Here is a 69,637-nt window from a genome sequence, read left to right as displayed (position 1 = left end):
CCCTGCCTCATGCCACGCCCCCCTGCGCTCCCATTGGCTGCCCGCGATAACCCACCGCCCTGCAACCCACACGACGTCACTCCGGGGGGCGGGGCCTCAGCGGGGGCTTTAAAGGCGGGCGCGGGGCGCGGCCGCCGCAGCCCGGGCGGGAGGGAGGCGACGGCGGAGGGAGGGAGGCTGCGGCGGGGCGGCGGCACCACCGGCACCATGCGTGAGATCGTGCACATCCAGGCCGGGCAGTGCGGCAACCAGATCGGCGCCAAGGTACCGCCCGCGCCCCCCGGGGGCTACCCCACCGCTGGGATCCGTCCCCGGTAGCCCCCGGCAGCGGGGCTGGGTCCCCAGGCATGCAGACAATGGGAGGGCATCGGGGCGGCGTTGTGCTCGCTCATTAACCGCGCTGCTGCTAATGAAGCTGCTGTAGGAGCTGGTCCCGGTGCGGGTCGCGCCCAGGCAGCTGGCCGAGCAGGCTGGGGAGGGGTGGGGGCTGCACGGGCTGCACTGGCGGCGTGATTGGCAGCGGGCAGCTGCAGGGGGAGCTGCCATTTTGCGGAATTTGGCTTTGCAGTTCTGGGAGGTGATCAGCGACGAGCACGGCATCGACCCCACCGGCAGCTACCACGGGGACAGCGACCTGCAGCTGGAGAGGATCAACGTCTACTACAATGAAGCTGCGGGTAAGGCAACCCGCCCTGCTTCCGCAGGCACCCCGAAATAAACCGGGCAGGGATGGCAGCTGGTGTGTTACAGCTGGAAACATTCCTGAGCGAGCTGTCATCCACCACCGACTGTAAGGAGCTTTGTTCTCAGCAGCTCCGATAGCGCTGTGCTTCTGATTGATACAGGGGGTCTCTCTAGGGAATCCTTTAGGGGCTGGGGGCAGCCCAGCGGTGCCTTCATTGCACTGGCTGCTGCCTGTAGGGTCGTAACACCAACACCATTTCCTCCTGCAGGTAACAAGTATGTCCCCCGTGCCATCCTGGTGGACCTGGAGCCCGGCACAATGGACTCCGTGCGCTCCGGTCCCTTTGGGCAGATCTTCCGACCAGACAACTTTGTCTTTGGTGAGTAAATGCAGTGCAGCTCTCCCAGAGCATGAGCAATCATTTCACAAAAGCTTAGTGCAAGTGTGTGAGTGACTGGGGTGGGGCTGGATCCCAGTAGTCCAGTAGGGTTGGGAGTGAGAGATGAGCCCCCTGGGGCAGGAGAAGACACATATCAGCTCCTTACAGCTCACTAACATGGCACCTTGCTCCTGGTCTGCCTGCAGGACAGAGTGGGGCTGGCAACAACTGGGCCAAGGGGCACTACACCGAAGGTGCTGAGCTGGTGGACTCTGTGCTGGACGTGGTGAGGAAGGAGTCGGAGAGCTGCGACTGCCTGCAGGGCTTCCAGCTGACCCACTCGCTGGGCGGCGGCACCGGCTCGGGCATGGGCACCCTGCTGATCAGCAAGATCCGCGAGGAGTACCCCGACCGCATCATGAACACCTTCAGCGTCATGCCCTCCCCCAAGGTGTCGGACACGGTGGTGGAGCCCTACAATGCCACCCTTTCTGTGCACCAGCTGGTGGAGAACACGGACGAGACCTACTGCATCGACAACGAGGCCCTGTACGACATCTGCTTCCGCACCCTGAAGCTGACCACTCCCACGTACGGGGACCTCAACCACCTGGTGTCGGCCACCATGAGCGGCGTGACCACCTGCCTCCGCTTCCCCGGCCAGCTGAACGCCGACCTGCGCAAGCTGGCGGTCAACATGGTGCCTTTCCCCCGGCTGCACTTCTTCATGCCGGGCTTCGCCCCCCTGACCAGCCGCGGCAGCCAGCAGTACCGCGCCCTGACGGTGCCCGAGCTCACCCAGCAGATGTTCGACTCCAAGAACATGATGGCCGCCTGCGACCCCCGCCACGGCCGCTACCTGACGGTGGCGGCCATCTTCCGCGGCCGCATGTCCATGAAGGAGGTGGACGAGCAAATGCTCAACGTGCAGAACAAGAACAGCAGCTACTTCGTGGAGTGGATCCCCAACAACGTCAAGACGGCCGTCTGCGACATCCCGCCGCGCGGCCTCAAGATGTCCGCCACCTTCATAGGCAACAGCACGGCCATCCAGGAGCTCTTCAAGAGGATCTCGGAGCAGTTCACGGCCATGTTCCGCCGCAAGGCTTTCTTGCACTGGTACACCGGCGAGGGCATGGACGAAATGGAGTTCACCGAGGCCGAGAGCAACATGAACGACCTGGTCTCAGAGTACCAGCAATACCAGGATGCCACTGCTGACGAGCAGGGTGAATTTGAAGAGGAGGGAGAAGAGGACGAGGCTTAAGTCCCCCGTTACCAAAAGAACTTCTGTAAAGCTGGCATGCATACTGAATGACTTTCTGATAGTGGTGGTAAAGCATGTTCTTTAGATGCTGTGTACCCGATTAACCTCTCAGCACTTGTAACTTTTGACAGATTTCTCAGTGTAACAGTTCTGAATCCAATTTATTACAATGTTTTTTGTCCTTTAATGTTAAAAGCACATAAAGGCATGTATTCTAGACTCTGTTTTCTGTCTTTCTTAACACCTCAATTGGGCACAGAACAAATTTTCAGTCAGTGTGTTTGAGAAGAATTAATTTTAAAGGCAGGTTAGAAATCTATCAGCATAAAGGTGCACTCTGATCCATGGAGGCTTACATATTCTCAAGATGTATGCTTCTCATGCAAATATTTCCTGCTTTTTCTTACAGGAATCAAACCTATCTAACTTGAACATGGGAAGTCAACTAAACAGTGCAAGGACATATACATCTGACTTACTTTACAGTTTAGGTTACAATAAGAAATTTTCCACTTGTTTGTTGAACTCCTCTGCAAAGCGCAGGTGTAGATTATGCTTTCCTTCTGGCATCAGGAGCAATCTTAAAAGAGGGGGGAAAAGTACATATTGAGTATGTTGTACATTCTGGGAGCACAGGTAATTTAACTGTTTTTGTCTTTTTCCCTTGTTCTTGGTTACCCAAGTCAAAAAATTAAGTAACACTGAAGTACTGTTCCCACGTATGTGGGGTTCAGTATGTCAACTATGTCAACAAGCATACTATTTGCCCTACTTTGTTCAGGATAAGCTATGCTTAAAACCATTTTTTTCTGTCCCAGACCCAGTTTCTAGGAATGTTTTTAGTGGTCTGTGAAGACTGACATTCTGAAAATCAGCTGAGAAATTTGTCTTCTAAAGGTATGTCAAGCACCGAAGCTGCTTTGCCTCTTTCAGAGAACGCTGGCTGTCCTAGACAGGGAATGTGCTGAACAGGCTGCTACAGAAACAGATTTCGTGACACCGCTCAAACTTGGTTGGCATTTGAATTTTCTCATCTTTCTGCTAAAGACAAATTCAAAACTAATGCCATCCATTCATCTTTTAAAGTAGGAAGGGATGTCAAATTCTGCAGCAGAATTTTAACTTAAGGTACAAAAAAATGTTTAGAAGGAGAACCTGAAATCTTTAGGCTCTTAACGCTGATAGGAGTGAATGGGAAAAATCTTGTACCTTTGGTATATACTTCTTACAAACCCAGAAAGAAGTGTTAAATTCTTTGTTCTACCACTTACTAAGCTGTTTTAACAGAGCTAAGGACATTCTTGATTGATACTTTGTTGCCTTTATAACATCTAAGTCCTACTACAGTGAGGGCAATCGTTCTTTTAGTGGTGATAAAATTCTGCTTTTTTCATCAGAAAGAGTAGTAGGAACCTACCCAGTTCTTCTACCACTTCTGCCTGAATTTCATTGTCTCTTTCTTCAAAGACAAAGCAATGTACAGATGTACAATCCTACACCACTATGAATGGTTTTTGCTACTGCTGTTAAGCCTAATACGACCAAACTCTTAACCATACAGTGCAAAAACAGGATGATAGCACCTATGACAGAAGTAAACAATGCTACAAATAGCAAATCCTTTTCTACTTTACAATTCAGAGAAAAACCAAGGCAGGAAAAGCAGATGTTCAAAGAGTGTTACTGGAATTTAAGGTCTTTCTGCTTAACAATGGAAGGTCTCCTCTTCGGTGCAACAAGAAAAAAGGGGGAGGTTTGCCTAAGTATTTTCTGCGTATTTCTGAGAATATCACCGTTAGTTCCATTTCTTATCTGGTATATACACATATGGGAGAACACTTCAGCACAAAGACATGAAGAACAGCATTATGTTTTTATCATATAGCAACTTCTAATGCTTTCTTTTGTGTCTTTTCTTCCAAAGAAGCTATCTGATCCTTGTCTAGTTTTTATTATGACATGCCTTAGCACCTTGAGTGCTTTTGAGCTCAGTGGAATCTAACAGAATAACAAGTCTTATAAGCAGGGCACATGTGGGCGTCACTAGCTGGCAGACGTTGGAGAAAAAAAATGCTTGCGTGTGATTGTTGGAAAGGTCTCTTGTTCTTTTCTTTCCCATGGAATGATACCTTTTTATGAATGGCAGAGTTGACTTTGAGGTAAATGTATCACTCAGTTTTTCACAGAGATGACACCAATGACGGATTCCTACACTCTATTCACAAAAATGCATTCACTTCTCCTAATTCTTCTCTCTAATGCTAATCAGCACTGTCTGTTATTGAGTAGTAATAGAATTCTTGAATTCATGTGCAAATATATGAAGAAAATTCAGCTGGTAGAATCCCAGCTTTCTATGGGAAGCATTCCAGGTTTTCAAAAAGGAGCAGATGTTGCCTTGAGACTTTTTGTTTATGGAGTAATATCTGAGCATAGTTGTACAATTTGTCATTTAACTTCTCTGAAATACACTAATAATTCCTGACACAGTTTAAAAACAAATCTTTGAGGTGGTAGTTCACATCAACAATGAAGAGCAAAGATCAGTGTCCTCTGTTCCTCTCCAATAACCAGTACTCTTGTCCCATTCATAGCATCTAATTCACTGCCCCACTGAATGGGACAGAAATTAGGTATTTCACAACATAAGGAATGTGATGGCCATAACAGAGAAAACAAATTTGCTTATTTCAGTAAGTATTAGTGGATCTGCGTGAGAAGTAGGAAGAGAAAGAGGACCTTATGTGGCTTCTGGAGAACAACAGGAAGGCGCTTACTGAAGTACTGATCTTTCTTTGTTTCTTATTTTACATATAACAAGAAAGGTCCAGCTACACTGTTTGCATCATAAGCTGCGAGGGAAATTTAGAATAGTTCCATCTGTGACAGAGAATACTTGCCCAAATGCATTTTTTTTAACTTTTTTTTTTTTTTTTTTAACTTTGTGGATTTGAACTTCCTTTCTTCAACGATGGTTTAGAAACACTCCATCACAAAACTTACCGGGAGCCTTTGATGTGCTTCTGAATGTATTCTGCATGATAGCGTGGAACCAAAGGGTCTTTCTCACCATGAATTATAAACGTGGGGCATTTAATGAGAGGCAGCAACTCTTGGCAGATATTACCTAGGGAGAAAATAAATGAAGGTTACACTTCATGTTAAAATAGTGTGAAAGACTGAAACTGCTTCTGTAAAGGACTGTGAAAACTCAGATTCTAGCTGTTTGTTGCCTCGCCCTCTGGATAGCATGCAATTATTTCACAGAATCATGTAAATAGGGCTATAACATTTCTTTCACTAAAGTACTATGCGAGTACTGAAATTTGCTTAATTAATGAATATTAACAGAAGTGGATAGAGCAAATGAATTTAATCGTCCCATGTCCCTAGGCGCGCTCTCTCTCTCTTTTTTTTTTTTTTTTCTTTTTCTTTTTTATTTTAGCATCTTACTGCCTTCATGCTACATTTTCTTATCCTGGCTATCTGTTTCCAAGACTTGCTACTTTTATCAACAAGTTAACCTAGGTTGTACTTCTGCCTGTTCCACCCACCAAACCCCTCGCTGTCAGCAATAAATAACCATTTAATACAAATTATACTAAAACTATTCAAAGGTTACTCTTCCTGCCCACTCAATTTTACAGAACCTCAATAATAATTTTATACTTACTAGTCTTAAATCTCAGTAGAAGTAATTTTAATGCTTTTCATTAGAGACTTTTCTATTTTTCCCCTTTTCTTTTTTACCTCATCACATAGTGCCACAGTTTCCATACTCTTTGGCTAGCTTCCCACGCTCCTGCAAGGGAATCTATGTGCAAAGCATACTTGATGTGTTTTATGTTCCATTTATCCTTGAGATAGCTTTATGTCCCATTTGCAGTTTTCTCCTTGCAGTTACCAACAGCTGCACAGTTAATATTTGTGTGCACATGTCTTCCCTAGCTCTTAAGTCATTCATGGTTTCATAGAGTTTTTCCAATTGTTTGGTTATTTACCTTCTCTTAGTTTGCAGTTATAACCCTTAAATATTTTCATTTAGAACTTTGTACTCGTGGTTATCAAATACTTGCACAAATGTTGACTGTGTTTCAGAACAACTAACAAACAAATTTAAGTTATTTACCGAAGGCCACAGTTGGCAGTCAAGCTAGGAAATAAAACTGTTCCATTCTATAACCACTAGGTTATGTTTACTCTAATAACAAATAACAGCAAGAAGAACTTTGAATTTTGCAGCTTTATGAGCTTAGTCAGTATTGATAAATGTTGGTACCCTCTAAAAGTTCTTTTCTTGTACAAGTTCATACTAGAAGCTGTTAGGGCAAATAATCTGTTCTTTAAAAGGAACTTGAGTTGTTGACGAACAAAAGTTTCGTTGTCCTTTTATCTCCGATTTGTTTTTCTCCTCTAATGGCTTTTACTAACCCCTTTGCTTGTATTCACCACAAATAGCCTTTTCTGCAGTGTTACTTAACTTTAATTCAAAGGTCTGCTTGTATTCTAAGTCACTGTTCCCAAGTTAATCATGGAAAAATTGCAGTCTGATGGTAGCTAATCATTTTCAGCAAATGTTAGTCTTCCCTCAAGATCTGACCCAGTTACAGCATCTGGATAATTCAGCTCCTTGTTACATGTTACCGGGTGGCTTCCATTTCACAGTTGCTCCACCTCATAGAGTTTGACGCGTGTGCAGACAGTAAGAGGATGCTACAGCCAGTGTTTCATTGGCTTGGGCTTTGGACTTAAGAATAAACAAGTTTTAGGGAGATACGTTCTAGAAAGGATAAAATGAAATGATATCACAGTTCGTTACAACTCTCTACGGAGAGAAATTCTAGCACCATGTTGCTGATGCATGGGGAATCTTTATGAAAAAATGTGAAAAAATATTTTTCCCTTTAGTACCTGCTGTCTGTTAATGTATATCATCTCCCGTCTTTCATTATGAGAGCTGCAGGAAAATATATTTAAGAGAATTACAGACTTCTTGTTTTATATACTATGTATTTCAGCTTTGTCAAACTGAAGGGAATCTTCCCGTGAATTAAAACAGAACTGCCGGTTACTATTCATGGTACCCTTGGTTGCAAAGGCTATGTAGAGTAATTGGAGAAGTCTTCAGAGAAAAACATTCAATAGTGATTATACTGCTTGGTTTAACTATTTTTGGATTTGAAATGCCCAAGCTGTGACAATACTATTTTTTAAGTATTTTGTTGGTTCTGAGTTCTGAAAATCTGAACTTTTTTCTTTTTGTACTCATCATACGGTACTAGTTTGAAAAAGTGCTTCAGCTACTGCTCGCACAAACTCAGATGAACACACCTCGCTTCTGGGGTATCCTAATGTCACCAAGATGCAGTGCATAGATGCTCAGAAAGTAGAGGAGAAAAACAAAAGCAATAATTTAATCATGTAGTTTTGTGGTGGAGCAAGAGAAGGGACTCATCACCTAACTATTCCCATAAATGCTTTCTCCTCCTGTACCTTGCTGGTTCTGTGAACCATCTGAAAAGTAATTGCTTTATTCATAAGTGTGAGTCAGGCACAGCTTTTAAAGCCATATGCAGAGGCCTTCCTTTCCCGGCTGCCAGGAATACTGCTAGATTTTTATCCAGAACTGTCTGCTACTATAATTGCTTCAGATTAACACCGTAAATGCCTTACCATCTGATTTTTCAGCAAAGCTGGATATTCCATCCACCCAAGCCTCACAGGTTTTTGCAAAGTATTCATGTCCATACATTTCTTCCAGTGGTTTCTTAACCTTTTCACTCCATTTTGAAACATCTCGGATACCTATATAAAATAACATTGAAGTACGTTAGGACCTTTCCTGATAAAACCCAGCACTGTCAACATCCAATACGAGTAACTTTTCAAAGACGACTGCAGATACGAACTTAAAACCTGAAATTGCATTCAATGGTTTTAAATTATTCTTAGCACGGAAAGGGTATAAAAAAGGAGTCGTTTTATTATCTCCGCTGCAATCTTTCTGAGTTACAAAAGACTATCTTATTATGTTCCCATGGGGGAAAATTATATACATGTAGAAGAACACAGTCCTACAATTCCTGTTTTTTCCTTTTTTTGAGGGCACTCAGAAGAAGAGCTCAAGGAGGTACCTTGTAGTAATCTCGTGTATGAAAAGGGGACTATTTTTGTAACACTGTACCAGAGCTAGCAGTTCTTTTTTAAATCCTTTAGCCTTTTGCTTTGGTTTATGGATGGAAGTTCTTCCATGGCTTTTACCAGTATTCAGAGGAAGGAAGTTCTTACTAAGGCATTCCAGCAGGCTGACATCATGGTACATTTGCCATAGTCTTAGAAAAAAACAAGCAGCTCTACTTAGTAGAGCCCCATGACTCATGGCATACTGGCTACAGTTGTACAAATAATCTGACATTCTAGTTATTTGTCAGGTTTACCTATTTTTCCCCTAAAATTTTATATATAGCTCACAAACTAGATATCCACAAAGGTGACTTTCACTAAACTGTGTTTCAGAAGTGCAGCTTTTCATCAAGAAAGTTCAAAACAACATTGACAAACCAGAGAATGGAAAATAGACCTAAAAAGTACTGAATCATCCAACAGTAATATATGCCAGTAGCAAAGCTTTTAATTGGTTTCAGATGGGAAATAAGGAAAGAAAGGACTTTGCAGTTAATTAACAAGCAGAACCTGTCCAGCCAAATGAGCGAGGTAGTACTGATTGAAAGTGTTGTTTTGAAACAACATCTGATTGGTAACCACCAGGAAATGAGTGTGATCATCCTGGGCTAGCTGTCACTGAACAGCTGTTTCCCTTACAGAATTTACTGTTTTTATCCATGCAGCCATCATTACTTTAAAAAGATAGGAAGAAGAAAGCCAAACCTTAAAAGGACATAGATACCAAAAGAACACCTTTCTCTCTTACCAAACCCTGTGTTGTAGGTGAGGTGCACTGATGGGCTTTGTGGAAGGCTGGCAATGCTACTTCAGGAGCTGTGTCACCCAGAGAGAGATGTTGAAAGCACCAGTCCACAAAAAGGCCAAAAGTCAGCACAGTTGCAGGCACTAACTGCAGTCCTTCTAAAGTAAGACTTATTTTTTCTATCGGCTCATTCTGACTGATGTGTATTTTGTAATTAGTATGTAATAAAACCTCTGTACATATAAAAGCCTGTAAAGAACTGAAGTAGCACTTTTACAGAGCTTAAAAAAAAAACAACAAAACAAAACAAAAAGCAAACAAACAAACAAAAAAACAAACTACTGCTACCACCAATGATAATGAAAATGCTTTAATACAGGTGATGTAAGTACACATGTACAATACATACATGAGTAATTTAGCTGAAGCCAAACAGATTCCACAGCTGGTATAAATCAAACACCAATCACTTCAATTAAATGACAGTCAGTTACATTTGTTGAGAGGCTGTGTAGTTAACTCTTTATTTTTAATTTCAGAAGTAAATAAGGTTGATTTCTGAGTTTGCTAGCACTGTTTGCTGTTTTGTTTTAGAGTAGCAAATGGTCAGATTTTATTTTACTTGAGTGTAATAATGATCAGAAATATGGAGTTTGTTTATTTTGGAAAGGTTTTGTAACCACAGTAATTAACTTGAAAGGAATGCAAATTAGAAAGGCATCTTGGGATGTTTACTTGAATGATTCATTTGCTTCCTTTGCTCAAATGGTAAGTTATGAGGTTGTTTTCTTACTGACCACGTACTATATAGACGCTAGAGGCAAAAGCCGTTACATGCTAGTCTAATGATTTTCTGTGGAATTTGTCTAAGTGTTGTGCAAGATGTCAGAAAGTAAATCAAATGTGGGGTCAGTAGGATTATTTTTAGTTTATTTTTAGGAATTTGTTAAAGCAACAAAATTCTTACCTTCTGAAATCTACTGGCAAGCTATTATAACTTATGCTTTTTAGCAGCTGTTGATGAGGGCTTCTTAATCCCACTATATTATCCTCAGAGTAATGGCTGGGCAATTTCTTCCTATGATTTTAATCTATCCCTATAGTTAGCAACTTGGTAAATTTTGTGTCTTGTTTTTTTTTTATGTCTTCAATTGCATCTCTGCTTAGCTGTAGCGTAACTGAAATCCTTAGATTAAGATGAAATGAGAATAATTCATTTAGGATATGATATTCCCCTACCCACTCCATTTATACATACCATTATAAATTCTCACGTCCTCTTGAGTAACGCTAGCATTTGCTCCCCAGACAACCAACTTGTGGATAAGAGCTGGATACTTTGCGGCTGCGATGAGTGCTGTAATACCACCGTCACTCCATCCCAGCAAAGAGAACTTCTTGAATTTCAGTGCCTTGATTTGTACAAGAAAGTTATATGAAAAATATCAGTTGGCTTTACTGGTAAATATCAAGCATTTTTTGAAAACTGTCTGTACAGATCTAGACACAACACTGCATAGTTGAGCTATCGTTAGCTTACAGCTAGCTAGAAAATATAGATTTTCCCTCTATACAAAAAAAAAAAAAAAACCAAAACCAAAAACAAACAAACAAACAAAAACAACATGGAAAGGTCAAATATTTGGAAAACAAGTTTTACCTGCCCTTCCATATTTCCATGGCTGTTTAAGGAAACAAACATTAGTCATATTAGATTTCTGCCACATTTAAGAAGCCCTCATGAAATTAAGAAATGTTTATTTAGAATGGATAGTAAAGACCTTTTCAGTAAACCTGACAGTATCAAGAATGTGTGGATTCTCTTTGTGTAAAGTTGGCAAAGACTCTCACAGTGTGGGATGGTATGTAATCCAAGACCCAGATGAATTTAAAAATTTTAAGATTTAAAATAATGGAATCCAGTGATCTAATTTACTGATGCTAGCTGTTTGCTTTTTTCTTTATTAAAGTAAAAGAAAAAAGGGAAACAATCCACTGAGTAATGACCAAAATATGCTTAATGTGTTTGCTACAGGATTGTATTGAATTTAGGTGCCTAAGCCACATTTTCTGAATCATACAACTGAAGAACTCATGAATTCATGATGAACTAATTTTAAGTTCTAGTTCATCATGAATTCCAGTTCAAAGCACTGTTGTTGCAACACCTCCTTCTCATAAAGGAAGGCTCAAAGCAAAAAAAAAGTCAACCAAAACCTTAACTCATTCTGACTTGTACACTGCTTTTCACTTAGAATTCAAAATTCTCGTTTGCTCACATATCCAAGATCTGTGGTAGAGGGCAACAGCAGTAACAGGAGGGAGGATTTTGTGTATATGATGTTCGGTGGGCAAAAGGTGAAGAAGATAAAGGCATTAAGGAACACATTCACCATTTTTACCAGAATGATATTTAGTGGTTAAGAAGTATTTGATGTTTTGCATGTAGGAGTCTGAGTTTGTGAACTCTTTAGCAAAGAAGCATAATCAAGGGTTTCAAAGTTGTTGTTTTTTATGTTTTTTTTTTCTTTTTTTTCTTTTTCAAAAATCACATCTTTTTAGATGACATCAATGAAGATATTGTAATTGTGAAGGAAAAAGAGCAAGTTAGTTCATCAAGGGGTTTTGGTGCTCAGTGTTTTGCTGTTGGAAGTCCAGTCTTGCTTTCTTTGGACAGAAGAAAGCAAAAACACTGGAAATCAGAGGAACAAAAGAACTACACAGAGAGGAAAAAGTAGTTTATAATCTGGAATCTTACTCTTGCTTGTAAACTTGAAGCTCAAGTGAGGCATAGCCTTATCAGTTGAGCTGACACTTGACAAACTTCTATTGCTCTCATGCTTTTCTGGTTTTGGCCCCTTCCTCGCTACTACATGTAGGTTTACTGTAGTGTTGGTCAATACTCAATTTTACCCAACTAAGCCATAATTAGCAAACAGAAAAGAAATAAGGTAGGGTAAAGAAAAGGACACATTAGGTACGATCTGACAGGAAGAAAAGGGAGCCTGGAATTTTAGTAGCCAATCACAAGTTGACCTTGGCCTGCTCAAAAATTAGTTATCTGTGATCAACTTTAAGTATTGTTCTGCTGAAGTGTTACTGGTGTCTTGGCAAGTTCCAGGAGTTGGCAGCAGTGCTTATAAAGCTAATGTTTTTTTGTTGCTGCTGTTCTCCTAGCACCAACAGCAAATCATGAATCTCAGAGTTGGCTGATGGGTGGAATAGATTTTTTTTTTTTTCTCTGTCTTAAGTTATTTGCCAGTGCTTCAGCTGAGATACAGAAGCTGAAATAGAGAAGCTCCAGTTCTGTATTTCTCTCATTAACTAGCCATTATCTCTATGTGTTCTTTGGGTTGTCTCAGGATTCCTTCCAGCATGAGGAATTTAACTTATCCTTTGTGCCTTTCAAAAAAAAACCAACAATATGATGTAACAGATATTTTGGATATGGCGTGCATGTTTGTTTGCTTTAATCTTGAACTACTTACAGCACAGGCTTCTACTTAATATTGGCAGTAACCTGAGAGCTGGTTTCAGCTCCTTGATTCCATGGGTGATTTTGTGCTCTCTTTACCCAATAGGGGAATAATATCTCCTTTGAAATCACCTCCTCCATCAAGGTCTGTGTGAAATGCAATTGAGAGATCATGTGTGCTGTGACAAAAATAATTTATAACAGTGCCATGTAATATCACTCTGTACCATATACTTTCATTGGATCACTGGAAGTATTCCATAAGTAAGGGCTGCAGTTGATTTACCAGAACTGGGAGAAGCTCAAACCCATACTTTCATTTGGACAGTAGATCTTCAGAATAAGTACCTCTTAAATATCAATAGTATTTCCATAATGATAATTTTTAATGCTGTGGGCCTTTGCTAGGCTATTCTTACAGACTGGGATGGAGCACAGCAAAGTAGGCTTATTGTGTTATACTCCTTTCATTTCACACAAATTCCTCGACAGAACCCACACAGTGATATACAGCTCTGTCATCTGCATCAAGGTGCAAAATACTCTTCAGAATTTCAGCTTTTGTTATTTTGTCAAAACCTTGCAGCAGCCACAGCTCCAGCAGAGGCACCAGAATCTGGAAGAGCCTAGAATCAAGGTTCTGAAGGCCCACCTATACAGATGGATTTTCTGTCTGTGTCCATGCAAAGCATATACCATCATAAAGCCCTCTGCAGGAGTTACGACTTTTTTTTTTTTTTTTTCTCTGGAAATCCTAGTTGGGATGATTCCTTCAGATTTGTGCTATCCTTTATATGCTAGGCTAAAATAGAATCAAGTTACCCATGCTTGGGAAGACTTTAATCATTTGTTGTTATATGCTCACATCAACGAACAGCTTCAAAAATAACAGGATGCCACATCTCATCTGCTTTGGCAGCTTTAAAGATTGGTAGGCTGCTGTCCTGTTTGCACACTGCATGGTTACATGCTTTTTGAGGACAGCTTTGTTTTTTGTTTGGCATCTGTTGGTATTTAAACAGAGGCAGGAAAGGGGGTTACAACCATTTAAACAAAAACTTTGTCACCTATCCATGGGAGCAGCTTTATTTTCTTTGTTAGTGTAGCAGAAGAAATTGGTGACTTACTGTGCAGAGAGATTGCTTCTACGGTTAGAGGGCACAATTGTATCTTAATCCCGATTCTGCTGTCAGACTGATTTTGTTTCACCATGCAGAATACGGCTGCATTTCCAGTTTCATATGGTTCTGTAAGGTTACTGTTTGTTACAGAAATACATTTGGATTCACTGTCTGAATCTTGTCTCATATTTTCGGAATTTTAATGTTCTGCCAACTTTCTTAACATGGCCAAAGAAACTGTATAGCTTAACGTAACAAAGCCCAAATATTAGGTAAAACTAAACCGGAGAATAGTATTAGCACTTAGAAGATGGAATAAAAGCAGAATTTAGGAATAAATATTTCTCCATCCCATAGGATTTTTTATTTCAGCTTTAGGTCATATTCTTCATAATAACAATAGCTCTGTTATTAAGAGCTGTTACGATCACAGGAACCCTCCAATTTCCCACAAAATTTATTTCAGTAATAGGCTGGAAAATGCAAAGTGTCAGCTTAGTTTTCAGAATCAGATGTTTCTTGCGATGGATTGCTCAAGGCAAAATGCCAAGATTCTATTAGCTAGAAACATTTCTAAGAACCTTTCACTACTGTAATCCCTTCCAGTCAAATCACTTGGCATAGGCTTTGTTTTTATATATATAGTTCACCTAAATTTACACGGTTCTTGGCTGTAAACCTCTAAGGGCAGGGTTCTGGAATAAAAATGTATTGCTTTATAATTAATCCCCACTGCTGAACCTCTGTGTATATTGCAGAAGAAATGGAAGAAGAAAATATTTTCCAGAACAGTGTGTGTTTGCCCAGTTTTAAGCCTTCGTTTGTGCGTTCTTTTGCATAACTTGCTATCTGCTGGAAACAACACATAACAGTAGGAAAACAGATTTTAAATATATATGGAGAAATAATAAAATCTGAGAAGAGATTTACCTGCATAAGATCTACAGCATCTTTTGCATCCCTCTCAAAGAAATCTGGAGGAAAGTCTCGGGATGGAGGGATGGACTGGCCATATCCCCGAGGATCCCAAGCAACGATTGTGAAAAGTTGCTTATTCATAGACTTAAGTTGTGGTCCAAAATCTGTTTGACCACTCCCTGGAAAACCATAATTTTTCAATTAAAGTAACCACCATAATACTTCTATAGCATGCATGTATTGTATCTTAATTCTAAAAAAGAGGCTATCCATCAACTGAAGTGCACTTAATTTGTAACTACATTTGTAACTAATATTTGTATATTGTAACTAAGCATTGCAACTCTCAGAAAGTGCCATAATAAAAATATTTTAAAAGTATCTGTGGTGCACTGAGAGCAAACTATTTCTAGTAGGTATGTAAGCTTACCAAAACTGTGCTCTGCCTGGATGCTCTGAAAGAGTACCTTAAACTGATTTACCTGGAATTAACAGGGGTAAGGGCATATTTTTAACAGATTTAAAGCAGTAGCATGATCACTGCTGTTCATCTGGCCAGCACAGAGGAAACTGTGGACAGGGAGGAATATACTGACTCTATCTCCTAAATTGTGATCTAGGTAAAAAGCATTGTGAGAGACAGTTCTCATTTGATGAAACACTTCAATAAAACTATACAACTATGGGTGCTTGAAGCTGAGCTTTAAATACTTGTCCTGAGGTGAGAACAGGGACACAGAAACCAGAGAATTCTAACTTCTGATTTTTCTAAGATGTTTGTTGCCAAAAAAAAGTCAAATAGATGTTTTTTTTTCTGATGCAGAACTGTTTCTTTTATTGATTTTTTTTGGTCTGACTTTCAAAAGATTTTTTTTTTTTTTAAATGAAGTACTCCAGTCTAAAAAATGCTACTGCACTAAGCTATCTATGAATGCTAGGAGGAAGGTAAGAAGACTGCATTTTTTTTTTTTTCATTTGGATTATGGTCATGTGGTAACAGTATTGCACTACTTGATTAAAATCTGTTCAGCTCTAATATAAAATATTCGAAGGATGAAAACTGAGTATCAAGTTGGTTATTTATCATTATATTAAAATGGTTGTGCAAGGGCTAAATGCACTGCAAAAATCCAGGGGGAAGAAAAGCTTGTGTTAATTTCAAAGTATTGTTATCAAAAGCATTGATCTCAATGGACAGATATTGTGTAGCTAGCAGAACCTGCTGTCCGACTCTAAATGTCATGGAGAGTTTTAAAGATGTTGCCCTCAATAACCAAAACATGAAAACGCATTTTTAAGCAAAAAGTAAGTATCAACCAGGCCTTTTTCACTATGATAATAAACTGAAGTGCGGTATTAAGCCTATTAATTCAATTGGAATACACCTGATTTCTAAAAACCAAATGCATCCATCAGTTGTGTAACAAACACAGCTGACCGGATTCTTCCCTCCCTCCCCTCCCACCCCCATTACTTTGCACCTTCTGTAGCTATTTGCCACTTGTACTGGACGCTCACTTTGCACAGTCAAATCCAGAAGGTGTGAGTGACTATGAAATAAATTCAGAACCAATACCTCTATGTTTTTATATAAGGTGCCTGGTGAGATAAATAGTCTTTAAAAACAGTTAACTGGTTGCAGTAACTCTACATTTCCCTATCTTTTGTATGTGTGGCAATTTTATCTTTCAACAGCAATGCTCCATAATCAGGTGCTGAACACAGTACAAAATAGTTGTGTATGTTCTAGCCTGAATGGTAAATGAGGTGGTTGCTCTACAAAGATAAGACAGTCTCCAGACCTAGCATTCCGGGAAGCAGGAGAACTGCATGGCTTCCTTCTCCCGTCTGCTGATAATGCAAGTTGACTCCATTCACTTGGATTTTGGCAGATGTTATGGAAGTACTAGGGAAGGGAAGAGAAAAAGGAGAACATTCAGACAGCTAATTCTCATTACTACGTGGACATTAAAGGAATATAGAATAATTACTTTTTTTAGACACAAAAGACAATACAAAAAAATTTAAATAGGTCACTAGCCCTTTCACAGATGCACAGAAGACTAAATACAAAACTTGACAGGAGCACAGATGTATTCAGTATGTGATCACTGTATAACGTTTGCACTTATATTTCACAAATACAGTTAAATGAATTAAAATAAAGGAGAGGAAAAAAACAACCGTGCAGCAAGGGGAATACAAATACATCTTTACTTGGCTAAAGAAATGTGGTGAAAGAGATATATTACAGAGGAGAAACCTCCTGCTGCTACAGAGTAACTTTTGAAATGGCTGGTGTTCACTTTATTACTACTGAACTGTACTTCTCTATCTGCCAAAGAAACCACAAATTATTGTTACAGTTCCTGATGTAGGAGGCCTACATGAGAAACACCTTGCAGGGAGATGAGGGTGATATTTCTGCCACCGTAATACTTAACTGGAAAATACTGCATGACCAAACATCCCTACCCACTGAAGAAGTATTCTAAATGGAAAAATGTGAACTGGCGAGATTACAGGGACTGACCACACAGGACATCACCCTAAAATGCTTGCATTAACCTTTTACTGCGAAGCAAGATGTGCAAATGCAGTTAACCTGAGATACCGCTTCTAGATACAAATACCCAGTGAGAATGTTAGAAGTAGCATATATTGGAGGTATTGTCTGAACAGTATAAATGACTGCATCTGATATCCCAAGCAAGTTTGTTCCCAAATGGTTGTGAGATGTCTTTTCACCAACATAACTCATTTTAATTAGAGGTAGTAATGTATGAATTTTGCCATTTGGTTGCCTAATGCTTAACCTTAATTCCCTGCACTTCTCAGTCTATGTAGATTAGTCTTCCCCCATGAATTCAATCAATATGAACTTCACATGCCTACTTACAGAAATGCTGCTTCCCACTGTTACATGTAACAATTTAACTTTAAGTCCACATACCACACCTGATACAGCTATATACTTCACAATGTATACTCTGAACGTAGCATTCAGATATACCTTCTCCCCTTTGAATATGAGTTTTGCCTTTTTCTAAAAGAGGATGTTTTGTTATCTTTTCCTTAATATACCATCTTATAATTTGTGATTCAACTGGTTATTTTATCACAGTTCTCACCATAAAAAGTGAATACCTTGCTCTTAATGATTGTTATAGAAATCTGATTTATTTTTTTGCTTCTGATTATTAATTGCCAAAAGCAGGTCCAGATCCAGACAAAGCAGAAATATTCATTGCTCTATTACCATTTTTTAAAAAAGTAACCAATATGTGGTCTTCATAGCCAAGGGGTATATATTCTAATTTCATGATTCAAATAGTGGTAGATTTTTTTCCCCAGCTCTACCCTTTTACCTTTTTCAGGATTAATTATTAACATTGGGAGCTCAGGAATTTTGCTGAGCTTGTGAGGCACAGTTCTTGGATCTCGCTTCAGTCCAATGAAATTTGGCAGTTTCACATACAGTGTACTTTCAATACTTTATATACATATTTGTATGAGAAACTGTCCTGGAAGAGGCTATTCCTGAAAGACTTGGTCTTCCCCACAGTAAGCTCCTGTGAGTCTGAAATCGCATCAGTATGGCTGTCACCGTGATGACCTCACTTCTGCATTTTTTTTAGTAAAGAGTGCATTGTTGGGCATCATCATGTTTGTGGAAGCAATGGTGAAATACAAAAGCAAACAGAGAAGAAAACCAAACCATGCTGTAACTGAATGAACAGTGTCAGAGCCTGTAGCCCTGCGTTCAGCAAGGCAGGAGGGCTGCAGAGCCCGTGGGTTTTGCAAGGTGCACCACGCTGCACCTCATGCTCTGTAGGAACACACCTGGGTCTGGATGCCACCTTTCTGTTCCTGCTGGGCTGGAATGCAACTCGGTCTTTATTTGTGTGTAGGGGAAAAAATGGTGTCATGTCTCTTCTCCTTAACAGGCTTTGCAGAGTAAGCAGCATTACTTGGCTGTTAATCCTTCTCCTCGCCCTTCTTTCGTGCTACCTGCAGGACAGCCGGTGCCCGCAGGTGCTAGGGGCGCGTTTTGCATTGCATCCTGCGCTGCCATGCAGGGGGAAAGCGGATGGCAGAGGGGAGGCGAGGCTGCGGAGAAGGGGCTGCGGTGCAGAAAAAGCAGCTAAGGGCTCTTCCCAGCCGAACAAGCCCCCCCAGCGACCTGCAGCAGCCCTTTCCTTAGAGTGACACCAGCGTCCCTATTGTCACCCCCCCGCTTTGCTAAACCACCTCTCCCACCACCACCAGGACTGCCACCCACCCCTGCCTGTCAAACACCACCTTCACCAAACCCTTCTGCTCTCGGCCACCGAGCCGTGGGGCAGGAGGCGGCTGTGTTTTATTTATTTTTTTACCCGTAGGAGGCGGCCGGTCCCCGGGGCGTGAGCGGCACGGAGCGGGGGGACAGCGGCAGCAGCAGCGCCCGCAGCGCCCTGGCGGCGCCCGGCACCGCCATTTTGGGTCCCCGCTCCGCCTCCCTCCCTCCCTTCCCCTTGGCCGCAATGGCGGCGGCGCCTGCTGGCTGTGGGGACGAATGGCGGCGGGGGCTGTGAGGAGCTGAGGCAGGCTTGGGGCAGAGCCACGACCTCCTGGTTTCCTCAAGGCAGCTCCAGCTCGCTGGGAGCTCAGTGGCTGCCCCCAGAGTGGGTGATAATGTCAGCCTGCTCTCCCCCTCTGCTTGGGTTGGGGCAACGAGTCTCTCAGGTGAACGGCAGCCATAGCAAAGGCGGGTGCATAAAGGGATTAACTCAACTCTCTGAGCATACTGGTTCGGTTTATCCCCTGAGCAGATCAAACCATTTAAGATTAAGGTCTTTAGGATAGCTAATTACGAGCAATCCATCATCGGGACAAGCTGCCTTCACTCTTGCCCAGTGACACGTACGAGCCCCTACAGTTTCCTTCCATGTTCAGAGCCTCATTTTTGCTCTATGAGTATCAGTATCCACACTTCTGGTGGGAAATGACCAGAGGTAGCAGCTGATTATTTTGAGTTGAGGAAAAATAGGTATCTTGGTCTTTTGCTACACTATTTTTTCTGAAATTTGCAGCTCCCTCACATCAAAAGGTGTTTCTCTTCATGGAGCTTCAAAGGGAAAGGTCTCAAACTTTTTTTTTTTTTTTTTTTTTTTTTTTTTGTATCCAGCTTCACCCCTATTGAAATACCTTTCAATCTCTTATCTTACATATCCTCCACCTGCTGCTGCTTAAGGAGATACAACAGCCTCTTACAGCCTGTGGTGAAGAAATGAGGGATAAGGTAGAAAGAATTCATCATAATGATGTAGAGGGAGAAAAGAGGTAATTAGAAAGGTAAATCCAGGACCCCTCAACAGATGAGAGAGAAGAGAGTTGAGGTCTGTGTACCACTTAGGAAAAGGATTGGGAATGGCCTCAAGTCGTGCCAGGGAAGGTTTAGGTTGGAAATTAGGAGACATTTCTTCTCAGAAAGCGGTCAGGCATTGGGACGGGTTGCCTAGGGAGGTGGTGGAGTCACCATCCCTGGGGGTGTTCAAGGAAAGGTTGGACCTGGTGCTTGGGGACATGGTTTAGTGGGTGACTTTGGTAGTAGGGTGATGGTTGGACCAGATGATCTTGGGGTCTTTTCCAACCTTTAGGATTCTATGTGTTAACCCCACTGTCGGTGTGATGAAAGCTGAGTGACCCTTTGCAATTGGGCTGTGCTGATAGTGCTGCATGGATTTGTTCCTTATGAAAATGAACAGCATTGACAAGGGTCGCATGAATCAAATGCCTTTTCCCCACCTGCAGGTATTTTCACGAACTTCTTGTGAGGGACAAAACTGCAGAACAGTGAGCTCTTTCAATATCCCTATTAAATGGCAGGGACAGAGAATTCTTCTGGCTCTTGGTTGGATAGATAATATATATGTACGATTCCTGTACTTCCTTGGGAAGCCCTCATGGCTGCTCTACAGCTGTATCTATGACCATGTCTATTGTGTTTCTGGCTTGACCCTGGTTCTTCCACATTGTTAGGGACTCGCAGCTGCCATCCATCACCTCGTTTTGGGGGGTGGTTGTAGGATGGGGCCCCGGCTAGTGAGGCTCCTGCCCCGAAAGCTGTGTTACTGTGCTGAGTTCCTGGCTCCCAGCCACTCAGGGAGCACCTGGCCCTTGTTGTGCACTGATGTATTTAATCTGGAAATAAGGTGTTTTTCACCCTTTCTCCCCCATGTCTGCTAAGCAGCTGCTGCAGACATGCTCCTTGCTGCAGACTGGGTTCTTGTGTCTGTGTACACATAGATTGATTGTTGCTTCTTTCATTTTAGCTACTTTTTTATTTTTTCATTTTTAGCTACTTATTTAGTCAAATATCCTGCTGTTTTCATTCCTGGTCTGGCACTCAGCTACCTGTGCTTCTCAGACAATGTTTTTGCCTCAGGACAAAACCTTGCTGCTCCAGCTCCCCGAAGAGGTAAGACTTGGATGGTGAATTTCCAAATTCAGAGCAAAGATGTGAAAATGCTGTTGTTTCTATCATTCTGTGTTGAGCTTTCAAACAAGGAAGACTGTGTGGATGTGGAAACACTTTTAAAGCTATGTAGGTGTGGGGTGTGTGGAGAAGCAATGTCTTTTTAGTAGCAGGAGGCCTTGTTAGTTAGAGTACTAGCCAAGTTCAAAATAATTTGATGTATGTTCCTGGATACCTTGGCCTTAAATGAAGAAACTAAGACAGATGTGCATTTAAAAATTGGTGTTTTGCTTATGTTTGCCTGCATCTTTGTTGTGCTAGTAAGGGATAGTCGTCCGTCAGCTTAAGCAGCATCTGCATGCCTTTTATTTGTTTGTGAAGAACTGCGTTAGAAATATAAAGTGCCCAAATGCTTCAACTGTGAGGAGGTCTCATAATTTCTGAGTTGAATATGATCTACATCCTATAAATCTATGCAAAGTCTCGGTATGATTTTTATTCAGATCCAGGGCATTTTAATTGCACAGATCTGAGATGGCTCCTGATATTATAGTACAAAAGCAGCAACCGCTTCCCCCTTGCAGGGGACGAAGGTAATGTTTAGAAGATCGTTCTTGTTACGTTTGTGGAAGAGATATGAATCTCTTTGTATTAATAACTCGTGAACTCAGTGACCCAGATATCCCTTCTCATGCTGCGTTTAGCTCTCTCAACTTGAGGTATGTGTGTGATGCACAGGAATTGCAACCTGTGGTTCAAAACCTAAGCAGTATTACTTACTGGCTTGCTAAGGTGATTACTGTGGATTTTTGTCTCAAACAACTCTCATCAAGAATCTCTGAGCTCTGTAAGCTTTAATGCTTATTATCCGATCGCATCTAAGTTCTGGCAGAAGTTAGTGTCAGTACCACAGAGATGAGGAAACTGCTAAAGAGATAAAAGGCAATAACCTACATATCGTAGCAAATGAGTGGGAGAGGGGAGGGAAACCCAGCATAAAGTCATTTCACTTGTAGGCAATTCTTCCTCCAGCAGAAAGGCAGCCTCTAGACCCTGTTTAGGTCATAACTTACCACTTCCCTGCTTCCCAGGGGCTGTTTTAAGGATGGACCGTGAGAGCTGCACTTTCCCTAGATGCCATTTTGCCGTGAGGAACAGATAAGTTGCCAGTCAGCTGACTGCTGGTATGCTGGGAGGGAAACCTGACTTGTTGCAAGGAGCACTCTGTAGAGATTAGGATGGGGAAGGGACAGAGGGGGGGAAAACTGCCTAGAGCGTATTAGGATCCAGGGAATAAAGCACTCCACTGTGCCAGTGAGTTCATATGTGGCCCTGCTTGCAATGCATGATCTTTTCTGCTTTGTTTCTCTGTAGTTCCCTCTGACCATGTACATGTGCATGTTTCAGAGTCTCAGGGATTCTTCATTTTTTCACGAGCCTCCAAGACCAAATTATTTTGAATTTGTAAGGTCTTCATTTGTTGGAGTATAATGATGAAAAAACGAATGCAGAGAAACGTAGAGCAGTTTATTTAAAACTACTCAATCAGTCAGAGGCCAAGTTCTCCAGTATTGCCTCTCCTCGGGGAACTGGCACACTGAGGAACTCTTCTGAGTTTGCCATCCCATACTATTCCTTGGTGGTGTTCAGCAGCTCTTTTGGAAGTAATGAAAATTCTGGAGAGTTCTTAGCTGCTCTTTTCTTCCCAGGGAGCTGAATTTTCTTCTGTCATTGAGTTCTGTAAGCAGTGTACTGGAAGGCTTCCTCTGGCTCTCGCTTTTGTGGTTCTGTGGTGCTGTCCACAGTGTGACCTGAACTCCGAGCACTAGTGCTGTTACTTCAGAACATGAGGTCCAGGCGTGCTTTCATTAATAAAGAGAAAACAAAGTACTCAGCCTATGCCTATTAAATGCTCACCATTCATTCTGTGTACCCAATAAGACAAGGATCTCCTAAGGAACAAATAAAATATTGCATAAATAAAGACTATATGGGTATGTGAGACTTCGAGAAGCAAATGGTGGGTAGGGAATGGATGTAGCAATGAAGCAAAACCAATGTTACAAGCGCAAATGAGCTCTTTAGATCTGGTCTGCAATTTGTTTCGTGGAGTAATATGGTAGCTGCTGGTTGTTATTCTCTGAACTGATGACAGAAAGAGACGTAGGGGTTTTAGCATGCACTGACAACAAATATGTAAACTCTTCACTGTCTGGGCGGATGACAGTCTGCGTACTCATTTCTTCTGAAGTTTCCACTTCAGTGGCCACTTCCACTGTGGCCTGTGCTTAGTAGTCCTAAAGCTGACAAATAAGTTGGCTCTTGCTGTGATTCCAGTTTAATTTTGCTTCTACTAAAATGGTGGCTGCTGTATCCTGTGCTTTGACTAGACTGTTAGCTTTCTGAGGTCAGCCAGAAGCTAATGAACCCTTCCTGCTTTTTGCACAGCAAGAAGACCTGGTCCAAAAAATCTGCATGGAGATGTTTGTAGGCTCGGTGGAAATAAGGGGTATCATCCTTCCATGTACCTGAGGTGTGGGAGACAGAGGGATTTGGCCAACCTCTTTTCAGTGGTTTGTGGGGACAGGACAAGGGGCAGTGGCCACAAAATGGAGCACAGGAAGTTCCGCACCAACATGCGAAAACTTCTTCATGGTGAGGGTGATGGAGCACTGGAACAGGCTGCCCAGCGAGGTTGTGGAGTCTCCTTCTCTGGAGATATCCAAGGCCCGTCTGGATGCCTACCTGGGCAGCCTGTTCTAGGGAACCTGCTTTGGCAGGGGGGTTGGACCCAATGATCTCTTGAGGTCCCTTCCAACCCCTTCAGTTCTGTGATTCATAGAAAAGGTTTGGCATAATTATTCTTAGTGCATAAAGGCTTACAGCTCGGTAATTCTTCTTTCACAGATCTTGCACACTGAGGTTGTGTCAGTACTAGTGATTTAAGAGTGATGAGGAACATTCCCAGGCACTGGGGCACCATCATCTGCACTACAGAGCTCTTCCAGGGCTCCTCAACACAACTTCAGCGCTGTGAAGTAACCCTTGCTTAAATGAGCCCTGAGCATGCCATGGTATTTTGGGTATTAAATGAGTTTGAATCCTGGCAGCAAGCTACTCTTTGCCAGTTAACCTCAGCACCCAGGAACGTTCCCAAATCTCTCACATGTCCCAAGCTTTTATTTTGGATTGCACAATGATTTAATTTCTTTTTCCACCATTTCATAAAGCAGACCAGAGACTAATCTTGTAAAATTTTCTCTACCAAGCAATGTAAAATCAAGTGCAATATTAATCCTTTAAAGGAGAATATTTTATTAATTACACACTTTTTTCAACCAAAAATCATTTTTTGCTTTTATTCACACTACTGTTCAGCATAGTTCTAGACATATACATTTAATGAACATTATTAAAAGACTTTAAAATAAAGACTTAAAAGACTTTAAAATAATAACACGTTTACTTAGAGCAATTAGAAGTAGTAGGCCTGTTGAAGTTTTTTAAGATTTAAAAATTTTAAGAGTTGATTTTGCTTTCTGTCCAAGTCTTTCAAAAAGTGAGTCTGTCTTCCACATTCATAACTGATGCATAAGCTTTGCTGAAATAACGCACGCTCTTCAGAACGGAACAAAGGTACCATCGTGTTTCAAGACAGACTAGGAATTTTGTATAATGCATTTTCCTTGGATTGGTATTACTGTTTATTTTGAACTGGCATGATTATTTGTTTCAAAATTCCATGAAGGAAAATTTTATCACTGGCAAGACCTAATTATCTTGACAGCAACTTTGTGAGTTACAGGAGGTATTCGCTGAAAACTGCTTGGCAGAAAAGTCTGTTCCAAAAGGAAAAGTCTGTGCAAAAAGCTTCCAAATCTGTTTGGAGCTATTTGTTATTGCAAAGTCTTCAGGAAAAAATAGCCTCACTTTTTCCCCTGGTTCTCAGTCAACTTATTCCTCGTTCATTTGCATCAAACTAGTAAGGAGATCCAGTCTTTGGCAGCCGAAGAGGGCTTTGGCAAGCTTTCCAACTGTAGCACCTTTGGAGCCTTCCCTCATGCCCCACTTAAGCAGCATTTGGTAAACTTTTTCCTTCAGTCCATCTCGTTCGTAGTCGTGATCGATTTCATCGATCTCGGGATCGGAGAAGCCCAGTTTACGAGCACAGTGCTTCCACTGTCTGGCCAACTTTTCTCTCACCAGGTTCAGATGGTTGTCGGTCAGGACAGTGTTGTTGTCTGAAGGAGGGGGGGAAAAAAAAAGGGCATAAATGTATTTTCTACTCCCCTCGCCATCTCAACTGCCCTTCCCAACTTATTTGTAGCATCTGCATCACGCCACTGGCATCTGGCATGTCATGAAACTACAGGACAAAGGAGGTAGGTGGTATTGCAGAACAGTATTGCCACAAGCCTTTACTTGCTTTATACCCTCCAAAGTACTGTGCTGATGTAGTTTCAACACAGTAAAGGATCTAGACGGTTATTTTTTCAAGCTGCAGAGGGAGAAAGTTGTACTGCTTTCATCGCTTCCAAAACGAATGATTCAGAGATAACTACGAGGGGATAATCAACCGAGATGTTTCTCTTACCAAATATACCCTGTGATTCATAGTAACTGTAAGATGTTTCTGTAGTAACAGGAGAGGTGCTGATGTGTTGGTTCTGCTCTTCAATCTTCATGTGATTGTAGGACCCGATCTGGATTCCGGAGCTGTTAGTTATGCTGTATTTGATTGAATCTTCTGTGTGAGAGAAGTTAAAACAATTTTGTAAACAATTGCATGTGGTTCAAAAGGTCAGGAAGTAACACGAAGGGTGAGGAGGAAGGTTCTGCTGTTCAGGGAAATGATTAAATGTTCCATGTACTTACTGGAAACTGTGAGCATGCTGCCATTATGCAGAGGGATGCTGAGCTTTAGTGAAAGCCAATCCTACTCTTTGCCATGGCAAAGCACCATAACCAAGCCATACCTGCCGGGTTGGAAGGGACCTTGAAGATCATCTGCCATGGGCAGGGACACCTCCCACCAGACCAGGTTGCCCACAGCCCCATCCAGCCTGGCCTTGAGCACCTCCAGGGATGGGGCAGCCACAGCTCCTCTGGGCAGCCTGTACCTTGGTCTTTCTCTTCTGGCCAATGTACCTGTGGAATCCCTTCCTGTTACGCTTTGCGTCCATTGCCAAGCTCAGTCCCATCCCTGCACATCCTGGCTGCAGCCCTGTGCTCTTCCCAGGCCACATGTCCCTGTTTCCACTGCTTGTGTGTTTCCTTCTTGCACCTCAGTCTGAGCACCAGGTCCTTGCTCAGCCATCCTGGTTTCCTCCCCTCCCTGCTCACTGTCTCACAGAGGGGGATGGAGAGTCGTGTGCTCTAAGCAAAGCATCCTTCAGGGGCTGCCAGCTCTGTTCAGCTCCTTTCTCCTTCAGCACGGTGTCCCAGGGGATCCCATCCACGAGGTCTTTCACCCGCAGGCTCTCAGCCTGTCTGGGGCTGTTTCTCAGAGGCGGCTTTTTGCAATCAATCCCTTCCCTAACACTAAAGGCAACACCCCTGCCCCTCCTTCCCTGCCTGCTCTTCTGCAAAGCCCACAGCCAGCTATTCCAGCTCTCCTGGTGTCCTGCTGATGTGATCCACCCCAGCACGTGTCCATGACAACAATTAGCTCACAGGTTTCAAATTGCAGCGCGGCTTCCAACTCCTCCAGCTCGTTTCCTTTGCCAGGTGCATTGGTGTAGAGGCTCTTCAGCTGGGTTACCAGTCACATCACCTCTTCAGAGGAACCCTTTGGGACAGCCCACAAGGATTTCCCCCTTGCTTCCTGAAGTGACGCTGTTCCCAGGTTGGCTTCCATCACTCAGAGGTGCATCCCCTTCCCCTGCTGAATCTTGTGTGAAGCCCTGCTCGCAAGCCCAGCCAGCTTGCTGCCCAGCACGCTTGCCCCACCTGTTTGGGCATGCCCTGTCCTGTCTCATCATTCCTGGTCTCTCTAAAGTGCATCCAAGATTGTAGGACCCCAAACTTTGAGCACGGTGCCGGCCACGCAGCCATTCATTCATTCACTTGGTCCATTCATCTTCATCTCCTTGGGTCCCAGTCACCAACTGGGAGGATAGAGGAGAGCACTACTTGCACTCCCGATCCCCTCAGCACCTTTCCAAGGGACATGAAGCTCCTCTTGATATTCTGGAGTCTGTTGCAGCCTCATTTGCCCTCTCATGAAGGAGCAGGGCTGGGGGGCAGTCTTCTGGCCCCACCAGGCTTGGTGTAGCCTCTTCGTAACATCACAAAGGCCTGCGGACCCCAGGCAGGCAGCAAACCTCTCTGGAGAGGCTGGGTGGCCTCAGTGCCTCTCAGCAAGGAGTCTCCGATTGCTAACACCCCTTTGTGCCTTCTTTGAGGCGCTGGATCTGATGCCGGTGGTTACTGGGCCAGCTCTGTACAGCTGCCCTTTCCGAGGTTTCTACCAGCCCTAGAGCATCACATCTGTTGTGCAGAAGCCCTTCAGGAGTAAGGGGGAAATGAGGATTCCTACTTTGAGCAGAGATGAGGGTCTGTTCTCCCCTGTCCTGTGAGTCAGTCAGGGCTGGAAGCAAACTTACCTTCTCCTTGCCCGGCCTCAAGGTGCTGCTGTTGCACTGACACGTGTTGAGTGTAATGCAGCTCGTCGGTCTCCTGATGAGATTCCTGGATGCTATGCTGTATGTTGAGCTTCTCCAGTAGCAGAGCCATCAGTAGCAGAGCCATCTGCTTTAAAAGCTCACCCAGCTGGGAATTCATGTGTCCTTGACACCCACCTCTGCCTTCAGGCCCTCGGGGGGCTTCCAGATCCTGCTGTTCCCTGGAACCGAGGTCCTGGGCAGCTCCTTCGGCGCTTGGGAGGTCTGTTTGGGGGGAGGCATCCGCCTGGGGAGGCTCCACTTGGGTTTCAGCATCATCTCGGCAGATGCAGCAGATGCAGCAGGTGAAAAACATTCTGGTTTCAGCGGAAGGCTCCTTCTGTGGGTGCTCGCAGAAGAGAATAAGGTGTCCCGCCTTCCGAGTTTCCCGCGCGCGCTGCTGTGCCACTCCCTGCCTGCCGCATTGCGACTGGCTTGCTCAGCTCCCGCCCTGGGGCAGCTCGTGGATGTGGGAGTGGCTGCTGCTGCTCCTGGCCCCACCCCAGCCTCGTCAGCCACCCTCGGAAGGGCTGCTGGGTGCTGACAATCACCGACTTGTCTAGGTTGGAAGAGACCTCAAGATCATGGAGTCCAACCTCTGACCTAACGCTAACAGCCCTCCACTAAATCATTTCCCTAAGCTCTACATCTAAACGTCTTTTGAAGACTTCCAAGGATGGTGACTCCACCACTTCCCTGGGCAGCCTGTTCCAATGCCTCACAACCCTTTCAGTGAAGAAGTTCTTCCTAACATCTAGCCTAAAACTCCCCTGGCTCAACTTAAGCCCATTCCCCCTCGTCCTGTCACCAGGCACGTGGGAGAACAGGCCAACCCCCACCTCGCTACAGCCTCCCTTGAGGTACCTAAAAAGAGCGATAAGGTCGCCCCTGAGCCTCCTCTTCTCCAGGCTGAACAAGCCCAGCTCCCTCAGCCGCTCCTCGTAGGACTTGTTCTCCAGGCCCCTCACCAGCTTCGTCGCCCTTCTCTGCACCCGCTCAAGCACCTCGATGTCCTTCTTGTAGCGAGGGGCCCAAAGGAGGCTCCCAGAGGCTGCCTCCATGCAGGAATGCCCCTGCACACAACAACCCCTGGCTACACTGTGGCAATGCACCTGCCCTGGAGCCCACCACCTTGGCGTGTGACAACTTCTCTTACATTTAGAGATATAAAGCAATAATAAATTATTTCAAGATCCTGATTTTTTTTTTTCTCCTTGTTAGTCAGGATGCAATGCCTACCCTGGTGGTTACCAAGACAGATAAAGGCTGCAGCACTTACCTCTGGGTAACTGAGGTACGGGAGGATAATACGTGAAAGTTCCCCTTGAGAAAGAAGTGCAGTCGTTGCCTAAACAGATGGTGAAAATGCCAAAATCATTATATACATAAAAAAGCACAAGAACTTGAACGTGACTGCAACGTTTGGAATTGTCTGAGTGCTTAGTGCTCTGAAGCACAAAAAGACAAGAAGGTTTTTTTACTGAGCAGGACTGCACCTCCTTGAATAGCTCTAGTTAAAGCACCACCCTTATCATGATTTTGCTCAGGGACTAATAACTGTAATGAAAAAAATCCTTGGATCCCAGTGAGGAGCATGGGATTCCACGGGGGTGTTTGACCACCTGGCTCTGAGATGGCAGTGTAGGATCACAACATAGTTATGGATTTTGCTGCCTCCTATCAGGTATTCAAATCTGCAGATTCCAAACCAAGAAGTTCCCATTGCCTCTGTACCTTTCTACTCCACAGCTCACTAGCAAACACTAAGAGAAGTTCCCCATTAGCACCCGGTACAGCTCTCTGGAGAAACCAGTCAAGAGCCTTAGCTCCTTTTTGGCTCCCTGAACTCAGGAGTCCCTTAACTTCCTGCAAATCAAGCTTTTTAAAAATATATATTTTCTTAAATGCTACAAATATATGAGAAAACATTCTTTTTTTTTTTTTTTGCACATGCAGCCTATGGTATGAGTGTTACATTCGGTGAGTCAGAAGTATTTCTTTGCTTTTCTAGTGTGATTAGTTCTTGGCTTTGGCAGCAGCTGCAGCATTATCTGTTGTCTGTTGTTAAGTTGGTAGCTGAAGAGTTAGGCATTGGGTCTGATGCTTCTCTATCGTACTGATGGCTTAGAAATGATTCAGTTGAAGTGAACAGCCTGAGATCAGTGAAATCAAGCAAAATGAAGTCAAAACTGGAGCATTTTAGCAACCTGGAGGCATTTCAAGTAAACAGAGAACCTTTATCACACAGATAAGCTGGTAGCAATAAGCAGGTGTTGCACAAACTACAAAACCATCTTTGCCACGTCATTTTTAGAAGAAAAATTGTGTTTTCAGGAACCCAGGAGTTGTGAGGAGGGGGACTCTCACCTGTGTCTGTGTCTGCAGTCTTTGGATACCTGTTTATGTTGATCTGTGAATGCAGGCTTGTGCCAGATTCAGGCACAGGAGTTTTGCTCAGGCTAAAGGTACCGGCTGATTGTGGATCCTCTGGGTTTCCTGGTAGGAGATTTTTAGGGTTTGGCCCATAAAAAATATCAAAATTTCCCCGTGCTGGCGTTGCGGGTGCTTGTGGCCAAAAATAAGGATTAGTGTTTGATCCCGTGTTTTCAGCTCTTGGGTACAGTTCGCTCTGCTGAGGAGCAGAAAACATCTTTGCAAACGGATCGTGGGAAACTCTTCGTCTCCTTTCTTCCTCTCTCATTTCAGGGGTGTATACCACGTGGGGAACTCCTGCTACGCCTGGCTTATCCATCCAGCTGCCGTGTATGTGGTAGTTGTATTCCCGCTGGAGTTTTCTTTCTAGATTGTCAGGGGACGTAAACGAGGTCTCGCAGCTCTCAACAGGCTGGTTCTCAGAGGAGGCAGCAAACTGGGCTTCGTTAACCTCGCTGGTCACGGGGCCCTGGGAGCTGTGTAGAGAATTAGGCTGATCTGAAAGGGAGGAAAATTAAATATTTGAGACATGTCCTAAGGCAAGGGTATAACCTGTTGTGATGACACTAGGATGTATTTTTAATGTTACGGTAATTCATAAAAGGTGAAAATGCAGCATCACTTCCAGCATAAACTGCTTTATATAATGCCTTTAGTGGGAAGTATTACGGAGTTGTATCTAGGAGAGAGGCATCTGGACTCACTGTGTTACTCTGCTTATATTGACACCAGCTTCTCAACCACTGAAATAAGAAATTCCTGGAGGTTTTTGTAGCGTCTGATTTCCAACCGAGTCCTCACTGTATCAGCTGGTATTTGATCAGTGCAAGACTAGAGTATAACAAGATGGAAAATAGGACCCACTGTAATTGGTATTACTTCATAAAGCATAAATAATTTGTCACTAAGGTCACATCTGCAAGTGATTACGCAAAAATCCCCTCTGGGTATTTCAGGATTAATCCTTTTTTATTTTGTCTAGTTGGTTCTTCATAGGCTCCAAGAACGCATTTTTACAAGTAACGCCTACCAGCGAAAATAGTCTGTCATCTTGCAAACTCATTCTTGCTATCGAAGGCAGCTCTCCTTCAGTCCTGAATTAGACTGAGTGGTGATGAACTACTCAGTCTAATTCGGGACTGAGTACACCAATTCTAATTGTTGTACTGCAACAGACTAGACAAAAATGTAAAATTTTGCACGTTACTTCTTGTCCTTGTGTTTTTTAAGGGCAGGGCTATAGTTAATTGCTTCAAGTTCTCAAAGCTTCACGTTTGTCTAGGAAATGTTGTGCGCTGCCCAAAGCACACACTTGCACAGAGCACTGCAAGCTTGGAATAAACTACATGTGCTTCTTGTTAGCTCAGGTTATGTCAGTGAACTAGGGTTTTGTGAACTAGGGAATTCACACTAAAACCTTCTATACTTAAAAGCATCTGTAATCTGTGTTTGTATGTGATTATTCATGCTAGGGATGTAACTATACTAACTAAAAAATATAGCAATAGGGCTGCCCTACTCAATCCATTGGTCCTAAAGATCTGTTATGGCAAGCCTAACCTTGGGGAAGATTGATTGGTTGCATGTTACAGTTCAAAATTATTAGTTTAATATTGTCTTTAAATTGTGTGAGCAAAATCAGTTTTTCTTTCTACTCAATTTTATATTGTTGCTTATAAATCAGTGCTGCAAATACGATCTTATTTCCCTTGCCATTAAGATACATTGGTAAACCAATTCCAAGTATGCTACCACACAAGTAAATATGTCATAACGTGTTAGTGAGATAGCTCCGTGAAACATGCAACTTATCCCAGATTTGACAGAAAATACCAGAGAAAGGAGAGAACTTATCTATTAGTGCTCCTTGAGTAGACTCAGGGACAGCAAGGTCATAAAGAAAGCAGTGTCTTATAATTACGTGTCCTGCTAGTATTCAGATCATTTGTAAGAAAGGTTGGACTGGGAAAAAGGAAAATTTGTGGAACTGAAGCCTATCAAACAAGCATTAAGTTTGTTAAAGGGATGGGAAGAAAGAGCAACTATGAAAAGTAATTACCAAATTGACCATTGAAAAATGTTAATGTTAAATACATTTTCTAGCATGGAAGTGAGAAGCACAAGCCAGCCAAAAAAAAAAAAAAAAAGGAAAAGGTTTCAAACTGAAGATGCTGAAAATTCTGTAAGAGTGAATATGACTTTGGGGAGCCTGGGAGCAAATTTAATCTTTGCAGTGATTACAGTTCTCTCTGAAGTGCTGCATAATTGAATCTCTCCATAACCACTTAATGGTAAGATTACTTACATCGTACGTGGACCCAATTTTATCTTCAGCAGAGCACACGGCATGATGTTAGGCTAGGAAGTGACCTGGAACACTTACCTATTTGACCATTACTGGGATCTTCTGCTACAGCATCTATCTGAAGGGATTGCATCCTCTGCAGCAATTCGTTTGGCTCAGGCCACACTTTCTACATGTAAAAGAACATACAAGCAAATTATAGGTGCAAGCTTAATCAAAGGGAGTACCTGTAGGGTAGGGAACAGCACATGTGTGCAGTACAGAGACCTGGGTGAACAGATTCCATGAGTCTGTGGGGAGAGATGCCAAGCCCTTAACAGAGAGCACAGCCTAGCAGAAAATATCCACAGTTTTGCTACAGATGGGAAAAACCTTATCTTAACACCTTATCTTCAGTGAAGGGAGGAAGAACTGTAATGCAGCTGCAGGATGTGACACTCTGAGTCGGCCAAGCCCTTACCTATGTGAGTATGAGCTTAATCCATACGGAGTGGTTGTGGATTGTCTGTCTTGGGCTTAATAGCTAGCCTTTCTGCAAACAGTCTCAGGGAGAGGAGGGTGCTGAGGTAAAGGTAGCAAATAGGCACCCTCTTTTCTGGATCCCTGTATAGCAAGCATATTCATCTACAGGAAAGAGGCAGGATGGAGGGTTACATTCACGTATGGCCACACTGACTTCTACTTTTTTTTTTTTTTTTTTTTTTTTTTACTGTTCCTGAGAGTATCAGGAATAAGGAGTTCAGAGGATATATTCCGAAAGATACAGTACAATTTCTCCTCTGCAAATCCTCAGCTATGCTAGAGTGCAGGCAAAATCCACTCCTGTTCTACTCTTCTGATGTTCCCGTTACTCAGACTTCACTGGAAATAATTTTTTTTTCTTTTTTTTTTTTTTTTACCTAGAAAAATGATTTCTCACTTTCTCTTAGTGCATCTTACTAGTAAAATATTTTTTTAAGATGCCTTTTATTTTCTAATGAAAGTTAAACCCAAGAAGTACGTTGTCAGATTAAAAACTGACAACCACTAATCTCTTCCCACAGTTTTATTTTCTTTCCAAAGCAACAGACGACGTTCTAAATCTCATTACAACTTAGGTACTTAGATTTTACTTGAGTAACTGAATAGCCGTGTACCCCAGGCATTGATACTAGGTTCAAAACCATCATCCAGAGGGACCTCAAGAGGTTGGAGAAACTGGCTGACAGGAATCTCATGAAGCTCAATGAAGCTGGGGGTAAGTTGTGCACCTGGGGAGGAACAACCTCATGTACCAACACCTACTGGTAGCTAGCTGGCTGGCTGGAAAGCAGCTTTGCAGAAAAGGATGTGGGGCCTGTTTGAGCAGGGGGCTGGACCAAATGCTCTCCAGCTGTCCCTTCCAACCTCAACCACTCTGGGATTCTGTGGCCCTTTTAGTTAGGGGGCTGTAGGCTCTTGCTTCCACCATCACTAGTGTAGAGTGGAAAAACGCTTTCCCCCAAACCCTCCAACTCATGTTCTTAATGAAGCTGTACTAGCAGCTCACCACAGACTTGCTTGGATGCTATTCAGGTTCTGTGCCCCTCACCTGTGTGGTCTGATATGAAGGGATGCTTTCCTTCCTGAGACTCATAACCCAATTTCTACATAGTCCTTTGGCCCCTCTGATGCAGGAGGAATATCTGCAGAGAGCTAATGTAGCCAGTGTAATTGGCACTAATCCTGATTTGGGGCCGCTGTCATAAATTGGACATGTAGTTCACATCATGAGTTAGTTCAGTCAGATCAGTTCAGGAGATTTGTCCAATGAATTTAATTTTGCAAAGTTGTATCATTTTGTTGAACAGTTGACTGTGCTTCATAATTACCACGTGTTCTCTAAACCAGAACCTTTCATTTCCACAATTAAGGACTTGTTGATAGAAGGAAGCACTTTAAAAAACCAAAACTGTAAACGAATGGTTTCACAAAGGAAGTTGTTTTTTGTTAAAATAACTGGATATATGTCATGAGTCTGAGCCTCATTTTACTGCCAAGATTAAACCCTAGTTCTAGGAGTCCTCACTGATAGCTGTCAGTACTACTAAATCAAGTGAATTGATAAAATCTGTGATAAAAAGATTCTGTAATCAACCAATATTCAAGAAGTTCTCATTCTCTTATTTCTCAGTCCAGAAATCATTCTTTGTATTGTAAGTTGTAAACATAAAGCCAGAAAAGGAAGAGAGACCAACTTAAATACAAAGGAAAAATAACTGATTTCAGCTAAAACCAGGGGGCATTAATTTTCTTGCTGTGGTATTGCTCCTGGTCTCAAGCAGGCTAGGAATCACTCCATGCTGCCTGAACGCAACACAAAATTACATGCCTTAAAAAAAAAAAAAAAAAAAAAAAAGAAAGAAAAAAAAAAAAAACACTAGCATGAATGTACAGAGTTTTTATTCTTACTCTAATTCAGATTCTATTACTTTTGAATCTCTGGGAATAATATTTAATTCTATCAATGAGACTTCCTGGACTTTGTCCAGCTGTGTCCTGAAAAACCTCTAAGGATAGTGACTGGCTGATGTGAAGCAGGACCCATTAGCCACTGCCCTCTGAGCCTCACCATCCAACCCATTTTTAACCCATCTGGTTGTCTACCCATCCAGATGGTAACATCTGAACTTGGACACAAGAATATTTCAGGAGACAGTGTTGAAAATCTTCCTAAAGTTCGGGTAAATGCCATACGCTGCTCTCCCCTCATTCACAGCCCCATCCAGTTTATCACAGAAGGAAATCAGGTTCATCAGGGATGATGAGAGCGTGGCAGAATCTGGCCATAACTGGGGATGAGGCACAGGGATGTTAGGAAACTGGCACTTTGAAATATTTAGGACGTTACTCACTTTTATCTTCTTCAGATCTTCTTCAATATTTTTTCCTATATTTTGATAGTAGAATGGCTTGTATGTTTTACTAATTTCTGTAAAAAGAAGAGAACTAGGTGAAAGTGGTTTTCAATGGAAAGTGATTTATACTGTCAACGATTTTGATGGAGAAGGGTTGAATAAAGGCTTCTATCACGTCAGAAATACCAATGGGAAAATGACACACACACTTGAAATCTATGTTCACATGATGATTTTTTTTTTTTGTCATATTGGTTTTTTGGGTGAAAGTGCTCTGCTTATGACCTGTGACTGACAGCACCTGCCCTGGACTTGACTGGCCAAAAGACAAAATACCATGTTTTAAGAAATAGAATACATTCAGTTGTATTCAGGTATTTAATAAGCAGCTGCCCTACCTCTGCTAAAGATGGAATTACTGAAAATCTATTAACAAGGTAAATATTAGCGTTTTGCTTAAGGGAAAAACAAACCGAGACACCCAGCACAACCACAAAACTGTTAGCAGTAGATAATTGCAGGTTACATATGGAAATAGTTGATTTGTTCCTCCTGGTATACACATGTCCTAGGAATATTGACCTGCTGTATACAAAGCTCTTGGAGCCCTTGTTCTAAGTCAAAATCTCTGTTTCCTGTCATATGTCATTTTTCTTTTTTTTTTTTTTTTTGGGACTACAACTGAGGCAGAGAGAAAGGGCAAAAGGTGATAAGGAACATTGGCTTATATTTGATGAGTGCTCTTAGTCTCCTTCCCCGGACCATTCAGTCCAGACTTTCACATACTTTGATTGTTTTGGGATCTGACACACAAAAGGATGATTAGTCACAAGCTGTTGCGTTGCTAATGGCAGGCTAATCTGGGACAGCTTTTGAAGCAATTTTTGATGGGATATTTTCTCAGTTGTACCCAAGATGTACTATGTTCCATCCTATCAGCTTTTTTTTATTTTTTGCAAGCTTCAGAAGGAAGGTAATACATTGTCAAAGAGAAATTATCGTCATGCATAAAGTGTCTTAGCTCCATTCAGTCACTAGTGATCCTCAAATTTGTACATGTTGGACAAGATGCTAATTTTACAGGGAACAGACTTTACTGGGCATGTAAGCTGATATCAATTTTTGCTTTGAAAATAAAGCTATATCAAGAAGAAAACACTCAAGTTTGTTTTGCTGCATTATGAACTATGTAACAAAAATAATCCCAAAGCAATGTCTTACCTGCAAAGGTAGGCCGTTTCTCTGCCTCTTGCTCCCAGCATTGTTTCATTAAGTCAATAATCTCCATTGGACATTTCTCGATGATCTCTTCTATGTCCGGTCTATTTCCATTCATGATGCCGAAGCAAATCTGAGCTTCATTTATACCGTCTGAAAAATTAACATTTTGTATCAGATTGTAACCACCTATTTTGCTATCCCCAGAAGTCACATCTCTGTAGGTAAAAGGAATAGTGAAGCAGCAGCCTGTGTATTTCTGGATATGTAAATGTTTCAAAGAAAGACGCCTGAGTTAGACACAAATCTCTCACATTTGTGAATGTGAATCCAGGGCCTTAATTACAATACATTAGAGATTTATTTTAAGACTAATAGATTTCTTTTTATGCATAAGACATGCTCTGTGCGAGTAAGGGTGACAGATGTAGATTTCTAGAACTGAATCTCAGTTATGCTCTGTATTAGGTCAGAACACAAAGATTGCCACATAGGCAGTGTTTAGCCAGCTAGCAAAAATGAATCCATTCAAAACAGCAAACACAAGTTACTCTGGAATTCCATGGTCTGCTCCTACTTTTATGTAGGAGTCCATGTAGGACATTTAGGACAAGAGGGAATGGCCTCAGGTTGCACCAGGGGAGGTTTAGGTTGGAAATGAGGAGACATTTCTTCTCAGAAAGAGCACTCAGGCATTGGAATGGGTTGCCCAGGGAGGAGGTGAAGTCATCGTCCCCGGGGGTGCTCAAGGAAAGGTTGGACGTGGTGCTTGGGGACATGGATCAGTGGTGACTTTGGAAGTAGGGGGATGGTTGCACCAGGTGATCTTGGAGGGCTGTTCTAATCTTAATGGTTCTGTGTATGCATGTTAGGAAATTAGCACCACACAGCTGAGAAGCAGTAACTGGCGGTGTGGACATTCTCCTTAAAAGAAAAAAAGCACATGTGACTAGCCCATGTTAGCAAATAGCATATACATCAAAGTTGCCATCCCGGCCGGCCCAAGGTTTGTCCAACTTCCACAACCAAACGCAGGTTTACATATGAACCAAGTGGATGTGAATAGACTTTGTTCAGACTTGGACTCGTGCCCGCATTTCAAGTACAACTGAGATGTTCCTGACCACACTTAAGAGGACTGATGCAACCAATACTTAAAAGTGGCCATCAGATGCCAAACATGGGCTGTTCTTGGGCATAAGTGTTATAATCCACTAATCTTAACTTTGTAACTTTAAACACTTAGCATTTCCAACTTAATTTTGTGATCCAGTTCTTTTTGCAAGTAACTTACGCTCATATGGCTCTTTGTTAGCAAAAATCGCCCAGATTACTATGCCAAAGCTGTAAATATCTGACTTCTCATCAGGTTTTACGTTAACACTCCGTAAGTGCTCTGGGGCCATGTAGAAAAGCGTGCCAGCGTTATTCTGGGAAGCGCTCTTGATTTTCTTCTGTCGGGTGGTCTCTTCTTTGGTCAGCCGGCTCCAGTTCTTAAAGCAAGCAACACCAAGATCTGCAATCTGAAAAATGAGATGTGTCAGAGCCAGTGCCGTGATGGAAAGTAGATAAAGAAGTATTTCATGCAGTGCTTGGTTTTGTAACTATAGCAGGTAGTAACTTACCTGAAAATTGTATTTTTGCAGAGTTTCATTAGGAGAAAGGAAAAGAATGTTTGCCTTTTTTTTCCCCTAAATAAAATATCACTGCCAACTGGGAACGGTTAGGCTGAACCTTCATTATTAACGTAACACCACATGGAGCAATGGCACAATGTAAGGGGAAAAGGTTGTTTTTGCTTGAAGCGAAAATGGTGTTCAAGAGCTGCTTTGTGGTACTCATGGCAGAACAGAAGACCCACAAAAGAAGCAGCTGAGGTTCAGAAATAATCTATGAGAAGAGTGTGTATCCCCTCCTCCTACAAGGCCCTTTCCATTTTGATTCCATTTAACGTGACCTCCTGAGACCTTTCTACAGAAAAGGCGAAGAAGAGGATCAAAAATTCTGTGATGTGTATGCTGCAAGAAACACAGAAAAGGATAGCATGAAATAAGTTACAGCCAGCATATCTGGGTACTGTGTGCTTGACAAGGGGATGTTACTGAAACATAAGGGTGCTGTTTTACAACAGTTAGACTAATGGCTGGTGGTGAAGAAAGTAATCCTTCCTTCCTTTTCGCACAGCCGCCTCTCATGTGCTCCCTTGGCTTCTCCTGTTCCAGCACTGACCCTTATCTGACCCAGGAAGACCTAAAGCAAAGCACTCAACCAGCTTGCTCAACCAAGTGCTCTCCAGCAGAAGGGTAGCACTGCCAAAAACTTAAATCGTAACCTGCTGGTTTGGCTTCCTAAATTGTACTGGGGCAGGGTGGTCAAATTAGCACCAGTGCTGATGCAAGGAAACAGGAGAAGACAAGTGGAAGAAAGCAGGACTGCCTCTCCTGGCTGCAGAAAGCTGTTAGACTCGTGTAGTTGTGTAACCCAATCACTCCAGATGCAACTGGAGTGACACATTGCCTCACTTCTTTTCTCTCTCTCTCTCGTTGCCTCTAACTAGCTTGTTGGTGGTCTTTAGCTTCTGATGCTTTTGGCCAAATGTAGAGGTGATATATTCAGAAGAAAAGGAGATTCCAAGTTACAACCTGCTGACAAAGCAGGAGTCTGAGTTCGTGTCTAAAAGTGAGAGGTCTAATGTGACAGGAAAATACAATTTACATCTTCCTACATTTGCAGTTTCATAGAACAGCTGGTTACCCTTATAAGTGTTGGCACTGTTGGACACATTTGAGCAGATAGATCACACAACAGCTGCCTTACATGAGGCTTTTGATCCAACTGCTTAAAGAAGCCTGATCTGATTCTGAATTTGATCCTGTGTTCCAATTCTGTTTGTCTTCCAGTGTGATGGCAGACTAATTTGCTGCTGTCCATAAAAGCAAGCTGAAACCACCAAACCAACCAATTTACAATTAAGGCAGATAATGAAGTGGTGATTTGTTGCTGTTATTTGTTTTGTCTTCGGTTTTGGTCAAAACCTAATACCGCTTATATCCGTCATCTGCAAGCTGCTCATGCTGCACTGTGGCTTTCTACTTTCTTAACCTTGTCTAATTACTTCTCAATAATGTGCACGTGAGAAACAAAAGGTGATAGAATATTCTTCACAGCATTTTATTCAGTATTTTTCTATTGCAATGGGGTGATCATTTCAGCAACTCACCTTGACCAGGACGTTTGATGAGGACTGCTGCAAATTCTACTCAGGTTTATTCAGCAGGAGGCTCTATATGTATGTGTCTTGGTCCAAAAGCCCATTGAAGTTAATAGAAGGACTTTGGAACAGGCTTATAACTCATTCTTTGTAGTAGCTTCCTGCTGCCTTTTTTTTTTTTTTTTTGTAGCTGCTGGCTGTCATTTAAATATGATGACTAAAGGAAAAAAGAGGGAGACAAAAGAGGAAAAGATAATAGACAAAAGAAGGAATGGAATAAAAAGAAGGAAGTAAAGGCAGGAGGAGAAATTACTGTAGTAAAGGACAAAAGGCATGATCTTTAAGACATTTAGTTTCAGTCTGTGGGCTTAGTTTTTTCTTTATAGCTGTTTCATTATTTGTAGTTCGCTAATTCTCAATAATATTATTCTTTCTTTTTTAATACCCCTACTGATTTTTTTTTCCACAGATGGGAGGAAGATTATGCAAATCTCAGGTGCAAAGCTTGTACAGGTCATCATATTTCAGGGATCCACTGCTAACACTCTCTTAGCAGTAGCTCACTGGACTGCAGAGGATTTAATCCACCATCCAGGAATACTAAGCAAAACCAAACAAACTGGGTTCTTTACCCCAAATCATCAGCATTCTCCATTTACTTTCTTACACATACCTTAATGTGGAAGTCTGCATCCACAAGGATGTTTTCTGGTTTTAGGTCTTTGTGGACTAAGCCTTGCTCATGTAGATAAAGCATTCCTTCTATGATCTCCAGCACAAAACGGCCTTTCACTGACAAAGGTATGGAGAGCTAAAATAAGGAACAAGAAATGCCATCTATTACAAAATGCTACTACAACCATCAAATCAGAAAACAGTCTTTAAACGAGTTTGTTTCTCAGGCCCCCGAGTACCTCTGTTCAAGCCAGGCTAATAAAAAGAACCAAGGTCCTTCTCGGATCTAAATTCTTGCATTAATATAATTCCGGAGTCTCTCCATATTTACAAAAGCATTCTTTTTTAGCAGAGTCTTGAAATATTTCTATAAATACGCTCCCATAACTCTGAACCTACAACTGCGGTCTCCTCCTCTGTGATGCACAGGAAAGCCATAGCTGTCCTCTGCTTTTATAATCTGCCATCTCTAGAGAAGGCAGAGTGAAACTGGCCCCTTAATACAGAAAGAATTAGAAACTAAAATGACTGCATCCTTTGGAGACGGCAACAACATCCTGACCCTTTTGAGCATCTTATCAACTCGGAGGAGCATCAGGGATGAAGCAATTCGCTGTTCACCTTCTGTAGCACTTTCATCATGTTCCCCCGGTCCACATACTCCATCACAAGTGAGTAATTTCCATCTTCCAAAACTATACCCAGTAGTTTTACCACACGGTCGTGCTGTAGTTTGCGCATAATCCTGCCTTCTTCAAGGAGGGAAGCATTGTATCTGCAAAACAGCAATTACACTGAACGTAGGCTAGATAAAGCAAAAATGCTGTGGATTCGTACCCAAAATCATGGCCCAAACTGACAGCCTCCCCAGAGCCACTTTAAGATGACCCATAACTTCTGTTGTTTTAAACTGGTACAGCCTTGTTCATGTTAGGCTATGTTCTCTGCTCAAATGCCTTTTACAATGACTGTTAGCACAGCCTGATGTTAAGGCATGCTTTTTAGAAAGTGAATAAGCATGTTTTTTTGTAAGTGCACGTAAGGTGGCGTATCCCTGAGCTGAGGTGGGATCAGGGCAGGGCAGGGCTGGAAGAACCTTTGCACAAGGAGGATCAAGGCACACTCTGCTGCCTCTTGTACAGGAAACTACCCAGGCCTCTTTCCTGAAGGGCTGATGTTCATGTTCACTTCCAAAATGGATTTATTGCAGGGGAATCTACCCACGCTTCCTCTGCAGTGCTAGAGGAGGTGGTTGTTCTGTTTGCTTTAGGCTCATTTAGAAGTTTGCTTAAGGCTTTTGATTCAAGACTTTAAGGAATAAGATACTTAAGGGCCTGGCAGGCTTATCTGTTTTAACTGTGTTTGTCCCAAGCATCAGTGAAGTCTGCAAACTACTGGAATTGCTTTCCACTGGCAAAATAAAAACCTAACTTATTTATCATAACACAAACTAGAAGAACATGGGTTCTTGTCTGTCTCTAGTGGAAGACTCGAGGGAGAGTTTTAGGATAGTTGTGATGGTGAGGTGGTAGAGCTCGAAAGTGATGTGAATCCATTGAATTCCACAGCTAATTCAATCCCTGAATTAAATCAGTGTGCTTAATTTACATTCTTGGTATTATAAACATAGGGTTGGAGTCCTGCTGATGGCCCGTGTGTGTTTATTTCCTAGTGAACATCTACATTTGGACAGCTATATTGGAAATAGATCAGCAAGTTTGCAAGTAAGGTGTCTGCTGAGTTGCTGAATTTACCTAGGTGTGTAAGGGTTCCCCTCCCTAACAATTCACAGCAGTGCTCACCTTGCAAAAGAAAAGAGGAACTTCACTGCAATGATGAATTAAAACTCTAGAGAAGTTGGCTCATGAGGGGAAAATGAAAACTTGCAGGACAGCTGCTAGTACTGTATTGACAACATTTTCCCCACATACAATACCTTCAGGATCCAAAGATCTAAAATTATAATCTTGTATTTAGAATTATCTCTATTGAATGCAGAGGTTTCCTTAGACTGAAATATAAAGATGAGAACCAAGATCAGTAACTCACTCAGTGCGCTGGGGTCCCGTGTACACGGTTTTTAATACTACGTATCCATGTTTTCTGTGAAAGCATAAAGAAATTGTTCCACATCCTCCAGCGTCTAACTGTTGTTTTTCAAGCAAATCCCGGGTGCTCATGTGGATGTCATCCAGTGACATGTTTGCAGTCTTAGCAACTTAAACGAAAGGAAGTATCCTAGTGCTTCTGGACCTGCATAAAGGAAGAAAAGCAAGTGTCATTACTCTGCGTTTAGCTGTTCCACTAAGTAAGTGTCTATGTAAGGTGGGAGACATTAGAATCTACTCTCGTGACCCTTCCGAACTAGCTGTGTTACAAAGGGCCTCAGTGTGAAACTAAAGAGGCTGTTTTTCTCTCATAGGATCGGTTCCAAAGATCACAATGATTTATTCTGTCTACCCACTAGAGTCGTGTTAAAATGATGTGAAACCATTTCTTCATCTGAGGATCTCCAAGTGCTGTTAATAAACGGTTCTTATCCATAGAATATGCAGCAGGTTGTTACTGTCCTTATACTTCATGCTTGGAAAAAATGAAAACCAGAGAAACAAGGGCCACGGCTCCAAAGGCAGGCACTATGTAACAATTCCAATAGGTTCTCGTTTTCTAAATTGCCTGAACATGGGTCTGTCTGTGCCTAGATACTTGTATAACTAAGCTACATTTTAGGCATCTTTGCAAGTCCAGCTTTCAAGAGCTTGCTTGAAGCTTAAAACAAGGAAATGGTTTCTCTGGAGGGTGAAAGTGGGAAAATTATTTTCCCAGCTGCCTGAACTTAAGCTGGGAAGGACTGTGGTGGGGAAATGAGGCAACACTCTACCCCCACCCCCCCCCCCCCCCAAAAAAAAAAAAAAAAAAGAAAAAGAAAAGGGATGAAGAAATTATGAAGGCTTGCAGTAACTCCTAAACACATCAACAGGAAAACACCATGAATTTGGGAAGCCTTGAAGTGGGTAGGTAAATCATCCCTGGGGGATGCCAGAGTAATTTTATTCTTTTGTTAAAGCTGTGGTGTTCTCTTGCCTGGCGCCTCCCTCAGGAGGTAAAACCTTAAAAGAAGGCTGCACAAACCTGTGCCTTTGGCATGCATCAGCAAGCTGCATTGCTAGCACAGGTGCAAACTGCTAGCTCTGCTTCTTTATCACTGAACTCTTACCTTAAACACTTTACATTGTGGAAAGAAAAGGTTTTCTGACAAAAAGCAAACTCATAAGAGACTACAGCAGTTGTTTAGTCTCCATTTCTTTTGGGTGGTTATGACATGGATATAACAAAAGCATTATTCCCGAGTGCCCCTGTCAGCAGTGGTAGATTAGCTCCTTCAGGTAGTTAAGAGCTCTCTAAATAGTGTCAAAAAGGGCTTCCCAAATATTTCAGACCAACAACTTACTGCTAACAACTATGCACCTGTATCTTAAAACCTCTAATTGCAAAGATCTTTTTAATGTCTTTATGAACATCAGCTACAGCCCAGTTACTACAGCCTCTTTTTGGAGGCTGGGAAGTAAGGAAGTAGTGAAAGGGTTTGTAAAAAGCACGTGCTGGAGGGCAGAGAGATGCTAATGTGCAGATCTGGATGTTGGCTGGCCAGTTCGATACTGACAAGCTGAAACTGGGAAGAATAAGCTTTAAAAAGTCAAAAAAGCTTTCTTATTTGGCTTTCCTGGCTTGGAAAGGATGCAGATTTTGTTTTGCTGGGGTGCTAGCCTGCCTCGAGAGCACAGGACTGAGGACATGGCAGCGTTCATTTACTAAGAAGGTAAGCTCAGCTCTGCCTAACATTTATTATGGGAGATTTTTTATTGCTTTACAGCTAGTCAAATACTGCCACGAACACCCACTGCTGCTCGCACAGGTGAGCCCTTGTGTCCCCAGCAGCTCCTGGTGCCGGTCTCTTTGGCTTTCTTGGTGAAATGCCACCAGCTGCTGTGCTGGTGGGGTAGGTGTCACCGCTACAAAGGCCTGGACTCAGCAATGAGACCTTAATGTGACCCGGACTAACATCTCGCTTCTTATTTTTGGGGTCTCCCTTTAAAGCACTGGATCTAAGTTGTGTTATCTGTGGCAATTTTGGCATGCTGAGCTTCGTTCAAAGCGAGGTGCGCTACGGGGGGTTGTGCTTGTGGTGGCAGGGGGATGGCAGCGGGGGATGAACGGGCACCGAGCCCGGAGCCGCTGAGATTGGGGTGCACGGGGCAGGAAAATGGAAGCAAAAGCGAAATCGCCGAGGCTGGTGCCTGGAGGGAGAAGCGGGACGGCTCCCCGCAGCCCCTCCTCGAGCTGTCAGCACCCCCCGACCCCACGGCCACAACTCCGGGGGCACGAAGGAGACGATTTTTGCACCCAGAGAGCCAAATTTCAGCCTTCCCCGCACTGCCGGGGCCAAATTTCAGCCTCCCCCGCCGCCCAGTTCCGCCTGCCGGGGCTCGCCGCCGCCCGCCCCCCTCACGGCTCCCGCGCTCCGCCTCGCCCGGGGCCCCCTCAGCGGGGTGGCCGCGGCTGAGGGCGGCCGGCCCGGCTCCCCCTTCCCCGGTCCCCCCGTGTCTCACCGTGGCCGTGGGACGCCTCTGGTCCCGGCCGAGCCCCCCACAAGGGCGGTGGGAGCAGCTCTCGGCCCGCCCGGCTCCGCCAGCGGCCCCGGCCCCGCCGCTGCTGCGCCTGCTCGGAAGCGGAGGAGGTGGCTTGGGCGGCGGTGCTGCTGCTGCTGGTGGCGGTGGTGGTGGTGCTTAGGGGTGGATTTGTCACGATGCTTCCAGCCCCAGGGGATTGCTCTGCTCCTCACGGTGCCCTGAGGGTGCTGTGGTGCACATCTGTGTGGGGAGGCAGCCCTCAGCTTGAGTTTGCCTTCCCAGAGTGGAGGGCAAAGTCGAGAATTGGGATGGACGCAGCGGTCCAGGAGCTGGTGTCCTGCTGGAAAGTGTGGCCCCAGGCTGCTGGAGAGCTGGAGGAAACACAGTGCCCACGGAGGGGGTCATTTAACTCCGTGCTGGCCATCTCCTGGGTAGGATTCCTCCTCGGCTGTGAAGGACTTTGGAGGTCCAGAAAACCTGGGATGTTTGTCAATTAAATAAAGCAAAGTAAATCCAGACGTGGTGTCTCTCATAGCCATGGGAAGGTCAAGCAGTTCTGGTCTTCTGTTGCCAATCCCAAAATTTGCAAACTATTTTGGACAACCTTTTCCTTCTGGGTTTCTTTGTTACTATTTTTTTTTTTTTTTCCTTCTTCTGCACTTTGCATTAGATATATGGCTGAAGATGCGGGCTAAAGACAGGAAGTAAAATGGCTAAATTTGTAACAATTGTGTGGTTAAAAACATTTCAGTCTCGTTCGGTTGTGATTTACCAACAAGCATGAGGCAAAAAAAAAGACAGAAATTAACATTTATTAGTTCGCACTCAAGAGGGCTCAGTGTTGCTAGTTATCACATCCCTTCTTGAAATGAATAGGGAAAATAAATTGATCCAAAAATGCAATCTGAATTTACGTAGGAATCTCTTAATTCTGATGGAGAAGAAAGGATGGTTATCCATCATGTGGATAAGGTCAATACTGCTTTAATGCTTTTCACAATGATGTCTTTACATGAGCAGAAATATTTAATTTTGGTATTAATGAAAACAAAAAGCAACCTAATGGGTTTATTTTCCTTTAGTTGAAACTTTTATTTTTTATTTTTTGTAATAAAACCCTCAGCCACCAGGAAAAAATGTAAATACATATAATTCCAGTAGCCTTTTTTTCTTTTTGCATGTAGCTGTTTTCCTTGTCAGCAGGATGAAAATTGCTGTTGCCAACCATGGATGTGAAACTTGCAGGTTCCATCATACCTCTCATGGGGGCTGATAAATAGAAAATATCAAAACTACACAGTGCTAGACCAAGGCTACCTGGAATAGTTACCTGCCTTATTAATCTTAATAATAAAATCAAATCACGGTAAGCTCATGGCACAAGAAGCCATGACTTTTTAGCTAGTTTTGACCCACCAATTCAACAAAACTTCTATTATGCTTTCCTGAAGCCCCAGAGGGCAGAGGAGGGAGAATCTGCAGCACCGTGTGACCGACAGTGTTGACACATGGGAGCACGGCTGCAGAGCGCAGTGCCCCAGGGGGCCTGGGAACCACCGTTGGTTGTGGCTGACTGCAGCCACAATTTTCTATTGCTGATAAGTTGAAAAGATCTTCTGAGGTCCTCCCTCGATGCTGAGCTGTGGCCTAGCAACAGAAATATGAAGGTGTAAGTGTGGAGTGTATTAAGAGGAATTGCCTTCCTCTTGACTTCATGATGAGTTCCAGTGAAGGCAACACCTTTGCAGTGCACATTCCTCTGGAGTAAGTTGCATGTGCAGGTGTGGCAGTTCTCTGTGACAGTGTTGCTGGCTAGTCCTTGTTTTCTTCTCTACATCAGTTATTAACAAAATGCTTTCCCATTTCATCAAGGGCAATTGGTAATTCAGAAACAGCTATGAGGTACTTTGGTTGCATGGTCCCGGAGAAGAAGCTGGTTTTCTCTCTCCTGATGGAGTTTTTCAAAGAGATCTGAATTCCTGTGGGTTCAAACAACATTACACAACTCCTGATGAATCTGGATGAGTTTAAACATGTCTTAGGATGGTTGGAAATACCTGGTCAGGAACAATTATTTTACTAAGTAGTGCTGCTCAAAGATATAAGCACTTTACTAGTATTTGCAATTACTAATTTTTTAATGTCAGTCTGCACCAAGTGCTGTGACACCATTATTAGGCATTTCCTTGTATTTTGTTCTATGGAGAATGTTTCCGTAAATACACGAACACCAGTAGACGAAAAATGGAAGCAACAACACTATTACAGGAAAAGATATTTCCAGGACTTGCTTGTGAAATGATCAACTACTGCTGCTAGACTAAAGGACCCAAAATTAAACTTCTGAAATGCGAGGGTACTGCTCTAGGCTGAGTTGCCTGAGTTGCCTATACTTCTTGCCTGAATATTTGTAGGCAAAGGTGCTTTTAGACGTTTTGACTTGAGTCTTGGAAGTAAGGCTGGGAATGCTCTCAGTTGATCTTTGTAGTAACACACCTGATTTAAAAGGAAAAAGACAGAGCATTGCCTGAAAGAGTGTGGGAGGGGAGGCTCAGCTGCGACAGCAACAACAAAACAGACCAACTGGAACAGGGCAGCATGTTGCCATTATGCTCTTCTCCCTAACCTGAAACAGCTGAAGTTGCTCACTTAAGTCTAGCCTTATTCTGATGAAATCAATGCTGCTTTGACAAGTCTACATGTGGCTTTTAGTGTATTGTGGTTTAGATGAGCAGAAATTGTGTAGATCAAAATGGCTGCGATGTTTCCAGTACTACTAAGAAACCAATACTGTCACTTCCTTTCTCTTTCCTTATTAACCACAGATTGCTCTCTATTGCTTTTCTATCTGTGAAAATCCTCCCTCGAGTGTTGAAAGGGGCTGTGTTTGACAGGCACGTGCCCCAGCACGTCAGCACAGTAACACTTGGCTCAGCCCCAGCTGTCAAGTGCAGCTGGCTGGCTTCCAAAGCACCTGGAAAAAGAGACCTTCAGGAAGTATGGCTTAGCCTGGTAGGTGTCCACGTGCTAGACACAGCTCACAGCTCTGATTGCGTCTTCTCAGAACAGATATGGAAGAGGTAGATGTGACACGAAAAGAAGTTGACAGGAATTATGTGGTCCAGGGAACAGTTTCTGTATGAGAAAAGACTACAGAGATGAGGACTGAGATGACTGCAGAGAGTTACAGCTGAATAGTTGTTCTTGGTTTATTTCCCTGCCCCATCATATATCCCTCACCATGATGGCTTTTAAATTGGAATGGTGTTCATGTAGAGTTCACTTCATGAGGACTTAAAGCATGTGGAGAATGATGATCCAGTCTACTCACATTTTCAGGAGGTTTTTGACAAAGTTTCCTATCAGAATTTTTGAGGGAATCTAAGCAGGTAAGGTTAAGAGAGAAGGATAGAGCATGGACAGATGTTTGAAAGATAGCACAAAGAGGACAACAGTAGATAGTTCTCAGAACAGGGGGAGGTTTCAAGTGAGGTTCTGCAGGGATTCGAGCTGTTGAAAATAAGTGACCTGGAAAAGGATATGAGCACTGAGGTTGAGAAAGTTTGCTGATGATAGAAATTACTTGGAGGATGGGGGACACGGAAAACAGATTGTGATGAGTTGTGGGAAAAATTGTTGAGTGACCAGGCAATGAAACAAGAAGTGAAAATTGAGTTATATAAAGGAGAGGACATGAATAAGAAAAAGTTACCCTGAACTGATGTATAAAATAACGGTCTTGAGTTGACCATTAAGACTGTCAGCCAAGATCTGGGGTTATAACAAATGAAATCACTAGCTCAGCAGCAGTCAAAAAAGTAAATCATACGTCAGAGCTTATTAGGAGAGGAGCAGAGAAAGTCAAGCGAATGCAAGAGTCACCCTGTGGACCCTGCATGTGCTTCTGGTCCGCTCTCCTCCATAAAGTGACAGGGAGATAGGAAGAGTTCAGAAGAGGAAAAAAAAAAAAAACAACAAAAGGATCACCAAAGGCCAGTGCTGCCTTCTTTAAGAATAAGTGAACTTTTTCCCACAGCCTGGGAAAAATATTATTTAGGAGGCAAAGTGATGTATGTCTACAAAATAAGTGTCATCCGGATGAATGGATGGGACTGAGCATTTACTGTTGACTGGGAGGAATCCAATGAAGCTACTGGCAAGCAGGTTCTTCACCCTCAGTCTCCCACCAACTCCAAAGCTTCACGCAAGAAAAAAGCTGACCTGCTGAACTTTGCTGAAGAGCATTGGCTGCTTAAAGTTGGCATAAATCCACGGGAAGACTGAGCAAAATACAGAGAAGAGATCTGCTGGGGCTGGTAAATGTGGAGAAAACATACATAGCTCAGGAAATCCCCTAAAGTAAATATAGTCAGAGGCTGGGACAGCATTCAGAGGAAGTTCTCACTCTTCCTGGCCTATTTACCACTGTGGAGAAAACACTCAGGTTTGGAGAATCTTTATTCAGACCTAGCTTGGCCAGCCTTGTATGCTTACATTACATATGGTCAGTATAATATAGGCACTTAATACTACCACATGTGTGAGGGGGCTGGCACGCATGTGCCACGTGGTATCCAGAAGTGTATCTTCATCATATACGTTAATCTGAGATTCTTTATCTAACAGTCGAGCCCACTAAGCACTGCAGTTTATCCAATACAGCAACATCTTGTTTGATGTTGCAACTTCTGCTTTCATATCCATTTCCTTCTTTCTCAAATATTCTGGTAACTGAGTGCAGTAAAGATAAGGATGATTCCTCGCCTATACAACTATGCTATTTGCATCTAGAAGCATCGGGGTTGGAAGAGGCCTTCAGGATCATCAAGTCAAACTGCTAACGTGGCCTACGGAGTCCCATCACCAAACCGTGTCCCTCAAGAAGTTTTAAGCTGGTGTCTATTTTCTCATAAGCTTTATTTCCTTCATGGATGTAATTAAGGAAGAACTTAGGAAGCTGCAGGTTTTCAGAATTTGAAATTAGGTTTTACTGTTAAAACAAAAAAGAAGAGGGTTATCTGCTGGTCTTGATTGCTTTGATGGAGACGCCTCCTGGCGTGCTGCGTAACACCTCAGTTCCACCTTCTCCCAAGTATCTGGTGTGAACTCCTCTGCAGGAAGTAATACATACAGGATATGCTGATATAGTTTCACGAGCTGTCTTTAGGAAATAACACTAAGTATTCCACTGACCGTGAATAATGTCTTTAGTCTCCACATTTTTAGAATATAAGATTTTACTGTTGTGTTAACTAGTCAGGTCACTCTGACGTTGTGAAAAGCAAGAGGGAAATGGACTGTGCAGCACTGTGAGTCATTATTTACCCCCGAGTGTTCTTTCCTATGGAGTTAGTGTCTTCACTGAGCAGATATTTTGGCCTGGGAGGTCTTTGTGGTGGGACTCTGTGCTTGGCAGTAACTCGTAACTGGGATTTTTTTAATACGCATTGTAAATTCTTGCCAACCAAACAGTAACAAGAAATTTTCTTTTTAAGAGTCTGTTCAGGTATTGTGGATATATGTGATTTCACTCACTAATTTGTCAGCCAAAGGGCTGGATCAGATATTTCTGGTTAGCGATAGAGAATGGAAGAATTTCCAGGTAAGCTGAGATTGTTTTCAATACCAAATACTCATCTGTCTTCTGGCAAGGAAAATCTTGTGATTATAAAATGCAGAAAATCTTAAAATTCTGTTCTACAAATCTGAAGATACTCTGAGGAATACAGATCTTTTTGTTCATCTTCCAACAAACTGCTCCCCTCCAAAGCAACTAGTTATATGTGGTCAAGCTTTAGTTTTTCTCTGCATTTGACTGTATTTTCTTTTGGACAGGGTTTTATTTGTCTTTCAGCCCCTCTTTAGCTAACTTGAAGTTGATTTCATTATGTCCTTTAGGCAAGAATATGCTTTCCCTACAACTCGTGCAGGTAATATTTTCTATTTTATTCCACTTCACTTTCATACACAAGGCTTATTGAACCAAGGCAAAATTCTTGCTTGGGTAATGTATGGCCTGTGAGTCATACACACTGAAGCAGACACTTGGAACAGCCTGGAGTAGTGCTGCTTCCCGGTCCAGCAGCCCTTCACCTCATACAGTGACAAACAGGAACATGTCTCTTTCCCTGCTCTAGCAATTCCCCGTCTGGAGTGTTAGATAACTCTGCCCCTTCCCAGCCTGGGCTTGGCATGTTTATTGCTCACAATCCTTAAAGAAACCTAAGGGTGGGGCGTAACAAGGCTGCAGCATGCATGCTCTGTTTGCGGAGGGCCGAGTGTCATTCCACGGTGACTCAGACTGTCTCTTATTCTGGCTACATTCCTTCAATATCAAAGTGCAAAGTCAGCTGTTAGGTAAGTTTATCAAAGCAATAAATTATGTAGCTAAGCAAGAAAAAATTATTCCAGTAAAGTTCAAGATAAGATTCCCAGATATCAAGAAGCAAAATCTTTTTTTTTTTTTTTTTTTTTTTTTTTTTTTTTTATGTCATGGCCCATACATAGACAGTGCTTCTGCAGTTTTTTGGGAGGGCTTTCTGGCCCTCCAACTGACAGGTACATCTTATACTCACGGTGTAGGGGATGCACCAAGCTCACCAGACCTGAATAGCAATGCTGGCTGGTGTGCAAGGGCAGGGAATAGATGTAATTCTCTTTTGTCTCTAAATAGAGTAATAAAAATAGTCAGTTCCCTTTGATTTTAGGAAACTGCTTACTTTACAAGTAGAAGCTATGCTGTAAAAAAAAAAAAAAAAAAAAAAAAAAAGCAATACATATTTGTACTACTGTGGAATATTTTTATTTGCTCCTTTCCTTTTCTGGCGTGTCTTGGCTTTAATATATTTGTAAGTATACAGAAAAGCCTAAGCTGCCAAGAAAGCTTTCCAGTTGTCTAAGTCACTGTGCAACTGTACATCCTTTCGCATTATTCACAATCTGGCTTCATGGCTCAAAGGCACGAGTGTAGATCTCCCGTTTGAAGGAGCAGGTTTGTCCATAATGAGGCTGAGCGTAGGCAGTACATTCCCTGGCCAATTAAACAAAAAAAAAAAAAGTGGCTGTTCGTACAAGGAGTGTTAAGCTTGGCTACGTGCTTTACTGTTTTGTTAGCAACAATGGTATAATCTGCAATTAAATACCGCTTGTGTTACCAACCGCTTGCAGGCAGGATGTCACTGTTTATATGAGCAAGGATAATTCTTCACAAAGAGTTGTGCACTCATCATTGAAAAGAATCCCTCAGGAAATAAAGATAAATTCTTTATTGCCAGCTAAGCTGCTAGCCGTAGTACTCAAGATACCTACAATGTGTATGGATTACGAGGTCAGCATTCAGATGTTGCGATGAAGCACCAGAAAGAATGGGAACATTCTTCTCTGTAGTCCTGTGTCTGAACATTACTTGAAATACCACTCAGGAGAGCAGTTTATGGGTTCTTCCTTCCAAAGAGTCTTCAGACGCTGGGCCCAAGCAAGCAGCATCTCCTTCCTTTTCTCCTCAGAGACATATTCGGGAGCGAAGCAGATGTGAGGCTCAAGGACTTTGACACCACAGAAGTGCATGATGCCATGCTAGATCCAAAGCAAACAGAGAAATGCCTCAGTTAGCTTTTCACTTTCAATTTGAGCATGTGCAGTATTCAGTTCTGAAACTTCCTCTGACCCGATACGGCAGGTTTTCTAATTCTGTGCGTTTATCAGGAGAAGGGAAATAAATTGCACAAGTTCATTGTTTGCCTTGGCAGCTTGTGTTGAAAGCTAGGCATTATGCAGAATGACATACAACACACTGAAAGATAAAGCCATATTAATTTATTCTGCTCTGTGAAATTAATTTTTAAGTGCTACTAAATCCATAGAATTGTTCTCTTTGGCTGCCATTTTCTATTAAATTTGCAAAGATCAGAGACAGCCTGAAGTTTATTACGCTGCTTGAATCTCCACGGATTGTTCAGGGTTGCAGCACATTTCTCATCTCCTTTTATGTATTTTTTTAGCCTTTTGCCTCCAGCATAGCCACACAATTCTGAATGAGTATTTGTGCCTTTGAAATCAGCTCAACTTGCCTTTTTCCCTCCGTGTCTGTCTGAATTTGCAGCTGCATATAGCATTCTTTGTTACGTTGACTTGCAAGCTGTGCAGCTAGATAGCCTCGCAAGGGCACACAGCTAGTAATCAAAAGGGTTTGGAGAGCAGGGAATTTCCAGTAAAATCAAAACACATTCATTGTATTATATCAAACACTGGTCGTTGCAATTTGCCTTGCCACTTAAATTCCTGAAAGCACTACTTCTACCTCTGGCAAAAGGGTAGCAATAAGACAAGACATGCTAACTGTTGTATGCTGATTGTAAATGCCAGGATAATGTGCGAGTGCCCTCCTGTCCCGCATCCTATGTGAATCAGGTAGCTACAGGGAAAAGAAACCCTGTGTGCCGAGGCTAAAGGAAATCCTATTACACTAGAGAAATTAAAAAGATAGACATTATAAGCTTTCTCTAGATTCCAGTTTAGAGGAAGAGGCACAAAACAAATTTAAAAGTCTGTGGACTCTTAAAGAAGTCTCAGGATTTTAGGGCCCAGCGATAACTTACAGATGCTTGTAAATGACTAATTATTTTTTATTATAGAGCTAACTATGAATATATTTTTCATCAAATAAGCATCAATACAGTTTCTAAAACAAATTAAATAATAAAAATTAATGCAGACAAGTAACAACCAAATATTCATAGCTCTACCTGCATGGGCCACAGGAGATAGCGAATATCACCATTGATACCTCCTTTTGCATACATCTCTTTGCTTCCTCCAGTGGTGAAAGAAAACAGGGCTAATTTATTCTAGAATTAAAAACAACAACATCAAAAAAAAAAAAAAAAAAAAAAAGACTGTTTGAATAGTTCAAGAGAGATTCATGGGAAGCTGGGCAGCATCAGTTTCTGCAGGTGTCCCCTTCCGCAAACCTTGAGTTTAGCAGTGGCTCCGAGTCACAGACTGAAGGCATGCACCTGAACAGCAGACTGCATGCCAGGGCTTTGGGCAGAGGCTGATTGAAAAGAAAAGGAATTACATGTACTGACAGCCTTGTATGAAGCAGAGCTGACCCTTGTTCTCTCCTGTGAAATGTTTGGAAAACTCTGGCTGGAAAGCACTTCACTACTGTGGATATCTTTATTCCTCGCTTTCCTGAAAGCAGAAATTGTGTGCTACAATCCCAGTTCAGATCTGGGCTTGCTCCTCACTTTTGGAACATTCAGGTGTTCTAAAACCACATTTTTTCTTCTAATCCTATAACTCTGGTGTTGGCCATGGGCTTGTGCTCAGCACTTCTCTCTGTCTTACCTCCCATAATTAAAATACTTTTTTTTTTTTTTTTTGGGTGGCATGATGGTGCAGTATCACAACTGCTTTGCTTCTAATCATATGGGGGACAATGTATTACTAGAGCTTTATTATTGAGAGCTGTCAGAATGGCCACTTCATCAAACTTCATCAAATTAGGATCATTTTCCAGTTACTTTCTGACACGAGAACTGTGTTCCTTATTTATATGTGTTCTCCATATCCTAACCAAGAACACAACAGCTTAAACCTTTACCTCAAAAATTAACCATACAGGTTTTTATACTAAAAAATCACTTCTCTTTTTCATAGACTTTCCAGGGATACAAAGTTTCTACCTCACGTTTTGTTCATGTACTCTCCTGTTTATGCATGTCAGAATATTTTACCTATAGAATTGTCGTTACAGAGCTGTAAGAAGAGTGCTAAGCTTGACCTAAACCCATGGCTTTTCTTAGTTTGTGTAGAATAAGCAAGGACTGATTGAAAATAAGAGTCTGTCACCAATACTTAAGCCAAGCTTCCCCCACACGCTTTCCTGAAGTATTTTTATTTTGAAGATGAAGTTTCTGTTGATGCATGATGTTGATGGATGATGTTAATCATCCAGCTACTCTGGAATACCGTGGTATATCAAGGGCTAGGCACTAGCTCTCTGTTTGGAAATGCTGACCTGCTACAGCCCCGCTAGCCTGAACTAGTATATTTAGGCTTCTGTAATAATCAAGCACAACTGCTTCAAGGTGCATGGCACTTGCCTTCTTCCCCCTCAGCTATAAAGTGATTCATTTTATTCGTGTCTCCCTTTTGCAACATTTTGCAGAGAACTCATATCAGGAAAGTGTTTTGGAGAGAGCTGAGGGAATCAGTCCTTGTAATAGACTGGGAAGAAGTTTTTGTACCTCCTTGTGCTACCACTAGAGCAGTTGTTGCGTGCTGCTCAGGATACATTTGGATTGATAAGAAATTCAACTTCCAAGACCTGAATTAATGTAAGTCTAATACTGAAGGCCAGAATAAGCCACAGGTTTCAAGAAAATAAGTCATTCCTTCACAGAAAAAGCTATGGTCTGCTTTTAGGAGAGCTGAAAGCGAAAGCTTTATACAAACGTAATGGAAAAGAAAGACTGCTACTGAAGTGCATTGCAAAGATCTCGGTCTTAATAAAACACTTTCAGAAGCATACCTTCAGCAAACCGGAATCATAACAGTTGGGGAATTCGTGAGCAAATCCTTGGACCAAGACTCTGTCCATCCAGCCCTTCATGATTGCTGGCATGCTGAACCAGTACAAGGGAAACTAAACAAAAAGAAAATTACCTTGTTAATACAGAGAATCCAGGGCATCCTAAGGCCTGGTCTGTAGGCAGTGTCCTGTTCTCTTAATCTGTTCAGACCTTGTACATGCCTTCTTCCAGGAAGGAGAGGCAGTAACTTTGCTTGGCAAAAATAACTGAAGTGCCCTGCTTGTGGTAGTCTCAGGTACCTAGCTAAACAGCTGCAGTGCATTGACACCATGGTGAATGTGAGGGCTTCCACACAAGTGAAAGCTGGAAAACGATAAGGCAGGAAGGTGTCACTTAATTCAGGCTTAAGGCTGTACAGAATTGTGTCTCCGATGGTTGAAATGCGAAAGGAGCGTACATGTATATGCTAATGGTTAGTGCTGCCAAAATGGCACAGAGAGCCCTGTTACCGGGACTGACGTCTGGTGATCAGTTCTGATCTGACAGTCCTCTGACAAGTGCCGTAGTATCTGACATGATAACTCCTCCTGAGAAGAAAGCCTCCTCTCTAACAGTAGGGCTCTGTTCCTCGATCCTCCAGTTAGCCCATGGGTCTACAGCCTAAAATCACCATGTCTTATTTGCATTGTCTTGAACGCTTAATGGACTTCTGTTCTAGGATGAATTGCTCTTCTGAAACCTTTGTACACTGTGCAGTGTGAAAGAAGAAATTCTATTAGAAGCTTATGTGCATATGGCTTAAATCAAGATGGAAACTGCGTAGAAATGGCCAGTCACCATGATCTTTGGAAGTGGTGAGTTTAGGCTATAGTAAATTTTAAATTACTCTGCAGTATCTTTAAGAGGTTTTTTTCTTTCTTTTCTTTTCTTTCTGATTTTTATTTTATTTTTATTTATTTATGTATTTTTCTGCACCAGAACACACTCAACTCTGCATAGTATTTTAAGGACAGAAAGTAGAAAGCAACCACTTCCTTCCGGGGATGTTTTAGTAATCTCAGAAGCAATATTGTGAAAATTACAACAGCATATGTTGAAATGCGTGCTTGAGATATAGTCACATCCTAGATTTCATCTAGAACGGGACAGTGGAATATAGATAGGCTGTGCCTAAGGCCAACAGTCTGGTTGTGAATATGGTCAGATTATTTTTTGTTTTTATTACACAGGGCCTCTCAGCTGTCAGCACTCTGGATGACAGTACATTGTGTACTTTATCCTTGCCATTGACTGCGTTTGCACAAGTATGTGACATGTTTCACCCCACTGTTTCATTTAGGAGCTACTCTGCACCCAAGCATCTGTCTCACACAGGGAACTTTGTTTCTACGTTGTGGGGCTCGTTTTGCTTTCTGTGATATCCCTGTGCCCCGTGCACACCAAAGACGTAACCGGCAGAGAGGAGAGCAGGGGTGAGGTGTAATGATCGGTTAGCGACTCCAGACAGTGCTTCTGCAACTCAGCAATGGACGAGGGCAGCACAATTGGGAAAGTCAGAATTCCCCAGGCCTGCTGGCTGCTCCCAGCTGCTTGCCCAGAAAAGAAGCCATGCCCTGCTGGCCTGCCTGATAGCCATGGTTGTATACCTCTTTGTGCATCCAGATGTTGAGTTTGGCCCGGTACTGGTGAGTCACTGGATTTGCTGTCATAGCTACTCGTACAATCGTACTACTGATCTGTGCTTGTTACTCTACTGCTGCTTAGAGATAAAGTCCTTGTCCCTACAGCTGATGGTTGGGTGTCTGTTACCATATCCCAAGCTTAAAACTTCGCAGGGTCACCTCAAGGCCCAACACGCTCTTCTGTGTGTAGATCTATGCTTGCTTTTCTTGCGCTCCCAGACAAGAGGATACCGTCAGGCTGCCTGATAATATGGCACGGTTCTTATATATAGAATTATAGTATTATTTTGCACTCGATCCTTTCCGATCTGAGTTGCTCCTTGCAATTGCTTTAGAGTGCAGGTGGCATGAGGAGCAGTCTTCACAAAAGTAGTCTGACCGTGTAGTTTTTGAATGTTAATTTTTAAGTGAAGTGCAGGTATGAATTTTACGTGTGTGTTTTAAATATCTGATTTCAGATGTCTTCCTAGTCACCAAAAATGTCAGCGTGGAGCCATTATTTGTGTGAAAAATTCATATTGTGCCAGAACTAATAATACTCACACATGATCTAGTGTTTTTGATATTTTTTTTTTCTAAAAACATGTATCATATCAGAAAAGCCTGACACCTTGAAATTGCTATGCTGGGTAAAAACTATTCTATGTAGATGGCTGAGCTACCGCCTGTTATTACTCTGGCTAGATGCAGTGTTCCTAATGAAATCTGTAATCTTCTTACTTACTGCTGCTTTTGGTTTCTTCAACCCTGTACGTTACAACTGAAGCCTTTTAATACAATTTAAAATGATGACCTGAAAAATCAGCAAGTCTGCTTCCTGCACCTTCTTTTGCTCTTCAATCAAATCATCGGACAAACCTCCTCTCTTGTAAGCTTCCCAGGTCTCCACTCCGTAATTGAACTCATCTGAGTTGTGCAAGCAATCTGTGGATAGAAGGGCATGGTCACTGCTTTCTCCATTCCTAGCCCTGTAGCCAGGTAAGAATTAAACACAGGTTGTGATCTACAGTTCTGAATCGAGGTACTACTTTCTGATTTTGTCCCACTTTCTTTTTTTTTTTTTTTTTTTTTAAAAAAAAAGCTGTTCTGTATCATCACAGCTGACAGATGATGACTTGATTGTAAACTGGAGAGGGATAGATTATCTGAGAGTACTAAAACTTTTACCTTTCTGTAGGAGACAGAATATGATGTGCAAAAAGAGGACCTAAGCTTGGCTCTAGACTCTGGCGATGCAGGTAGATGATTTCAGAGGATTTAAGATAATTTTGCTAATTGCTCTGCCTCTGCATTAGGGATCACTGAAACCACTCCGCAGTCACAAGCGCTATGTAGCTGCTTTTCAGCCTCTCTGGAAACTCAGCAGGGGCTGGGGGAGCCAGTAAAGGCTGACTCTGCTGACTGTGCTACAGTTGGGTGAGCTGAGCCAAGTGTGTCTGAACCAGACATGCACATTCGTTCCTGCTGATTGAACTAGCAGATTGTCAGCCTCTAGCAGAAGGACGGGTGACAAGCAGTGGAAGGCAGAAGTAGTAGAAGTAGTAACCTCGTGAACGAAGCTAAGTACATCATAGAATGGGATCGGAAACTTACATCAGAGGTTGGTTCTGGCAAGTGCTAATGCATTTTTGCCTCTCAGTAACTAACCTTACTGTGAGTCAAGGTTCGTATTCATGAGTGGACTTTTAGAAATGCTTACATTTCATCATTAACAAGTGGGTTTTTTATTTTTTTATTTTATTTTTTTTCCGATGCTTGCATTAGGCCTGTGCTATTTCTTTTTGATTCTAGTTCTAAAGAATTCTTGTTCTAAAGTTCTCTCAGATTATGTCATAGCTTTGCTTTTCCTGACCAGAAAAAGTACTGGGGCTAAATGCTATTAAGAGCACGGTGGAACTTTCTTAATCATGAAAATATTCCATAAGCCTAACAAGATCATTGCTATTATTCTCAAGTCTCAGCTGCAACCTCTAGTCATTTTTAATAATCACGCACTATCAAGGTTGCTGGAAGGTGCCAAAACAACTCAAAAGCCTGTGTACTTGAGTGTCTGGAGCTAATTTGCTATAGGAATTTGTAATATTGTTCATTAAGAGAACATGTTTCTTTGAATGTCTCTTCAGTTGACTGCAAGTACCAGGAAAACAATACCATTCCTCATTTATTTTGGTCTAAAAGCAAAACACTGTTTTACAGGTCTGCACTACAGATGTGTTTCCTCTCTCTAATTGAAGAGCCGTTTTTCATCAGATTTTTTTAAAAACAGGTGATAGTTATGTTCCTACACTGGCATTTCTTGGTCAGTGCTTACAGAAAATAAAAAAAAAAAAACAGGTCTTGTTATTTGGAGTATATTTGTATGAAATAATAGCAACAATTTTTCAGAATGCACCTAACAGCATGGGTTCTAGCTTGTCAGTGCAGCAGCATAGATAAGATTAATGTCAGTCTCAAAAAAAAAAAAAAAAATGAATAAAGTATTTTGGCTAGACTTACCAACAATGTCATTTCTTGTTGCTCTTGGCTCAAACTGCATCGCGTATAAATCAGACACCGTGACAGTGCAGCCCTGTTTGCTTAATTCTTCCACAGCAACTGTCTTCAAAGATCCATTCAAAGACTTGGGCTCTTGGTGTGCATAGACTATCAGGACTTTTCTCCCTGGAGGCAGAAAGAAAAGCAGAAGACACCTTTGAGGTAGGCAGATACGAAAGAGTTTGTGGAGCCAGGGCCAGGTTCTTCGTTTTTCTGTACTGTGATTTCCAAGCAGTGCAGAACTGATAATGCCAGCATTTGACTCGTGCCCAGCAGAGGAATGAATCAGTAAATGCCTCCCCACCCCTTCAGCAATATTGTGCTATGCTGGGTTTTCCTAGGCAGGGCTCAGTGGGCAGTAGGTGCCTTTCCAGAGCAGGCCACACTGCCCTACATCAGTGCACTCAGGGCTTTCCCACTTCTCCTCTGGCATGGTCCATCCTCTTGAGCCAGCACTTGTGTTCAGCTCATTCCTTCAAAAACTCTCTCCTTACACAACAACAAAACAAAAAATCAAACAGCTTTCTTCTGGCTTAGCTCCCTGAGCAGAGTCACAATAGCTACAGAGCAAGAATGAGGGACAGGATAGGATCAAAGCAGTGCCAATTTATGTTCTCTCAGACTATTGTGGAAACAATTTCTGAGAGTTCAGAGCATCCTTCTACTGCATTGCGGGTTCCCTACGTCTTCTGTTGCAGTGCTGTGCAAGTGACAACCTCAGGGTAGATGTTTCAGATGCCACTGTCCCACTTCAGCATCTTCACAGAGACTGCAGTAGAAAGTGATTTGATTTTTTTCTTAGATGTGTCAATGAGCTGTCTGTTGTATCTCAAAATAAAGCAGGTTTAATCTAAACTGAGTGGCAAGATGGATATGTTAGGATGTGTCCGCTTAAACTGATCCACAAGGTGTATTAGAGCTTACTTGTTCAAAATGTTATGGTATATAGCCTGTTCAACTTTAATAATTCTCTAAAAAAAAATAATAATTCATCACTGAACACAAGGGAAAGGTAAAGTATTCTTATGGGGTAATATGTTTGTACATACATACATAAGAGGATTTCCAGGGATTATTGAAAATGTCTGGATCTGCAAAATATGCAGCTCTTGGCTCCTTTCTGCCGATCTGTAACAGGTATCTCCTGAATTCAGTGGACATGAGCTGCATGTCCCAGACCACCATCAGGGCAGCAGGTAAGTTTGCGGTGTCAGAGGTACAAGAACCAGTGCTGAAGGTTTGAAAAAACAATACCAATTTTTTGAACAATTTTTTTTTTTTTTAACATAAATTTTTAACATAAAAAAAAAAATTTTTTTTTTTTTTTTTTTAACATAAATTATAAGAGGTAGTGATTTCTACTACCTTTGCCAGAAGTCTACTACAATTTGTGGTTAGATGCTACCACAAATTTAGCAAGTGTATAAACTATTTAGAGCACTGCTTGCTTGCTCATTGTAGGAGCAGTTGCTTTTTTGCTGGTCTCACTAGCTCTCAGCAAATAAGCAGCTCAGTGGCTGGGGATGATGAGCTCAGAGATGCCAGAGGATTAATTCTGCAAGGTGCTAGTTTGTTTCCCTTGCAGTGGAGTTGAGGCACTCGAATAGTGGTGAGATTGGAGTTTTCAAATGCATCCTTTACTGAAGAAATTGTGGTGATTTGAAAAAAATAAAAAAGCTTTAGTGTCACGAGTAAACCCTGCAGGTATTCCATATAGCAGTGTGCCCAGGACTGAAGCGAATAGCATCCTTATTGGTATTTTTTTCTTACCTGCCATTTTCCAGCAGCACTTGGTAGCTTCTCTCCTGAGAATCCAGCACGGCCTGTGAACTCAAACAGCAGATTTGCTCGTGTTGTAAGCAGCACGAGGAGGTGCAGAGGCAGCTACCAGCACGGTACCACCTGGCTGGGAGCGCCGTGCTGCGTGGTGCCGAACGGGCTGTAGGCCTGCGGGAGGGCAGGCAGGCCGTACGTGTGCTCTTCTGGCAAATATTGCTGGGCTGGCTGACCTCTGCTCAGCGAGCACGTCCCCTCACATTCAGCTTTTGGCAGAGGCCACAAGAGTGCCCGGTGGAGCTGTTGCTGCTGCGCTTAGCAAAGCGCAGCTCCCCGCTCGGTGAACGTGGACGTGCTGCGTCACTCTCCAAAGCCTCCACAAAGGAAAAGGCGGAGAGTGCTCTCGTTTTTTCCTCTAAAAACTGGTGTCAGGCCCATTCACCCCCTGTCCCTCCCACACAGCCCTGCCACCCACCCGGGACAGCGCCGTGGCCCCCTTGCCTCCCCCATGGCTTTACCCGCAGTGGTGCTGGGGCTCGGTTCGGACGGGAGAAACCGGGGCAGACACCAGCAGGTCCCCTGGCACTGAGTGACAGAGCCACCCGCGTCCTCTCGCAGCGGGTGTGCAGAAAACCTCTGTGCAAACCTTGCCCTGCTGGTGTTTTCCACCAGCTGTGCTGCGTTAGGGGAGACACAAAGCCCTCGGCTCTCTCCCCGGCTCCTCCAGGAGAAGGTAACATGCACAGTGCCGCCGGCACTGGGGACAGCGGTGTCCAGAAATGGGAAGTGACCCTAGCGGAAACTTGGGGCCGCAGCAGTTGCTCACCAGCTGCCAGCATGCTGAGCATAAAGCCGGAGTCCAGATCCTGCTGGGTGATGCTCTCCTGCTTATGTGGGAAGCAGTGTGGTAAAAAACTGGGCAGGGACTCAGGAAACACAGCCTCAGTTTACTTTCTCTCGGGTAGGATGCTTTATTTTTGTCTTTTCATCCCCTCTGGTAACAGAGTCAAAAATATTTATTCTCCTTTATCCGCCCTCCCCCCCTAAGCATAAAGTCTAGTTGTGGTAAGAGAAGGGAAACTAAAGGAAAAATGCTAGTAGTTTACATACTGTACCTGGACAACATATATGTTATATGTTTGACATACCATATAATGTAATAACTCACAGAGATAGCAAAGAATAAAAAAATTGCACTGTGCCTGTACTTTAGGGAGTAAAGAAACAAAAAAAAAACACCTTATTCCTTGCTAAGGCTGTAAAAGTTTGCATGATTAGTTCCCATGTTAATTCTTAAAATCCATTCTTCTCAAATATTGTTATCTCTTATTTCTAATAATTTTATAAAATTAAAAAAAAAAAAAATTAAATCCTTTCAATTTCCTGTTTGTCTTTGGACAAGGCTACTTATAAGGATTTCAGCAGCCAGATCCAGCTATTTCTTAGCAATCACATGAGCACATTTATTAGGGCTCTTAAGAGAAATTTCAGGGTGATTTGGGGAAACCATGTATTTTTGCATTTTGGGCAACTCTGTAAGACAGAGTGGAGCTTCTTGTAGCCTCCTTTGCCCTCTTCTACTGCTCCTCCATTTGTAAAGTTAGCACTCAGGAAAGTGTAACAGTAGCTCAAACATCCTCATAGGACAATGCACCTCTGCAAGGAGAATTTTGTTTTGCAGATTGGGAGTGTTTCTTAATTAATTAATTTATTTATTTTAAATAGCATTTTCTATTGCTTTCTCCAGTCCTCACTTACAATAATATTTTTTTTTAAACATTTTTTCTCTCTAAGTAATTAAGTGCTAATTAGCAATGACAAAAAGTAGTTGTGACCAAGCTGGAAGAAAATTCTCCTGTCCCTGTCAGCCATCCATGAGCATGGATTGAGTGAGTCATGCTTTATAAGAAATTTGAATGTTTACAGCTTCAGTGACTATTGGCATGGATTGTTTTTGTCTCTAACACAAGACAGAGAACACAAGAAAATGAAAATGACAGCAGAGATTCAGACCAAGGGTCCATTCCACCTGGTATCCTCTCTTCAGCCCTGCTCACAAGTATCTGGCTATGAAAGAGTAAAAGCAGAGTAAGCATGTAGGATATTCATCCTGCTGCTCTCTCAGACTGCAGCTATCTTCGTCTCAGACTTGAACATGTAGTTTGTATGGTAACCTCCAGTTTGCCTCTCTGCACAAGATACTTTGCCCAATCTCCCTGTGAATCCGTGCCAATTGTGCAATGTCCCTGGCAAGGACTCCCACAGATTTGTTTTCTGCTGTGTGAAGAGCAACCCCTTTTGTCTGTTTTGCATCTGGTTCCTATCAGGTTCATTTGATGCCCTTTGGTTCTTGTATTGGGTGTGACAGAGCAACAATCCATCTGTGCTTGTCTCCTCTGTCCAAAGGTGATTTTGTGGACTTGTGTCATGTGCCTCCTAAATTTCATCTTTTCCAGACAGAAGAGTGTTCTTCAGGTGCTCTTTGTTCTGAAAGTCTTCTGTGCTTTCAGTCATTCTCATTGCTCTTCTCTGCCCTTTTCCAGTTCTGCTGTATCTTTTCTTGAAATGAGGGAACCAGATCTGCAGATAACATTCACAGTATGGAGGCACCTTGGAGTTACCTGGCTGTGTAATGATTTTCCCTCTTCTGATCCTAATAACTATTACCATACAATTTGTTTTTTTTGATGGCTACCAATTGCTGAGCTGATGCTTACATGGAATTATCTATGGTTATTAGACAGCTTTACTCCTGGTTGATGGTAGTTAACTCAGAGCCCCTTATTTTAAATGTGAGGCCAGGTTTCTTTGTGTCCCATGAGCATCTTTTAAGATTTAAAGAGACTGAAAATAATTATGAATCGTCTCGTCTCCTGGGTGCAGTCTAGAACACTGTGGTGGTCTGTCATCAGATCCTGCTGAAGGTGTTTCACTGCAGAAAAAAATACCTTAGGATTTGGTGAAGAAACATAAATGTAGGCATAATTTTGTAGTCACTGGCATGACCTTGAAACACGAAGGCTCCAGTCCTTGTGCCAACAATTGCTGAAACATGCAACAGCTGTTGGGTGGACACACAACTCCTATTATGCTATATAAAAGAAAAAAACCTATGCTTTCTTTACCTAAGGTTAGGCATCAGCTGGGTGGGAGTTTTGGGAGTAGGTCTTCTGAACTCAGGAGTTCCATTTTTGTCTAAGTGTCATTTATATGATTTTAACTTTTTAAGTATCTGGCCTAGAAAGAAAAGAAAATTAGTAGTTTTGTTACAGTTCCCCTCTGAGGACTCATTCATTTCTGCTACAAAGAAACACAGTCAGCATTAACTGAAGGAACAGTTACTATAAATAGGAAACTGTTCCATGTTAAGGTAAATAGTTATAAAGAAAATGGAAACATAAGACACTGTACCTGGAAATCTTGGGCAGGTAGCCTTAATTCAAGAACTTCCATTGAATACTAATCCTATCTTTTTCCATTTCATTTTGGATGGAATCAAGAGCTCAGTGTGGACGTAGGTGGTTTTCAGAGGCCAAACCTTGCCAAATATTGGTCAAGAAAATCTGTTAATCAGTAACGAGGCTGATTTGACGATTTGATTTTATCTGCTAGGAAAAAAAAAAAAAAAAAAAAAAAAGAGTAGCAAAATTGGAAGGGCCATGTAACTAAAACAGGGAAGAATCATTCATATGACTCTCTTCATCAGAAGTTGATTCCATATTTTCTTCCCCAGGATGGAGACATATTCCTCTGCATTCTTCCTTTCCTGTGATGGGATACAAGGTCATGCTGTCCACAAACTATTTTCCGCCTCTTCCTTCAGTAGTTCACAGGTAGAGTGATGATTTGGATAGCCTTGAGCTGTCAAATGGTATTCTGCAAATGGTATTTGGGCACATTTCTACCTGCAGTTTAGTTCCCAAGTGTTTTATGCTTCTTTGAAACCATCTGCTCTCCTTAATGAGGCCATTAATAATTTCTTGAATTGTTACCAGTGATGTCCCATGAGCAATCGCTAATTTTAAGACACACAGCTATATTCTGCACACAAACAAAGCTCCATTTTTGTACAAGCTGTTTTAAAAATATCTCTGTTTTGCTGAGAAGCTTTTGTATTCAATATTCAATACTAAATATCTACTGATAATATTGTTCTGAAGTTACTGAATTTACTAATAAAAAATGCCCTTGGTCATATGATGTATATTACCCAGCTAGGAACTCGAGAGAACTAGTTCCTGACTTGAAATAATTGTCCATTGGATATCCCTTCAGGTAACTAAATGTCCTGAACCTGTAATGGTCCCTTTGAACAGTGACAAGGCATGAAAGTACTGTGATTGGTTTAGGAAGCCACTTCAAAGATGCTGTAGTGGTGAAAATGTTACGATGTAAGGGATTACAGTCTACCTCTCTCTTCTCGCTCTACCCCAAACCCACATAACTGCTCTCCTCATAGGTAGGCAAGCAGGCAGGATTCTTCTTTCCTAATTTTAGCCACGTAAAATTTAGGGCATCTTCTCTAAACTGTCTCTATAGTTGAATTCATCACCTTCAGATGCAACTCCTTGCACTTACCTTTGATGCTAGTAGAAGGAGAATCACTGCTTGGCTTACACAGGCCTCCAACATCTAGGTGGCTACAGGGATATAAATAATATCCTTCCCTATGAGTTTCAGAAGACCTGGACTCCCACAGCCTTTTGAGTGACAGCTGTAGTCACAGAATCACAGAATTTCTAGGTTGGAAGAGACCTCAAGATCATCGAGTCCAACCTCTGACCTAACGCTAACAGTCCCCACTAAACCATATCCCTAAGCTCTACATCTAATATATCCCTAGTCAGGGATATATAAAAAAACAGGTTCTCCAAGTGCATAAAACCTAGCTAACATTGAGGGGTAAAGAGATGAGAGATTTTCGTATTTCACTATTGCACTGAGGCTAATCAGTGTCTGGTACTTGGTGCTGTAAGAACAGTGTTATAAAATAACAGGTTGGATAGCATGAGTCAGAAGCTGTAAGACAGAATGTTGCTGGGAAGTGGTTAGACTGAGTCTAGTGCCTATTGCTGTGGTGGTGCCAGCAAAGTTTATATAGTGAACAAAGTACTGGAGAAGCAGAAGGAAGACTGAAAAACCTGCAGATAAGAAAGTGGCTGCAGAGAAAAGGAACTAGGCAGAGCTATAAGCAGGCATGGCACCAAGAGAGCACACTTAAATGAAATGAGTTTTCTGGGTCAAAACACTGACGTGCTAGCATAGGGACACAGGGAAGTCGGCAGTGCTACTTCGTGAGTCAAATTGCTTTAAGAACAAAGATCGTAATTCCCCAAATGCATCTAAATAATATTTCCTACTATAGCATGTAGCATCCAGTAAGAAAAAGAATTAAAAAGGTGATCGTCAATCAGTGGTTAAAAAAAAAAAAAAAAAAGGCAAAGTAGAACAGGTCAAAAAAGAGCACCTGCATATCTAAAAACAATTTAGTACTTTTATTCAAATTCTCTTCTAATATCTTATGAGCAGTGAAAATTTTTGAGTTGATTATAGGATAAAGATAAGAAAATGCATTTGAGATACATGCAAAAGAAGAAGAAATAACCATCACATTTTATTGCATCCAAGTCCATTTATGGCCTGATTTTAAAATCTACATTTTAAGAATATGTTATTGGATATTATAATTAAACTCTTTCAAGTTCAAGAACTAAACTACTCTGAAATAATCAGCTTTGTTGCTTCAAGCCAACAGTGCATTGAGTCATTAACACAGTTAAGAACATAATAGATGCTGGTGTTTTTGCAAACACAAACAACACTTACATGGATCGATTACTTCAGCTACTGAGCTAGATTAACATTCATGGGTTTTTCTCTTCCCTACTTTAGCATATGATACTCTTTGGTGATCCTTAATACCTGTTGCTTAAGTTCATGTGGGAATGCGAGTATCATAGTTTTGTGTGGCGTGTTTTCTATGTACAAATCATAAAACATTGGTTAGGGTGTAAGGTACAGTCATCTATCTTAGAAATTAAATGAATTAGAATAATCATATCATAATATCATACTGTATATGACAACTCTGCAGGAACGACTTTAGCTTTCTGTATACCTTTTCCTAAGATTAATATCAAGTTAATTGTATACATTGTTCTGTCTCTGGAATAATATATTAAGATTTAAAAATTTCATGTGTTTGAAGGATATCAGTTGTGCCCTCTAGTGCCTAGTGCAAGGGTTTGCATTTTTAGCAGAGACCAGTAAAGCGAAGTGAAGCCTTCATCTAGATCAAGTTTTTAATCTTCAACCCAAGTTCTCTTATAGAGGAAACGTTTTAAGAGCATTTGTCACCCATGAGAACAAGCAGTAAGGAAAAACAATACTAACAAATCAGCATGTAAGAGAAATTCTCTTCAACATTAGTTTCTGTGAATATTACAAAGAACAAAGCCCCTGATACAGCAGTTCTGAACCAGCAAATATTACAATTCTACACTGAAAATGGAAAAGAAGAGAAATGGAGTAGTAATATCCTACTGTTTGTCCCGCATCAGTCTGTACCACCATACGCATCACACCAGCACTGTAGTTACTCCTAGGCTTGTTTTGTCAGGTAGTAAAAAGGAGACAGTCGGCCCCATATTGATCTCTCTCCTTAGTTGACAGGCTTGTGCAACAGGAAGGAAGCAGGAGGACTGCATGACTAACAGCCTTGTACTGTGACCTGTTTTTCTTCACAGTCTCTCTTGTCTGGGAGTGAGTAACAGAAATTGAAAATGGTAACCTCTTGGGCTAAAAACTCTACACTACATCTAAATGAAAAACAAACCAGCAACAGGAATAGTGTCCTAGGAAACAATTCTGATATGTTGTTTAGGATGTTTTTAAACCTTCTGATGTTAAATATTTAATATTACTAATATTATTATTTATTATTACTTAATTGCGTCTTCTCCTGGAAAATCTTTGCCAAGAAGTTGGGTGAATAATTCATACAAGTACAACTTCTAGGATACATAAATGTGCTACTTGTAATTAGTAATCTCTTCTGCACTTTTTGATTCAGAAGTCTGGCCTGAGATACTCATTTGAACACAGACTCAAATTGCAAATCTGGGGAGAAGGGGGGGAATGAGAGTAATTTTTTCACACCAACAATTCTGCTCTTTGATGAATTAAAAACTTGGGAGACCTATTTTTGTAGTCATTCCACATCAAGATGACACCCTGTTTTCATATTGAAGTTGATGCTTCTTTAGACTTGGAAAGTGAGGTGAAAAACAAGCGTAGCTGCTGGTTGAAGTCTGTTAGGGTAGGGGGTGAACATAATTGCACAAAGCTGATAAACTCTAGTTGGGTATCAGCAGCTACATAAGGTGCTGCCTTAGGTGAGTCTAGTGATGTGTGACATAGCGTATTTCAGAAGCAGTTTATTTTTCCCTTTCCAAAGGGATTTTTGCAGGTTCTTCTTACATGCCAGAGTATTTGGCTGAGACATCTGCTGACTAATCCTTCCATGGAGCTGCAAAGCACCTGGGAAGAAAGTCAGCAAAATGAGAGGGAGCACCGACTTGCCCAGCGTGCCATGAGCCTGGCCTGGCAAGGTTCATTAGGTTGTACTCATGACAGTAGCTTGGTTATTGCCTTCCAGTTACCCATTGACTTGGGATGAAGCTGTAATATAGGATTGAGTCTCCTGTACATGAATATATCATCCAATGACGTTAACTGCCATCAAAGCAAGCAATGGCTGAACATTTGGCTGACAGGTTGGGCCCAAAAGGCTCTAGTAAATGGAGATACATGAGGCTGGTGGCCAGTCACTAGTGGGGTTCTGTGGGGCTCCATTTTAGGGCCAGTTC

General features: G+C 42.2%; 4 protein-coding genes across 6 annotated transcripts; 1 reads left to right on the top strand and 3 right to left on the bottom strand.

Annotated features, from left to right (window-relative positions):
- The first annotated feature begins 138 nt into the window (after positions 1–138).
- Positions 139–2,497, top strand: LOC309874953 (tubulin beta-1 chain). The gene is made up of 4 exons (XM_082753783.1): positions 139–264; positions 569–677; positions 954–1,064; positions 1,271–2,497. The coding sequence occupies exons 1-4, from the start codon at positions 208–210 to the stop codon at positions 2,329–2,331; spliced, it is 1,338 nt and encodes a 445-aa protein (XP_082609909.1). The 5' UTR covers positions 139–207; the 3' UTR covers positions 2,332–2,497.
- Positions 2,498–2,772: 275 nt separating this feature from the next.
- BPHL (biphenyl hydrolase like) lies at positions 2,773–19,256 on the bottom strand. The gene is made up of 7 exons (XM_082753784.1): positions 19,150–19,256; positions 16,576–16,679; positions 14,786–14,952; positions 10,518–10,671; positions 8,005–8,136; positions 5,335–5,458; positions 2,773–2,911 (listed from the first exon to the last, which is right to left on the bottom strand). The coding sequence occupies exons 1-7, from the start codon at positions 19,248–19,250 to the stop codon at positions 2,824–2,826; spliced, it is 870 nt and encodes a 289-aa protein (XP_082609910.1). The 5' UTR covers positions 19,251–19,256; the 3' UTR covers positions 2,773–2,823.
- A 5,308-nt stretch (positions 19,257–24,564) lies between these two features.
- Positions 24,565–45,377, bottom strand: RIPK1 (receptor interacting serine/threonine kinase 1). Its single transcript, XM_082755102.1, has 12 exons — positions 45,221–45,377; positions 42,660–42,863; positions 41,232–41,385; positions 40,609–40,746; positions 38,019–38,247; positions 36,728–36,877; positions 35,504–35,580; positions 32,709–32,799; positions 30,260–30,823; positions 29,172–29,240; positions 25,825–25,977; positions 24,565–25,471 (listed from the first exon to the last, which is right to left on the bottom strand). The coding sequence occupies exons 2-12, from the start codon at positions 42,809–42,811 to the stop codon at positions 25,185–25,187; spliced, it is 2,064 nt and encodes a 687-aa protein (XP_082611228.1). The 5' UTR covers positions 42,812–42,863; positions 45,221–45,377; the 3' UTR covers positions 24,565–25,184.
- A 6,658-nt stretch (positions 45,378–52,035) lies between these two features.
- On the bottom strand, positions 52,036–62,514 carry NQO2 (N-ribosyldihydronicotinamide:quinone dehydrogenase 2). Of its 3 annotated transcripts, none has more exons than XM_082752331.1 (7): positions 62,288–62,514; positions 61,764–61,823; positions 59,955–60,119; positions 58,252–58,382; positions 55,776–55,889; positions 53,986–54,087; positions 52,037–52,816 (listed from the first exon to the last, which is right to left on the bottom strand). In XM_082752331.1, exons 2-7 carry the CDS (start codon positions 61,768–61,770, stop codon positions 52,643–52,645), a joined length of 693 nt encoding a protein of 230 aa, XP_082608457.1. In that variant the 5' UTR covers positions 61,771–61,823; positions 62,288–62,514; the 3' UTR covers positions 52,037–52,642. The 3 variants fall into 3 exon arrangements, with proteins under 3 accessions (XP_082608455.1, XP_082608457.1, XP_082608456.1); XM_082752330.1 differs by having other exon boundaries at positions 61,764–61,816; positions 62,288–62,416; XM_082752329.1 differs by lacking the exons at positions 61,764–61,823; positions 62,288–62,514 and adding an exon at positions 61,043–61,196 and having other exon boundaries at positions 52,036–52,816.
- Positions 62,515–69,637: the final 7,123 nt, after the last annotated feature.

The sequence above is a fragment of the Aythya marila genome, assembly GCF_965140915.1.
Source record: "Aythya marila genome assembly, chromosome: 2".
Classification (NCBI taxonomy): domain Eukaryota; kingdom Metazoa; phylum Chordata; class Aves; order Anseriformes; family Anatidae; genus Aythya; species Aythya marila.
Note: the sequence above shows the minus strand (reverse complement) of the source record. Positions and strands in the feature narration are given on the sequence as shown.

What these genes read in the sequence shown, in the direction of transcription:
- LOC309874953 (XM_082753783.1), top strand. Translation starts at nt 208, where the DNA reads ATGCGTGAGATCGTGCACATCCAGGCCGGGCAGTGCGGCAACCAGATC. An exon ending in GCAACCAGATCGGCGCCAAG is followed by an intron (nt 265 to 568) that starts GTACCGCCCGCG and finishes TTGGCTTTGCAG; the next exon opens with TTCTGGGAGGTGATCAGCGA. An exon ending in ACCAGACAACTTTGTCTTTG is followed by an intron (nt 1,065 to 1,270) that starts GTGAGTAAATGC and finishes GTCTGCCTGCAG; the next exon opens with GACAGAGTGGGGCTGGCAAC.
- BPHL (XM_082753784.1), bottom strand. Translation starts at nt 19,250, where the DNA reads ATGGCGGTGCCGGGCGCCGCCAGGGCGCTGCGGGCGCTGCTGCTGCCG. An exon ending in ATGCTGTAGATCTTATGCAG is followed by an intron (nt 10,672 to 14,785) that starts GTAAATCTCTTC and finishes GTACAAATCAAG; the next exon opens with GCACTGAAATTCAAGAAGTT. An exon ending in AAGCACATCAAAGGCTCCCG is followed by an intron (nt 2,912 to 5,334) that starts GTAAGTTTTGTG and finishes CCCTCTTTTAAG; the next exon opens with ATTGCTCCTGATGCCAGAAG.
- RIPK1 (XM_082755102.1), bottom strand. Translation starts at nt 42,811, where the DNA reads ATGTCACTGGATGACATCCACATGAGCACCCGGGATTTGCTTGAAAAA. An exon ending in ACGGGACCCCAGCGCACTGA is followed by an intron (nt 41,386 to 42,659) that starts GTGAGTTACTGA and finishes GCTGTTTTGCAG; the next exon opens with ATACAATGCTTCCCTCCTTG. An exon ending in TAACAAAGAGCCATATGAGC is followed by an intron (nt 36,878 to 38,018) that starts GTAAGTTACTTG and finishes TTAATTTTTCAG; the next exon opens with ACGGTATAAATGAAGCTCAG.
- NQO2 (XM_082752329.1), bottom strand. Translation starts at nt 61,178, where the DNA reads ATGGTGGTCTGGGACATGCAGCTCATGTCCACTGAATTCAGGAGATAC. An exon ending in CTGGAAATCCTCTTATGTAT is followed by an intron (nt 60,120 to 61,042) that starts GTATGTACAAAC and finishes TTCTGCCTCCAG; the next exon opens with GGAGAAAAGTCCTGATAGTC. An exon ending in CAGACTTGCTGATTTTTCAG is followed by an intron (nt 55,890 to 58,251) that starts GTCATCATTTTA and finishes CTTTTTGTTTAG; the next exon opens with TTTCCCTTGTACTGGTTCAG.